The sequence below is a fragment of the Pseudophryne corroboree genome, chromosome 4 (genome assembly GCF_028390025.1).
Source record: "Pseudophryne corroboree isolate aPseCor3 chromosome 4, aPseCor3.hap2, whole genome shotgun sequence".
Taxonomy (NCBI): Eukaryota; Metazoa; Chordata; class Amphibia; order Anura; family Myobatrachidae; genus Pseudophryne; species Pseudophryne corroboree.
Genome location: NC_086447.1, coordinates 137,023,305 through 137,095,393, shown reverse-complemented (window position 1 = coordinate 137,095,393; position 72,089 = coordinate 137,023,305). Strand labels below are relative to the sequence as shown.

The window sequence follows — 72,089 nt, the reverse complement described above, 5'->3', positions numbered from 1 at the left end:
AGGCAGTTACACAGGGAAGAAAATTCCAAGGTTTGTGGTCAAGCCAACAGACTTGCCTTCACATCAATATCCTGGAACTAAGGGCCATATACAACGCCCTAAGTCAAGCGGAGTTCCTGCTTCGCGACCAACCGGTTCTGATCCAGTTAGATCGCAGGGGCTCATGTAAACCGCCAGGGCGGCACAAGGAGCAGGGTGGCGAGGGTAGAAGCCACCAGAATTCTTCGCTGGGCGGAGAATCAGCAGTGTCAGCAGTGTTCATTCCGGGAGTGGACACGACCTCCACCCGGGAAAGTGGTGACTTCATCAGGAAGTCTTCACGCAGTTTTGCAAATTGATGGAAACTGCCTCAGGTGGACTACATGGCGTCCCACCTCAATAAAAAGATAAAAAAGGTTTTACGCTGGGTCAAGGGACTCTCAGGCGATAGCTGTGGTCGCACTAGTAACACCGTGGGTGTTCCAGTCGGTCTATATATTCCCTCCTCTTCCTCTCAGACCCAAGGGCTGAGAATTGTAATAAACGGAGGAGTGTGAACAATATTCTTTGCTCCGGATTGGCCAAGAAGGACTCGGTACCCGGAACTGCAAGAAATGCTCTCAGAGGACCCATGGCCTCTGCCTCTCAGTCAGGACATGTTGCAACAGGGACCCTGTCTGATCCAAGACTTACCGCGGCTGCATTGGACGGCATGGCGGTTGAACGCCGGATCCTAGCGGAAAAGGGCATTCCGGATGCAGTTATTCCTACGCTGATAAAGGCTAGGAAAGACGTGACAGCAAGACTTTTTCACTGTATATGGCGAAAATAGGTTGCTTGGTGTGTGGCCAGGAAGGCCCTACAGAGGAATTCCAGGGTGGTCGATTCCTGCACTTCCTACAGTCAGGAGTCACTATGGGCCTAAAATTAGGATCCATAAAGGCCAAGATTTCGGCCCTATCCCTTTTTCTCTCAAAAAGAACTGGCTTCACTGCCTGAAGTTCAGACGTTGTTACAGGGGTGCTGCATATTCAGCCCCTTTTGTGCCTCCAGTGGCACCTTGGGATCTTAACGTGTGTTGGATTCCTAAAGTCCCACTGGTTTGAGCCACTTAAGAACGTGGAGCTAAAATATCTCACGTGGAAAGTGGTCATGCTTTTGGCCTTAGCTTGGACTAGGCGTGTGTCAGAATTGGCGGCTTTGTCATGTAAAAGCCCATATCTGATCTTCCGTATGGAAAGGGCAAAATGGAGGACTCGTCCCCAATTTCTCCCTAAGGTGGTATCATCGTTTCATTTGAACCAACCTATTGTGGTGCCTGCGGCTACTAGGGACTTGGAGGATTCCAAGTTGCTGGACGTAGTCCGGGCCCTGAAACTTTATGTTTCCAGGACGGCTAGAGCCAGAAAAACTGACTCGCTATTTATCCTGCATGCACCCAACAAGCTGGGTGCTCCTGCTTCAAAGCAGACTATTGCTCGCTGGATCTGTAGCACGATTCAGCTTGCACATTCTGCGGCTGGACTGCCGCATCCTAAATTAGTAAAAGCCCATTCCACGAGGAAGGTGGGCTCTTCTTGGGCGGCTGCCCGAGGGGTCTCGGCTTTACAACTTTGCCAAGCTGCTACTTGGTCGGGTTCAAACACTTTTGCAAAATTCTACAAGTTTGATACCCTGGCTGAGGAGGACCTTGAGTTTGCTCATTTGGTGCTGCAGAGTCATCCGCACTCTCCCGCCCGTTTTGGAGCTTTGGTATAATCCCCATGGTCCTTACGTAGTACCCAGCATCCACTAGGACGTCAGAGAAAATAAGAATTAACTCACCGGTAATTCTATTTCTCGTAGTCCGTAGTGGATGCTGGGAGCCCGTCCCAAGTGCGGACTCTCTGCAATACATGTATATAGTTATTGCTTAACTAAAGGGTTATTGTATGAGCCATCTGTTGAGAGAGGCTCAGTTATTGTTCATACTGTTAACTGGGTATAGTTATCACGAGTTGTACGGTGTGATTGGTGTGGCTGGTATGAGTCTTACCCTGGATTCCAAATCCTTTCCTAGTAATGTCAGCTCTTCCGGGCACAGTTTCCCTAACTGAGGTCTGGAGGAGGGGCATAGAGGGAGGAGCCAGTGCACACCAGATATAGTACCTAATCTTTCTTTTAAGAGTGCCCAGTCTCCTGCGGAGCCCGTCTATACCCCCATGGTCCTTACAGAGTACCCAGCATCCACTACGGACTACGAGAAATAGAATTACCGGTGAGTAAATTCTTATTTTTCCGTATTTTGGAATAATTGCATACCATACTGAGATATCATGGCGATGGGACCGAAATCCTAAGCACAGAATGCATTTATGTTTCATATACACCTTATACACACAGCCTGAAGGTCATTTTAGCCAATATTTTTTATAACTTTGTGCATTAAACAAAGTGTGTGTACATTCACACAATTCATTTATGTTTCATATATACCTTATACACACAGCCTGAAGGTCATTTAATACAATATTTTTAATAACTTTGTGTATTAAACAAAGTTTGTGTACATTGAGTCATCAAAAAACAAAGGTTTCACTATCTCGGTCTCACTCAAAAAAGTCTGTATTTCGGAATATTCCGTATTTCAGAATATTTGGATATGGGATACTCAACCTGTAAATTATTTTTATCTTTAAATTGTTTATTCTCTTATCCACTTGTATTTAGTGGTTACATGCACAGTACCAGCATTGCACCTCTGATCAGGTTCTCTGTAAATATGTTTTGGGGATATGTAGGATATGTTTTCCATCTGCTGTTAGATTTACCCCTGATGAAGTTGTGTTAAGACAAAATGCATAGGGTGGAAATGCTGGACTAGCCACCACTAGGTGATGCCACTGTTGGCAGCTCTCACCGCCCACTAGAGTGACAAAGGAAGCCTTTAAAAATCACACCAAAAGTGGTGTCATACTGCATTCCTTCGAATGCTATGCAGGGCCGGCGACAGGGGGGGGTCAAATGGGACACCTGTACCGGGTCCCAAGGATCAGAGGGGCCCAAGGATATGCCGCTTAGTGCCCAGCAGGTTTGTGAGCTGTCTTGTACAAACAGGGCAGTGAGCTGTAGGCAGTGTGGCTGCAGCCTGGGTGACAGGAGTCTCTCACACACAGTGACTGTGCAGCGTGAGCTCTTCCGGGTCCAGCTCTGTTGCAGGCAGTTATGCGACATGGCAGACGCTCCGCTGGCCAGGATTCCTTGGCCTGTGCCAGTCTCTTCTGGTCAGGTCTGTTGTGTTGTGTTTGGGTCTGGGTACTGAGCAGTGCAGTACAGGTGAGTCTCTCCCCGGGGTAAGAGTGGATTGATGAGGGGATACAGAGCTTTGGGATGGGGAAGCTGGAAATGCAGCATGGAGTCATTGGGGAGAAACAGACTGTGGGGTGTGTGGAGGAAGGAGAGAGGGAGACACAGACTGTGGTGTGTAGGGGGAGGAAGATTTATTACATAGCACAGCAAATTCTGTTGTTCTTTAATATATATATATATATATATATATATATAAATCCACAAAGTAACTGGCACTCTGGAGTCTAAACAAATATTTCAAAGTAGCTTTTATCCAATTCAACGTTTCGGGGGTCTTAGCCCCGTCGTCAGGACATAACAGTACAGCATACACAAAACAATAGACAACTTACCCCACCTTTGTACCCCACAGCATGTGCGTGTCCGCCCGCGGTCCTTCCCTTGACTTCCGCCCGCCGGAGGTCACGATCCTTCCTCTCCCCGGCTTCCACCTAAACTGTATGAAGCCCTCCTGGTTCGTTTTCCGAAGGTTCCGGTCATCTACACTCTTCCAAAATTACACAAAAATAAAGAAAAAATGCCTGGACGGCCCATAATTTTGGCACGGGACTCTCTCCTACAACCTGTATCAAAACTACTAGACTGTATTCTACAGCCATTACTTCTTAAACAGGATACGTTTTTGAAAGATACTACCTCATTCCTAAAGAAACTTATTTCCATCAATAGTATTCCTTCTGGTACACTTATGGTTGTTCTGGACGTTTGTAGCCTTTATACATCTATTCCACACACCGGAGGTCTATCTGCGATGCGCAATTTCCTTGAACGGAACTTGAGCAATTCTGAGTTTGATAATGTCTTGTTTTTACGCCTTCTAGAATTAACTTTAACTAAGAATTATTTTTTGTTTGACGGAAACTTTTATTTGCAGCTCAGGGGGTGTGCCATGGGATCAGCCGTGGCACCCTCCTACGCTAATATATTTATGTTTGAAGAGGAATCCCAGATACTTTTTCAGGATCAGGAGATCAATAAATATATTATGTGGTACACTAGATACATCGACGATGTATTCCTGCTTTGGACAGGAGGCGCAGAACTCCTTGAGATGGTTATGCTTGATGTTAACAGCAGGGCCTCCCCAATAAAATTTACTTACTCGTATAGCATGCAGGAAATTAATTTCTTGGATGTGAAAGTGATAGTTAAAACAATGTGATATCCACTGAAGTATTCACTAAGGATACTGATAGGAATACGTTCCTTATGAGTTCCAGCCATCACCCTGAAGCACTGAAAAGGGGCCTGCCTATGTCACATATGATGCGCATAGCGCGCATCACTAGTGACACTGAAAAAGTTCCCGAACAACTTGACACACTTATTAGTAAATTTGAAGCGCGAGGATATAATAGCAAGACTTTAAACTTACAAAAATGAACAATACTTAATATGTCTAGATCTGATCTTCTCAACCCTGAGGCACGCAGTTCGAGTAATCTGATTCCATGGACGTCAGATTACACTACAGCCAGTACTGTGATCAAAAGAGCGACAAATGCCCTTTGGCCTATTATTAAGACAGATCCAGAGCTGAAGGGGTTAAACAATAGCCGACCGATAGCTGCTTTTAAAAGGGGTAGTAATTTACGAGATAGGTTGGTGAGGGCAGATATAACAGGGAGAGGGGTTGCATTACCCCCGAATATTCATAGAAAATCACCTTATTCCCTGTAAGACCTTTGCCCATCCCCACACCGGTAAACAGTTTGATATACGTTATGTACTTACCTGCAACATGTCCCACGTGGTATACATTATTGTTTGTCCCTGTGGATTGTACTATGTGGGACAAACTACCAGAAAATTTACTGAAAGGATGACGGCACACCGGTCAGCTATACGGCTTGCTCTACAGGGTAGGTCCATTGACCAACCTGTAGCAAAACATTTTAAATCTGCTGGACATAGGCTAGAAATGTTAAAATATTTTATTATAGATCATGTGCCCACTACATTGAGAGGCGGCAACAGAGCCCGAGAGCTCTTGTTGAAAGAATCAAGATGGATAATCCGGTTAGGAACTATAGCCCCTAATGGGTTAAATGAGAAGATCATTTGGAATACTATTTAATCTCATTCGGATATAAGTGATTTCATGTATTATGTATAGTGCTGGTGACTGGGACATTTTTGTCCATATGCATTTATGTTTATGTTATTGTTTAGTGTAATACTGTTTAGTTTAATACTTTAATAAAATTTATATGTCGTTTAGATGTGCCGTCGGGACCGCCCGTATGATCTACCCCCTCCGTGAGATGTCCGAGACACTTCCGCTCGGTGGAGCACACACGCTGGGGCGAGTGGAACGCATTCTGGCGGTTGCCTAGCAACGCCAGGAGCGGAAGCCAGGAAGAGGAAGGATTGTGACCTCCGGCGGGCGGAAGTCAAGGGAAGGACCGCGGGCGGACACACACATGCTGTGGGGTACAAAGGTGGGGTAAGTTGTCTATTGTTTTGTGTATGCTGTACTGTTATGTCCTGACGATGGGGCTAAGACCCCCGAAACGTTGACTTGGATAAAAGCTACTTTGAAATATTTGTTTAGACTCCAGAGTGCCAGTTACTTTGTGGATTTATATTGATTTATCTCTACTGGGCACCGGAGCAGCTGTATCAGATTTGGAGTGCCAGCTGATTGTGGGTGGATATATATATCGTGATCTACATTATCAAATGTCCCTGTGGTCTTGCCTACATTGGTAAGACCACCTGTACCTTTAGAGAACGAGCAGCGCAGCACAGGTCGGCCATAAGACAGGCCTTGGAAGGAAAGGAGATAGAACAGCCTGTTGCTAGACATTTTAGGGAGGCACGACATACGATGGCAGCGTTACGATACAAATCATCGATCATGTTCCCCCTATGTCTAGGGGAGGTGATCGCAACAGGAAATTATTGCAGCTGGAGGCACGTTGGATCTTCGAGTTCAATACTGTCGCCCCATTGGGACTGAATGAAAATCTCTCCCTCCTTTGCTTTCTATGAATATTTTGTCCACGTTTATCTGCATTTTTGCTCTCTCTGTTTGCTCCAATGTGTCCATATGCCTCTAGTGGTTGCCATAAGGATTAGTAATTTGAATTTTTTGTCTAATTATCTTGGGTCTCTAGTCTGGATATCATGCTCATGTGGCATGGTCCGGGTTACTATAATATTTAACCATATATGCCACCTTGGTTCCATGTTTATGGATATGGCCCCATATATATTATATCTTATGTATAGAATTCCTATTCAGATCTGAATGGCAACCACCTGTTTATGTCATGCTTTGCATGCTGTGGTTGGGCCATAGTATAGTATACACTGCCACGGTGGAGTAACTATTCTAATCTAATTATTTCTTTATCTTGTCCCCTCTGGTGCTGGTGTTTGGTGTGGGTTTGAGTTTCTCACTTTGTTATTCCCATTGGAGCGATCTGGACTGAGTGTGACGTCGCTCAGATCCATCAGTGCTACATGGGGATTGATTCGCCGCATACAGCAGCGTTTTCACACAAGGAAGGCCATGGGCCCCGTGCTCTGGGAGCCCGGCGTGCAGGCGGTTTGTTGAGCAGGTCGCTATGACAACCACTCCGCCCATTAGGCGGGGTTAGAGCGGCTTGCTGGAGCAGTACGCTATGCGTCTGAAGCTCGGTGTTATAGCAACCATCCCGCCCACTCTCTACGTCATAGTAGGGGACGGCGTTTATGACGTCGGCGCCGGGGGCCGGAAGCAGGAGGTGCGTGGCGTGTCTTACACGCTGGGTGTTATATAAGGTATGTTTGTTTTGTCATTTTGTATCCTGAAGAAAGGTGTAAATAAAGGCACCTGAATCGTTGAACGAAGATGGCTTGGTGAGCTGTATGATTTCTTAAAATCCTTTGGAGTGCCGCCCATTACATTGTTCTATATATATATATATATATATATATATATATATATATAAAAAGAGAAAATTAAGACCCCTTAATTGCGCAATTGTCTGACAGCTCAAACCACTGAGAGATACCCCGTCAGAAGGAGTACTGCACATAGAATGGACAAAAACAAAGGTTCTCTTGGGGAGCTTTACCACCACAGATATCTTATATTATTATAAAATCATTTATTAAAAAACATGTTACATACATACTTTTATAACATGAATCACAAGATCACACATGTCACTTGAGCAATACATTCATTTCTGATTATCTGTTATATGATGTTTTCAATCATTAGGTGAAATACTTATTCCTCAGCATGAGAAAGTATGTATGATCTGTTCACTGTTTTAAGGAAACGCACAATCGTTGAAACCCAACGCGTTTCGTCCCTTAGGACTTCATCAGGGGTGCAAATCTGGGTGGTTCAAAAAAATACATATATATCAAACAGTATCCCATCAAATACATACATTTACTAATCCCTAATTCACATATATTTCAAATTCATGAAACCACTTCATTATTTAATATTATTTTACCTGCTTTATATAAAAACAAATATATCACATAAAAATGCAAAGAAGGGGGATACAAAGAAAGAAAAAATGAGGAGAACATCGGAGGAGGAGGGAACACACGGAGTTGAAAGTAAGAATCAGTACCCTACTAAGTAGGTCAACTTCAAATACCAAATTTAAAGACCAATAAACTAATATTCACTTATGTTTTTTATCATGTAATTTTTTATCATGTACCATATAGCTATACAGTTCAGTACACATAGATTAATGAACAGTTTGTATAATGACCGAGGATGGCATCTAGTTCAAGTAATATTAAATTGGTTAAATAAAGTAATTGTACATACCAAAGATTGGGTTCACCAAAGGAAATACAAACAGAGCATGAATTCACTGAGAGTGTATTCCTACAAATTAGAATTGTACTCCCATTAGAATGAAAAAACATCTTAAACATGAGGCATCATTCTATTAGTGATGATTCTTAACAAATACATAAGGTGGCACCAATAACTCAACTAATATTATGGTGTTCATCAGGAGTTTGGTATAGTCTTAAACATTTATTAGACATACCACTAATCAGTTTTCAATAGATTCTCCCACTACTATTGAAATGTGCCTCCATTACAAAAAATCATACATAATGAATTTGTTAAAGTCGAACATCAATGTCCATATTATATCTACATATACATACATATGGAGGTTAATAAAGGACCATGCTGAAAAGGTAGACTGTTTCCGATAGAAATTCTACTATGACAGTTCATATGTGGCCAAAATAGAATACAGGCTTTTCTACATATCTAACATAATTAGGGTGTGTGCTCTCATTTATGAGAGTATATGCTCACCTGTAGAAACTAACAGACCATCAAATTATGGGTGTTGGCCGAAGTACATCAATAGTGCATCCGTGTATTCCCTATAGGATTGTGAAGTGCTTAATTAGAAAGGGATACTAGCAATAGACCACCTCCAATACAGCAACAACTTAAACTAAAAAATGTGGCAATCAAATTTATTTAAAAAAGATCCTAATAACACTATTGATTAGTTAGAAATCAAGCTCACCTACCAGAAACTCCTATTTGGATTTCACAAGTATCAAATGGCAATTCGGATGGAATCAGGAGATATTATCCGATCAAACCCTATAAAAATGGGATGTCTTAGTTGGAAATGTGACATGTCTAAATCAATAAAAGACTGGATGGGATAAAGTATTTACCTGGCGTGTATACCCCCTGTATGATTGACATCATTTCCGGTCAAGCTAATTATGTCCCTCAATTAAGTTAATTGAAAATGCCTAAAAAGACTTTAATGGATCTCATAGCTTGTAGAACAACCTATTGGGGACGTGTATTATTTAGAAGAGTCATAAATGATGCCTTATCTATTGTGTTTACTGTACACTCCGCTCTAGATAAATTGAGAAATGTATTATTGCGTTCCACTCCTATCGAGCGGTATGCATTCCACAGCCGTAACTTCCGGTTCCGGCGGAAACGCGTCATACATTAATTAAAAATGCCTAAAAAGACTTTAATGGATCTCATAACTTGTAGAGCAATCCATTGGGGACGTGCATCATCCAGAAAAGTCACTAACGATGCCCCACACACTGTGTCCACTGTACACTCCGCTTCAGACAAGCCAAGGAATGCATCATTGCGTTCCACTCCTGTCGAGCGGTATGTGTTCCAAAGCCGTAACTTCCGGTTCCGGCGGAAACGCGTCATGCGTTCCACGGACGCCGGTGATGCGTCTCATGGTATCTAATGCTGTGTTCTAATAGAACGATATCATTGTGCATTCCATGGACATTAATTCTGCGTTCCACGGATGTTAATCTCGTATTACACATGTATCAATGTCCCTAATATAATCTACTGACATCATAATTTCAAATAACTCCAACAGTGTCACTGATATTACTGGGTAACACCCTATATAGGTTGTTCTACAAGCTATGAGATCCATTAAAGTCTTTTTAGGCATTTTCAATTAACTTAATTGAGGGACATGATTAGCTTGACAGGAAATGATGTCAATCATACAGGGGGTATATATAGGACTAAAGAGTTCACTCTCACTTATAGCTGTGAGGTGGACCTTGAGATAACACGCCAGGTAAATACTTTATCCCATCCAGTCTTTTATTGATTTAGACATGTCACATTTCCAACTAAGACATCCCATTTTTATAGGGTTTGATCGGATAATATCTCCTGATTCCATCCGAATTGCCATTTGATACTTGTGAAATCCAAATAGGAGTTTCTGGTAGGTGAGCTTGATTTCTAACTAATCAATAGTGTTATTAGGATCTTTTTTAAATAAATTTGATTGCCACATTTTTTAGTTTAAGCTGTTGCTGTATTGGAGGTGGTCTATTGTTAGTATCCCTTTCTAATTAAGCACTTCACAATCCTATAGGGAATACACGAATGCACTATTGATGTACTTCGGCCAACACCCATAATTTGATGGTCTGTTAGTTTCTACAGGTGAGCATATACTCTCATAAATGAGAGCACACACCCTAATTATGTTAGATATGTAGAAAAGCCTGTATTCTATTTTGGCCACATATGAACTGTCATAGTAGAATTTCTATCGGAAACAGTCTACCTTTTCAGCATGGTCCTTTATTAACCTCCATATGTATGTATATGTAGATATAATATGGACATTGATGTTCGACTTTAACAAATTCATTATGTATGATATTTTGTAATGGAGGCACATTTCAATAGTAGTGGGAGAATCTATTGAAAACTGATTAGTGGTATGTCTAATAAATGTTTAAGACTATACCAAACTCCTGATGAACACCATAATATTAGTTGAGTTATTTGTGCCACCTATTGTATTTGTTAAGAATCATCACTAATAGAATGATGCCTCATGTTTAAGATGTTTTTTCATTCTAATGGGAGTACAATTCTAATTTGTAGGAATACACTCTCAGTGAATTCATGCTCTGTTTGTATTTCCTTTGGTGAACCCATTCTTTGGTATGTACAATTACTTTATTTAACCAATTTAATATTACTTGAACTAGATGCCATCCTCGGTCATTATACAAACTGTTCATTAATCTATGTGTACTGAACTGTATAGCTATATGGTACATGATAAAAAATTACATGATAAAAAACATAAGTGAATATTAGTTTATTGGTCTTCTTTAAATTTGGTATTTGAAGTTGACCTACTTAGTAGGGTACTGATCCTTACTTTCAACTCCGTATGTTCCCTCCTCCTCCGATGTTCTCCTCATTTTTTCTTTCTTTGTATCCCCTCTTCTTTGCATTTTTATGTGATATATTTGTTTTTATATAAAGCAGGTAAAATAATATTAAATAATGAAGTGGTTTCATGAATTAGAAATATATGTGAATTAGGGATTAGTAAATGTATGTATTTGATGGGATACTGTTTGATATATATGTATTTTTTTGAACCACCCAGATTTGCACCCCTGATGAAGTCCTAAGGGACGAAACGCGTTGGGTTTCAACAATTGTGCGTTTCCTGAAAACAGTGAACAGATCATACATACTTTCTCATGCTGAGGAATAAGTATTTCACCTAATGATTGAAAACATCATATAACAGATAATCAGAAATGAATGTATTGCTCAAGTGACATGTGTGATCTTGTGATTCATGTTATAAAAGTATGTATGTAACATGTTTTTTAATAAATGATTTTATAATAATATAAGATATCTGTGGTGGTAAAGCTCCCTAAGAGAACCTTTGTTTTTGTCCATATATATATATATATATATGAGGTTCATGCGGGGTCATTCCGAGTTGATCGCGTGCTAGCAACTTTTTGCTGAGCTGCGATCAGATAGTCGCCGCCTATGGGGGAGTGTATTTTCGCTTTGCAAGTGTGCGAACGCTTTGCAGACAAGCGTTACAAAAAAGTTTTTTGCCGTTTCTGAGTAGCTCTGGACTTACTCAGCCGCTGCGATCACTTCGGTTTTTTTGGTCCCGGAATTGATGTCAGCTCTGCAAACGCCTGGACACGCCTGCGTTTTTCCAGACACTCCCAGAAAATGGTCAGTTGACACCAACAAACATCCTCTTTCTGTCATTCACCTTGCGATCGGCTGTGAAATGGATTCTTTGTTAAATCCATCGCCCAGCACGATCCTCTTTGTACCCGTACGACGTGCTTGCGCAATGCAGTGCATACTGTCGAAGTCAAAAATATTACACAGAGAGAACATACAGACTCCACACATTACGAGTCGCTATACTTTCAAATACGCACAGCAAGCACAGCAATATATGGTAACATACGCATTTACACAGACATGCCACAGAGATAGATGCAACATATATTTCATACAGCACATAATTTGAACATATCAAGCGCCAGACATCATAAAGTTTAAAATTATATAATGGAGTAACGTCATGTATGTGTATTATTGGAACGAAGCAAGATGGACATGTCGTGTTTGGTATTAAAGCAACCAGATTAATGTGTATATCAATTTGATGCCTGGTGTTAAGTTGTAGCTCATTGCAACAAGTAGATATGATTAAATGTATGAAAGCTAAAGTCACTCTTATTAGAACAATGGATTTCCTGGAAGATAGCATGCCTGACCAGTGGCTATCTCCTGTGATTACACCATCAAGGCTGGACCTTGCTTGCATATGAACTGACCAGTGACTCATCATGAATGAGAAAGTTCCCTCCCCTAGACTAGTCTGTGCACTCCCCCAAACTATATGGTATATAGCTGATTGCAGACACAAGAGCTGGCTGTTCTCTTTGTCCCAGATGATGATGGAGATGCTGTCTGTCCAGTGGCTGCATGATTTTACAGAGAGAGAGAGAGAGAGAGAGAGAGTGATATGGAATGGAGACTTTATTTGAGAAAAATATGGTCATTGTATCGCTGGCCATGTATGTATTTGAATTAGTTTGTATTAACTGCTTACTGTGTAAATTGTAACCATGTAACTATATATATATATATATATATATATATATATAAAACACAGAATGTCTAAGGGAGCTATAAATGTTGATTATGTGGAATACTCTTCCAGATTCTGACCACAATGTGATAAAAAGCAATTGATTTATTCACATATTATCTATGCACAATATACTTTAGTGAACATAGATTACCACATAAAATTCAAATAACAAACATATTTAAAATACAGATTCCAATTTTCTGTACTCCAGCTAACAGAAAGTACGTCATAAGGTTGTAGCTCACTCATAGCGCAGAATTAGGTCTATACCACATACATATATATATATATATATATATATATATATACTGTACATTGTGATATATTGAATACATATCCTTTTAATAACAAATATATACATCAATGAGCTTTGGAACTCGGATAATGTGTGGGTGTATTGTTTTCTCTTATGGGATGCAGTGTTTTTTGCGATGTATAGCGCACATTCATAGCACATGGTAATAAGATGCGCAGGCGTCCACAGTATATATTAGAGCGGGCATTTTAAATATTTGTTAGAAAGCAATTTGACAATCACAGATGGGGGCTGCGTCTGCGATATCACGTTCTTAATGATGCACTGTACATTACAAGCGCGGCTGTGATCGACCGGCTAACGATGGATGCATCGCGACGCTGACTAATCACATCCACGTGTTCTGTTGTGTTACCAGTAAGCCGCTGTTATGAAATTCAAGGGACAATGTGTTTCTAACAATATTTAAGATGCTACAGCGTATTTTTATTGTTGCAAAACAAAGTTCAAATAAGTCATATTGTGTTTGATTCAGATTGGATTGTTTATCTGTTAAGTAGATTTAAAGTACATTTAAAAAGGGCTGCATAGCCATGCTATAGCTGTGTTAGCATGCTGAGAAAATGTGTATATATATATTTTTTTTAACTCAGGCCTAAAGTAATTTTGGTGTCTGTATAAAGTGTGATTTCTTTGTGACAAAGGAGCCACATGGCGTGTCCACCATCTTGTGTAAACCTCATGGATGTGGAAGGGGGAGGAGCAGTGGCCATTTTAGGAAGGTCACTTTCTAAATAGCTGATTTTCAGTCTGCTCAGAACAATCAGTTTCCTTTGTCACAAAGTTTCAACATATCTAAAAATCCAGCACCATTTATGAGTTACCAATGAATTTATTTAACCCATGCCATAATCAATTACAAATAGTTTAAATTTGGCCTAGTGAGAGTAAATGGTGAGATAAGTGAATGTTTCCCCCCCCCCTTCTTGTCTGTGTGTAATAACCTTACATCAAGTGGGGGGTTGCACACAGATAGAAAAAGGAAAAAAAGAGGGGTTTTTATGTTTTGTTTTTTTATTTTCTTCCAAGACTTGTGGAGGATAGGCATTGAAATACAAATTAACCTGTGTAACTACTTTTTTTTTTTTAGTAGTGAAAAGCAAATATCTTTGATATGCAAATTAGAGGCATTGAAGAGGTGAGGTGTCTCCTAGGACAGCAGTAAATGGTATATATATAATATTATTATAATTATGTGTATATTTATATCAGTGTATGTTCTGCAAGATGGCTATCCAATCTGAATCATAGCATTTAAATTATAGGTTATTAGTCATTATAGATCTGTGTGAAATCGGATACATTTGTTTGCTATATATATATTTGAATTATTGTGTTAAGGGAGTAATTCTAAAAACACAAAACGCAGTTCTGGCCTAATCATAAAGGTTTATACAGAATAAGTGTGGGTTGTGTTTGTGAGCGATAATAGTTTGTATTGCTCACATTTGTAGAGATTGTGTGGTTTGTTTTATTGCGGACGCACGTTTGTACACGTGGTCCGGACAAAGTACAGGGTCGCACATGCAGCGTAAAAGGCACACACGGTTGCGTGTTTATGCAAGGTTGCGTAGGGTTGCGGCCGCAAAGTACAAATCACACGATAGTTGTTCAATTAAAGGCGGGATAGTATACATTTAATACAATAGCACATAACTATCCGATTTCAAAAGCAGATTAGTGTAAGACTTTGTTTAAACTGTACTGCCTGTGGGGTAAAGCTGACAATCAGAAAGAGTGGATTTTTTTTCTGTACAGAAAAACACTGTGTATTTGTGTGAGCTGAAAGTCTGAGTGAGTGTATTGAACCCCGGGAATTCGGGATCCCGTCAGTGACACCAAGTAAGTGGAGGCTTGGTGGCGTGAGGCAGCTGACTCACGTTAATACAGAGAGTGAAATACGCAAATCATGAGGAGATTTGCAGAGGAGCGTAATAGGGAATTGTGCATTGTGTAGTAAAGAATTGTGGACTGAAGTAAAGGTTTTTTTGTTACGCTCCAGCTGAGGAGCGCAGCTTGTATATTCGACTCCAGTGGTCGCAGAGCGGATAGGTAACAAGTACCTATACGCTGTTCGATTGGACCGCACGTTTGTGGGTGCGATACGTGGCACAACTTGATACCCTTGGGCAAACTTTTTGCGCAAAACTGCGGTATCATTAGCGCCGTGTAGAGCATACGCAAGCGTGATTTGTGTATAAGTGTATAGGGAGTTTTCGCTGGTCTCTCTCAGGAAAATCTCCAACGGTAGATATTCACTGGAAAAAGTAAGTCACTCCTAAAACTTCCAGTGAATAGAAGCCAGGTAGGGTCCTCACTGGGTACGTGGTGGTCACTATTGGAGTGAGTCGTGGTACATCAGCGGAGAAGGAGTGGGTGAAAACGCTCTGAGAACTTTCACCATCTATTTGTGTCGTGCATTGGGGATTGCGTAAAAGGAAAAAGTCAGCGATGGGATCCAATTGCACAAGCGGTGGGCGTATGGTAGCCAGGGTTCAGGCTGAAGAGCCGCAGCCCAGGGGGTCAGCAAGGTTTATTATGTGTGGGAAATATGGTCCACACGCTCCACACACAGAGACTTTTTGTTCTGAATGGGTACGTATGACTGCTGATGATAGGGCGTCATTTCCTGAGGTTGGTGAGTTTGATCCTAAGGTATTGCAGGTGTTATGTCTAACCAAAGTCATATAAGACAAGAACGGAAATATAAGAATTGTTTGAACTTGTAGCAACAATAAACAAGTAGGAAGAAAAAGAGAAAGCAAGTACACCGCCATATGTAGATGTGGAAGCAGTTACGGACAGTATACAAACTATAGAAAATAATAAAATTATGAAAAATATGAATGTAACCTATATATGTACTAATGAATGTCAAAGTTTTATTTAGGAGGAGAAGGCAACCTGACTGGTTTCAGCCATTTCTCATGCACTCAGAAGAGTATCCAACTGGTAAAAGAGGAGCAGTAGCCTGCGGGGGGAGTGGCTGAGACCAGTGGAATGGTAAGTATGGTGTCATTTGTGTACATATATAGCAAAACCCAAAAATAAAATAAAAATCAAGAAAGTAACGTCAGAAATGGAGAAAAACCTGTCCGCACATTAGTATTTGCCAGTAGGAAAGCTGACAGAGACAGGGTAACCCCCAGGTATTTTTTTTCGTTACCATATAAGAAGTATTCATTCCTAGTAATGCCGCTAGTCAAAATGAGCTCGGAAATGTTTGTTGGACCATGTACAGACCCTTAATACGGGATGAGAAGGATTGATTGAATGAATACTTCGCATGACCTAGAAGCTTGTTAAATTTTTTATTTTTTTTTGTCTTTTGCAGTAATAGAAAATTCTCCGTCTGGATAAGATCACTGGAAAACACTAATTCGGCAAATGGGAGGAACGAAAGAAGTGCAACATTACCCTTTGACAAAAACCTGCTGAAGTTATGATTGGGCTCCTACAATGCTAAACCCTTTCCTTTCCTTCTTTTTCCTAACAGAAATGGCCCCTGACCAACGTAACAGAGATTTTGTTAAATGTGAAATTCATATATTGTACTCCCGCCCAGGAAGTACAAGGTATGTTAGATACCCTCAAAGACTAATGTTGCATTACACTGTTCTAGATTCATGTCCATCACAGGTAGAGGAAATTATCTCACAGATACCGGGTTCCCTATGAACTTAAGATGGACAGGACACTGGATTGATGGTGATTGTAGCCCCAGTAGTAATACAAATAAAAGGTGGCAGGATAGCTCAAAAGAAAATCCTCAGTACCCTCTGAAGCCAGAGGTGGAATTAGGAGTATACCTCGTCATAGTGCGGCTGCTACAGCAGGGCATCCTAGTCAGGACGTCCAGCACAGCCAATAGTCCCATCTTCCCTGTGGAAAAAGAGTGGGGGGAGGGGTTACAGGCTAGTGCAGGATCTAAGGGGGATAAACAAGATAGTTGAGAGTCAATTCCCCGTAGTGCCCAATCCAGTTGTCATTTTAATAAAATCCTCTCCACCTCTACAAACTTATCTGTCACCAACCTCTATTCTGTTTCTCCACAGTTTCCTCTTCATCTTTTGCGTTCACACAGGGTGGTACAATACATGGACACAATTACAGTTCAAACACTACATGCCTAATTGGTCTTTCAGAGTTCTGCCCGAACCCAGTATATCTCACCAGCACGATAACACCAGTATTACTGCAGTGTGCCTTGTTATGCACAAAGGGTGGAGGAAGGATGAGAATACTGGTGAAGGGAAATTTTGTTTAGATACTGATATGCCAGTTGGTGAACGCAGACCTGATATTTTCTTCTTCTTTCTCTCCTCTAGAGATGTTTTTTTTTCTTTCTTTTCTTTTTGAGTTATGCTCATGGTACTCTACATTGCAAACACACAACAGTTAAATTAAGATACAAATTTGTGTTCCCTACAGGAAAAGGAGGTCTGGAAGGCGAAGGGATAGGGTCAGGAGTCCTCAGGACTTTGGACAGATGGACATGGTAAACCAGTGGCCCCCAGAGCATATCTCCCAAGCCTATCTGAGGCGGCACACGGTCTGACTCATCTAGGTAAAGAAGGTATGTGCAAGCTGGTGGGAGCCTACTGGAGTGCACCAGGGTTCTCTTCTCATGCAAGTAAGAAAGCAATGACATGTCTTACTTGCTTTAGGAAGAATATTGGTAAGGCAATACCAACAGAGCCATCCCATATCCCTCCTGCAGACAGACCTTTTCAGGTAATACAAATCGACTTCGTACAGTTAATACCCTTTAGGAATTATTATGTATTGGTGTGCACTGATGTTTTTTCAAACTGGGTAGAGGCATTTCCTGCCGCCACGGATGCTGCTGTTTACCGCAAAGAAAAATTGCGCAGAAATTTGTGTGTAGATAATGGTACACCTAGGATTAGGAGCAAAGCTTGAAATTGGACTATTGTGATCATAGATACTGCCACTAGTATTATGTAGCATCGGAACCACTCCCAGATCTTCACTTAACGAATCACCCTCTTCGAAATTTGTTTTTGTTTTTTGTGTTTTTTTTGTTTTTGGAAGACAACCTCATGTCATGATTGATCCGCACAATGATCAGAAATACACTAATGAGGTGACAGTACAGTACCTTATCGAGATGAGCCAGCATTTGAGAACTTGACAAAAGAACTTGAAACTGTTGATTCCTGGTATGCCAAATACTGTCTTGATTGTGAACCAAAAGACTGTGTGATTGTTCTTATGCTCACATTGCCTAATAGACAGGTGGGAAGGACCGTACCAAGTTTTGTTGACAGCACTATCCCAGTGAAAGTAGCCGAGAGAGAGACTTGGGTCCACGATTCCCATTGCAGGAAAGTCGGTAGTCCGGAAGGAACTCGTAAATGGGGTGAGATCGCAAAAGTATCACCAGAGAGTTTGTTCCGTGAAGACTGAGAGGCGGCACTGTTGAACACTACCTAAGCGTGCTAAAGGATCACAGAAAGACCAGTTGTTGTAATTGATTTGCTATGGACAAGAGTTGTTTTGTTCTATTTCTCTTTTCTCTCTTTCACGCTGACAAACATTTTTTTCAGGACATTCTATTTTTGTGAGGTTTTTCATGAGGAGTCGAGTGTGGAACTGGAACTGGTTCTGGAGGAAGGAGTGATTTCCTTATAGGATCCCAGGATTAGCCGATCAGTTTGTTAAAGCCAGAGAAAAATCAAAGGTCTAGTAGTTACAGAGTTTGGAAGTAACGTGATAGGCTATTGTCTGAGGAATACTGTATTTTGTAGTTATTGTGACCCCATATTTGAAGATGAGAGCATCCAGAGATGTCAGTCTAGCAATAATGTGACAGACATCCCTTGAGTGATTACCACTCACTAGTGGGTAAGTGTTAGGGTCTCCTGCCCTGTGCTGCCACGTCGTCATGGCAACCGGGAGACAAGTGCTAGCGGAGTAACCTGAGCGCAGCTGATACTCCGGTTCGGGTCTTTTGCTGTGCAGTGGTTACAGGCTCTGTGCACGGCAGGGGATCCGGTGCTGGTTTTTGTGCTCACAGTCTGTGAGGTCTGAGTGGGGCGTGGACAGCACCTGCTATATAAGGCCTCTTCTCAGGTTAAGCAGATGCTGCTGAATCTTTGTTGGTTAGTCAGTTCCTGAAAGTTAGCCAGTACTGTGTAGCTTTGTATTTGTTGTTGCTTACTGCAAATAGGCCTGGGGATTTGGTACTACACTCTGCCAATCCAGACCTAGCAGTAAGACTGGAGTCAGTCGTTTAACTTGCTGGGGTTCTTTTGCTACTCTGTGAACTTAGCAAGTTTGCGGCTGTATTCTCAGACTTGCCTGCCTAAATCCTGTCTCACTGTGCAAGGTGTTCAGGTGTCAGTTTAGTGGCAGTAAGCTGAACCTGTGCACTGCAAGTGAGGATTAGGATTGTGGAGACTCTCCTTGTGTCTATCATTCCATCTCTGACCAAGGAGTTTACTGCCACACCCGTTGGTAACCCTTTAGGGTTTTGCTGTTGCCCTTAGCAACAGCAATTCGGGTTCTCTACGTATTAAAACACAACATCTTGCTTTTTCCATCTGAGCATTACTAATACTAGGGAGACACCCAGTTTCTTAGCCTCTGGGCTTCTCTGTTCACTTTGTGTTTATTTTGTTACCCTATCACCTTCTGTGTACGTAATGTCATATTCCCCAGTCTGTCTGTGAGTTCATTTGTTTTGCATCCCTATCCGTTCAGACACCAGTACAATCCTGCAGGCACTGGTGTGCATAACAGTTCAGACACCAGTACATTCCTGCAGGCACTGGTGTGCATAACAGTTCAGACACCAGTACATTCCTGCAGGCACTGGTGTGCATAACAGTAAGGTCTTAAACCAAACGGAATGTTGGATATGCTCACAGGTACCTCTAAGACTAAAGATGCAGGATTAGTGCCATATTTTTTTTTTAGAGCTAGCTGAGGTACTTGATTACACGGAAGGGGGAGGGGACTGGTGGACAAAGAGTATAATATAACTAGATCCCCTAGTCTTAAGATCCACTAGTAACATAGATAAATCGTTGGCATGTTTAAATCTCACCAATTTCAGGAAATTGGGAGGTAATCAGGAACAATCAGACAATGGCCATTCACACATAGCAGATAAAAAGCTCATTAATATATGTGGAAGAAAGGTCTATGAGTGGCTCTCCCCGAACTCAGAAGGTTTATGTTATTTAGGAAGGACACTACTTATAACCCTTGTCCAATGAGGAAACAGACCTAGTATACGTTCCAGAAATGGAAACTATGTTCAGAAAATGATAGGAATATGTAAATCATGAAAATTTGATATGTCTCTTTCACGATTTGTTTGTGTTTTCTCCCTCTACCCAGCAGAACCTCAATCGAATCCGAACATCAGTGTACAAAGACGTAGGTACATGTATGTGTGAAATGTTCATTCAAATCAGACATTATAGGCCAAAGCACTGTCCCAGCATACTCTATAGGTTGAATGTTGTCCCACACCCAACCAGTGGTCCCGTGACCGCCGAGTACATATAGAGGATGTCTCGTCCTCCTCTCTGTCTTCCCCAAATATAGTAAATTGTCTGATTTACGAAATGAATACATACGTGTGTCTAGGTCACCGATTATTGTCTGAAATATTTTTTCTTATGTTAATAATTTATGGCAGTTATTGTTTACTGCCAAAGGGTGGACTGTCAAAGTCAAAATATTACACAGAGAGAATATACAGACTCCACACATTATGAGTCGCTATACTTACAAATACGCCAACGAGCACAGCAATATAAGGTAACATACGCATTTACACAGACATGCCACAGAGATAGAGTCGACACATATTTCATACAGCACATAATTTGAACATATCAAGCGCCAGACATCATAAAGTTTAAAATTATATAATGGAGTAACATCATGTATGTGTATCATTGGAACGAAGCAAGATGGACATGTCGTGTTTGGTATTAAAGCAACCAGATTAATGTGTATATCAATTTGATGCCTGTTATTAAGTTGTAGCTCATTGCAACAAGTAGATATGATTAAATGTATGAAAGCTAAAGTCACTCATTAGAACAATGGATTTCCTGGAAGATAGCATGCCTGACCAGTGGCTATCTCCTGTGATTACACCATCAAGTCTGGACCTTGCTTGCATATGAACTGACCAGTGACTAATCATGAATGAGAAAGTTCCCTCCCCTAGACTAGTCTGTGCACTCCCCCAATCTATATAGTATATAGCTGATTGCAGACACAAGAGCTGGCTGTTCTCTTTGTCCCAGATGATGATGGAGATGCTGTCTGTCCAGTGGCTGCATGATTTTACAGAGAGAGAGAGAGTGATATGGAATGGAGACTTTATTTGAGAAAAATATGGTAATTGTATCGCTGGCCATGTATGTATTTGAATTAGTTTGTATTAACTGCTTACTGTGTAAATTGTAACCATGTAACTATATATATATATATATATATATATATATATAGTACAGTATATCTCCACACTTCCGTGGAGAAAGATAGCACTCTCCAGACTTGAGTTTTTCAGCAAAGAAAGTCATTTAATTGCAAACTTGGTTCCATTATACAGGTACAAGCAAATGCACATAAACCAAAAAAAGGGGGCTCACCAACGTTTCGGTCCTGTTTTGAGGACCTTTCTCAAGGTGTCTGCCAAATAGTCAATCCATCCAATAGAGGCATCAATGATAGGAAAATAAGGAGGGAACCAGGATCTGCTTGCATGCCTCCCAGGTCCCCAATTTATACCCATGTGCTGATGGATGTGTTGGAACATTGCGCTCATGGTACCGTTACGTCACTTCCGGTGAGAACCGGAAGTGCAATTCGGCCGGTACCGTGGTAACATGGAATAGTAATCATACTGACTTATAGACGTCTAAAACAATTGTGCAATAGGATGGATGTGTGCATAAGAGTGTTGATGAAGTAATAGGAGGCTTGCACTGCACTGTGGCTGGTGCGGCCTCGGTTTCCATGGAGACGCGCTGTTCCGTTACATCACTTCCGGTCCGTACCGGAAGTAGTGCGTTCCAACTGGATATTGTTGTGCGTGTCACGCTCGTGTTTTGTGCACGGCTGACCACTAAGGGGCATATGTTGATGCGGGTATACTGGAGACCTGAGTAGGCTGCACACATGTGTTCAAAATATACATATGGGAAAACATATAAGAAAAAATTGTAATGCTGATAAATTTTATAAACAACAAAGCACCAGCAGAATTAAAACCAATCTGTACCGCCAGCCATTGTTTTGGACAGCGTGTTTGAAGGAAAATTAAATACCAATTGTGTATATATAAACATGCATATATCTACAAGCATACACACATAAGTGCATATATACACATGCATAGAAGTGCATGTATATACACAAACCCATAGACATGTGTATAAGGGGCAAACTGTATAAATCAACATGCACAGTATTCATGAATCACCCGCTAGTGCAAACAAGGGAAAAAATTAGACTTGACCGTTCGTTTATATATATCTTGTGAGATAAATACAGTGTCACTTAGAGAAAATGTGTCTCCTTAGGCCCACTATCTGTGGGTTAATTTAGGCATAAACGGTTAATGCGGTACGACCAGTACATAATGTCCAGTGCTAGAGTCCCTATAGGCGTGTTGGGAATGAAAATACTTATCAGAGAAATATGGAAAGCGGATTGTTCTCGTTCATTTTTCTTATATGTTTTCCCATATGTATATTTTGAACACATGTGTGCAGCCTACTCAGGTCTCCAGTATACCCGCATCAACATATGCCCCTTAGTGGTCAGCCGTGCACAAAACACGAGCGTGACACGCACAACAATATCCAGTTGGAACGCACTACTTCCGGTACGGACCGGAAGTGATGTAACGGAACAGCGCGTCTCCATGGAAACCGAGGCCGCACCAGCCACAGTGCAGTGCAAGCCTCCTATTACTTCATCAACACTCTTATGCACACATCCATCCTATTGCACAATTGTTTTAGACGTCTATAAGTCAGTATGATTACTATTCCATGTTACCACGGTACCGGCCGAATTGCACTTCCGGTTCTCACCGGAAGTGACGTAACGGTACCATGAGCGCAATGTTCCAACACATCCATCAGCACATGGGTATAAATTGGGGACCTGGGAGGCATGCAAGCAGATCCTGGTTCCCTCCTTATTTTCCTATCATTGATGCCTCTATTGGATGGATTGACTATTTGGCAGACACCTTGAGAAAGGTCCTCAAAACAGGACCGAAACGTTGGTGAGCCCCTTTTTTTTTGGTTTATGTGCATTTGCTTGTACCTGTATAATGGAACCAAGTTTGCAATTAAATGACTTTCTTTGCTGAAAAACTCAAGTCTGGAGAGTGCTATCTTTCTCCACGGAAGTGTGGAGATATACTGTACTGTACCAATGAGTCTGATCCTAACATTGGGTTAGACTTTGATTTGGCACCCCAGCCGCCGTCTGTGCTGAGTGAGAGTGTGGGACCTTTCATTTGTATATATATATATATATATATTGTACATTGTGATATATTGAATACATATCATTTTAATAACAAATATATACATCAATGAGCTTTGAAACTCAGATAATGTGTGGGTATATTGTTTTCTCTTATGGGATGCAGTGTTTTGCAATGTATAGCGCACATTCATAGCACATGGTAATAAGATGCGCAGGCGTCCAAAGTATATATTAGAGCAGGCATTTTAAATATTTGTTAGAAAGCAATTTTACAATCACAATACACATGCACAGTTTTGCCAAGATTTAACCTGATCGCAGCGCTGCAAAAAGTTGCTAGCGAGCGATCAACTCGGAATGACCCCCCCCCCCATGGTGCGACACTCAAACTTAAAAAATTGCAAGTGGAGCCAGAAAGCTTTACATCAACATTTCATCTGATGACAATATGAAACAAAATATTGAAACGTTGATGTAATTTCTGGCTCCGCCTTCAGTTTTTAAGTTCGAGTGCCGCACCATGAACCTTCTATTATATATATATTTATTTAAAACCTGCTGGGGCCCCAGATATATCACTGTACCGGGACCCAACATTTCTGTTGCCAGCCCTGATGCTATGTAAGCATATTTTTATACAAGAATTTTTATGAATAAATATTTCTGAAATACTGCACAATACGTGGCCTTTTGACAATTTTTGGGTGCTTCTGGTATAAGTGTCTAATTTCAGGATCCAAAGAAGTGGTTTCCATCTTCTGACCTGCTATAAAAGAAGAAAGCTTTGCTGAGAGGACTAATCTAATTAAATTATTTTCCATCCCTTCGTCTGAATAAGAGAATTTCTTGTTGTGGGACTATGGTGGTCATTCCGAGTTGTTCGCTTTTTGCCGATTTTCGCAGTGCAGCGATCAAGTGAAAAAATGGCAAAAATGTGCATGCGCATGGTACGCAGCGTGCATGCGCTAAGTACTTTCACACAAAACTTTGGAGATTTACACAAGCTCGAGCGACGTTTTTTCATCACTCAAGTGATCGGTGAGTGATTAACAGGAAGTGGGTGTTTCTGGGCGGAAACTGGCCATTTTCAGGGAGTGTGCTAAAAAACACTGGCATGCCAGGTTAAAACGCAGGAGTGGCTGGAGAAATGGGGGAGTGGCTGGCCGAATGCAGGGCGTGTTTGTGACGTCAAACCAGGAACTAAACGGACTGAAGTGATCGCAGTCTAGAAGTAGGTCTGGAGCTACTCAGAAACTGCAGGGAATTATTTAGTAGCAGTTCTGCTAATCTTTTGTTTGCTATTCTGCTACGCTAAGATACACTCCCAGAGGGCGGCGGCCTAGCATTTGCAATGCTGCTAAAAGCAGCTAGCAAGCGGGGGGGGGGGGGCGTGGCCAAGCGGGACATGGAGTAGCTGCTCTGGCTGGGCGCTCTCCACCTCAAACATCCTGGCGTGATATCCTGTGGTACCCCTCCGAGCCCAAAACCTGCATAACTGGTGGGGGAAGGTACCTGGAGTGTGGGGGACCAGTGCTGGTCGTCTGCATGGTGGATCTGGCCACGGGTGCCTGTTTATTCCCCCCTGGATCTGCGGGCCCGGGGCTGACGCTGTGACTTCCGGCCCCAGCCCGCCCATTCCTGCTGCCGGCTGTGGCCTCTACGGGGTGTCTCCTGCCTGGAACCCGATCGCGGGCGCTCCCTGGGCCGTACTCCTGAGCCGTGAGGTGCCGCCGGACAACCCCGCGGTGGACCGCCGGACATCGCCGCATCGAGCCGCCGGAAGTCGCCGCTGCCCTGGGGCGCGTCTCCGCCAGCGGCCGCGGCCTCCCTGTGCCGGCTCCTTCCTGCTGCCTTCCCGCCGGGATGCTGATCGCTGTGGCTCACTGGGGGGTGAGTGAACTCAGACGGGGATCGCTGGACATTACCCCTGTGTGGGCTGGTGAGTCTGCCTCTTCCCTGCTGGCTGATACATCGGAGTGCTCCTATACAGTATACTGCATTGTGGTGGTCCTGCCCCTGGTGCTGCGCATTTCTACCCTTTATTCTCTGTGAGCCCTCACCTGCTGCTGGCTCAGCATCTCCACACAGCTCCTGCTTCTTTATTATATATTGTGTATTAATTGGCCCCACGCCATATTTACTGCTCCAGTCTCCGGGAGGTGCTGTGATTTGTGGATCCCCCCTGCCTCACGTGTGTGCACGCATTGAAATTACTTTACTGGCAGCCGTGGACTCTACTAATTCTGTGCGGTTGCTGTGTCTCTTTTGAGTGGCCGATCCTGATTTGCTCTAATATATCTAACAATGGTGAGGAACCACCATAAATCTGCCGCGGCCCGGCTTGCTCAGTACTCGCTTACCCCTGGACGGCATGCGGCGACGCCGGATGGAGGTGGGGATACCCCTCCACCGATGTCCCCCAGTCAATCATCCTCCTCTGGGGAGGCACCTGATGATGTGCTGCAAAAAGTGTTGGAGGCCCTGGCGGCTAGCGAATCCCGGCTCTCTGACAAGATAGGTCAGGTACAGGCCGACCTCACTCTAATCCATCACGATATCCAGAAGGTTAGAGAACGGGTCGGAGAAGTCGAGACCCGGACCTCTACGTTAGAGGACAAGATCTCACCGCTTAGCTCCCGTGTTACTGCCATGGATGGCCAGCTGTCCGACATAAAAGGCAAGATGCTAGATATGGAGGGCAGACTGCGGAGGAACAACGTCCGCTTTGTGGGACTTCCTGAGAAAGAGGAGGGCACTACCCCGGAGCAGTTTGTTGAATCCTGGCTGAAAAATTCCTTTGGGGCTGACTCCTTTACGCCTTTCTTCACAGGCTCACAGAATCCCCTTCAGGCCGTCGCCGCCGGGGGTGCCACCGCGCACACTGATAGCGAAATTTCTCCACTACCGTGACCGTGGCGCTGTTTTATCTCTGGTGCGTACTAAGGGTCCCCTGATGTGGAACGGCTCCAAAGTTTCTGTATTCCCTGACTTTGCGCTGGAGGTGCAAAAGAACCGTGCACAATTTGTTCCGATTAAAAGACGCCTTCGGGAACTTAATCTACAGTATGCAATGCTCTTTCCCTCTAGGCTAAGGGTGGTGGCAGACGGAGAAACGAAATTCTTTGCTACACCCCGGGACACTGCCATGTGGTTGGATCGATGGGACCCGGCCAGACGGGCGCTCGCGGCTGATCATTAATGTCGGCTGTATCCTTCTATATATGCTAATGTTTCTTGCTGATATCCATGTTACAGTTTGCTACCTGGTCAATGCTAAGTTGCTTCGGCTAATGGTTATCTTCTCACTTTACTGATGTTTGTATTTAAGGCTCGGGGTGGGGACTCCACACCTGTTTATGTGAGGGTGGGAGACCTTGTCTTTTGGTCATTTCATTCATTGCCCTTTTTATGTTGGTATAGTTTGCTTTTTCTGTGTTAAGGGGGACCAGTTATTGGGATAAGGTATGCCTAAGTTTGGGTGGGTATACAGGAAGGGGGGGCAGGATGGGAGGAATTGTATTTTGTTATTTGTTTTATTTTTTTATTTTTATTTTTTTCTCAGTGTTGCAGACGCTATGGGCTTCTTGATCTTATTGACTGTATTTGGTGCTAGGGTGGTTGGCTTGCCGGGGATACACGGGACCGGCCATATATGCTATCTTGCCTTGACCTATGGCCTCTAATCAACGCAAACTTCTAGCCTGGAATATCCGGGGGCTGAATGACACTTTAAACAATATGGTGCGGATATTATTTGCCTCATGTGGTGGGGGCGAGAGTCCTGGCCCTTAAGAAACCGTGGGTGGGCTGGAAATACCACTCCACCCATACGTCACATTCGCGGGGTGTGTCAATCCTAGTTCGAAGGTCGGTCCCGTTTGTCCTTGAGCAGATCCAATTGGACCAGTGGGGCAGATATTTTTTTCTAAAGTGTCAAGTTTACTCTTTGTCTTTGCTTATCCTGGCTGTTTATATACCGCCCCCTTATTCCCCGGAGGTTCATAAAAGGCAGCCGAGTTTATTACATTATACTCGAATGTTGCTATTGTTTGCCTTGGTGACTTTAATAACGTCATTGACCATGCCTTAGATAGAACTAGACTGTCCCCTGATGCTTCGGTGGGGTGCGGGAGGGACTTTGCGCTGCTGCTGGACAGTCTGGGCCTGGTCGATGCGTGGAGGGTCCGAAATCCTGGTACACAACAGTATTCTTGTTTTTCTTGTTTTTCTCCTACTTACTTATCCTTTTCCAGGATAGATTTGGCCCTCACCTCCAAGGGCTTACTGCCCAGGCTGGTGGATGTTCAGTACGCTACCAGGGGAATCTCCGATCATTGCCCGGTAATTCTATGTTTGGACATGGGAGACGTTAGGGGGGCACGATTTTGGAGGTTCAATTCCTTTTGGCTGACTCAGCTGGGCACCGGTGCGGAGCTGGTGGAGATGTGGGAGGCCTTTTTGTTGAAGAATCAGGGTTCGGTGTCTGACACAGTATTATGGGATGCCTTTAAGGCATATGTCCGTGGCACCCTGATCATGGCTGTGGCCGTCTTGAAAACTGGTTATGCCCAGAGTGAGCGTGATCTTGAGGCAGGCTGTAGGAGGCTGGAGCTGCAGTATTTGGCTGACGGTCTTGACACTACGAGGGAGAGGTGGTTGCTTGCGCAGGCTGAGTGGCGTGATTGCTTGGCTGATAAGTACCATCTTCTCTATGCTCAACACACATACTATTCGATGGGGGATAGGCCTGGCAGCATTGGCGGGTGCGGATAGGGCATCTCATACGGTGCCTGCAATCTGTACCATTGATAATGTGACCCATTTTAACACCCCCGATATTGTGGGGGAATTTGTAGACTACTATAGACGGCTGTATAGTTCCAGGCTTACTCACACTGCGACGGAAATAGAGACGTACTTGGATGATATTCCATTACCCACGTTGTCCCGGGACGCAGTAACTTTCTTAGACTCCCCTTTAACGCTAACCGAGGTGGAGTCCGCTGTTAACTCTTTTCCTGGAGGGAAGACCCCGGGTCTTGATGGTATACCCATGGAGCTTTATAAAAAGCACCTCACTTTTTATGGCCCTAAACTCCTTGCTGTATATAATAAATTACTGGTGCAGGGTAGGTTGCCTGACTCTATGGCTGAGGCCCTAATTATAGTTCTCCTTTAGCCGGATAAAGACCCAACACGGGTCGAATCTTATTGTCCGATTTCCTTGTTGACAACGGATGTTAAGATTTTAGCTAAAATACTAGCGACAAGGCTTAGTGCTGTGATTTTACAATTGATACATGAGGACCAATCAGGGTTCATGCCGGGCCGGTCTACTCTACCTAATCTACGTAGACTCTATACGCACCTCCAGCTCCTCAGCTATAGTTTCCCTGGATGCTGCTAAGGCGTTTGATTCTGTGGAGTGGGGCTTCTTGTGGGGGACATTGGACCGATTTGGTATTGGACCTATTTTTAAAAGGTGGGTCCAACTGCTTTACTCTGCGCCCCGGGCTAGGGTTTCTGTTAACGGCCACATATCCTCCACTTTCTCTCTACAGAGGGGGACGAGACAGGGTTGTCCGTTGTCCCCGATCCTATTTGCTCTGGCCTTAGAGCCTTTGGCCTGTATTGTTAGATCCTCCCCGCGGGTGGCGGGCCTCCGGTTGGGTGGCAGGGCAGACAAAATTGCTCTTTATGCAGACGATATTCTGCTGTTCGTACCTGATTATTTTACCACTATGCCTCATATTTTGGAAGTAATTGACACTTTTGGGGGATTCTCTGGTTTGTCCATCAATTGGGATAAGTCATGCGTCCTTCCGCTTAGGGGCCCCTGTCCTGTCGGCCCGCCCGGGGGCCTGCCGCTTCGATGGGTGGACTCCTTTAAATACCTGGGGGTATGGGTTACCAACCGGTCCTCGCAATTTATTGATCTTAATATACGTCCACAAATGGACTATCTACGGTCTCGGGTCAGGGTGTGGAGTAAATTGCCACTTACTGTTACGGGAAGGAAAAAACCTAATTAAAATGGTAGTATTACCCAAAATGCTGTATATCTTCCAACACTCCCCTGTCTATCTCCCCCAGAGATTGTTTAGTATTACAGATGGTCTCTTGTCCTCACTGGTTTGGGCCAACCGTAGAGCTCGCATTAAATTGGATACCCTAACTAGGCCTCGGGACTTGGGTGGTCTGGCCCTCCCTAAACTTAGGTTCTATTACCTAGCAGCTCAATTATTCCATCTAATTCCTTGGGTCTCTGACTCGTCTGGGGACTTATTAATCTCTTACGTATTGCTAGCATCTAAGATCAATTTATCACCCCTCCAGCTCCTCCTTAGCGATAATGTTGCACTCCTTAAGATGCCGTTGGTTAAACAAGCAATAATGGAGACGGGTACACTCGGTTCTGGGGGTGGAGGGTTGGGATCCTGACACCCTATTGATGCACACTCGTGCTCTCACACATTTCATGTCCCTACAAATGGGATCGGTGTGGGGACGCTGGGGAATTTCTTCCCTTAATCAACTGTACTCCTCGGGCACGTTTATTTCTTTTGGGCAAATGCAGGCTGAGTTTAATGTACCCGCATACTATTATTATAGATATATTCAGCTCCGACAGGCATGCACGTCTCAGTTTAGCGATGCTCCACCTCTCCTTCGGAAGTCCCCGGTTCACCTGCTCCTGACAGATACTTTGGGCTCTGGGACGGTTTCTGCTCTCTATTCCGCTCTGCTCGGTGCCCACCACTCTGACAGTCTCTCCCACCTGAAATCTAAATGGGAGGCTGATTTGGGACCGGTTTCTCTAGAGGTATGGGAGGAGGCCTTGGGGAGTTCACGTACCGCTACTACCTCGGTTCGAGTTAAACAGATACAATTGTTTATATTACACCGAGTCTACATCACTCCCACTCGTCTGGTTAGCATAGGGGGACGGGGTGACGCTGGGTGCCCGAAGTGTGCCTCTATGGATGGTACCTTCTGGCATTTACTGTGGGCCTGTCCGGTGGTGCGGGACTTTTGGCAAGCGGTGGTGCGGATGATGGCCTCCACGGGAATCCCCTTTTACGTTTTTACCCCTCTTGTGTGTATCCTGGGGGTCATAGATGAGGAGATTTTGGATGCTAATTCTAGAAGATATATTCTTAATTTATGTGTTTTGGCCAAGGTACTGATAGCTCGTTCTTGGATGGCGACTATGGGCCCTGATATCAACAAATGGATCCCGTTAGTAAACTCGGTTGTGTCTAATGAAAAGTTTGTCTATATGTCTAGGAAAGCCCCGGATAAATTTTATAAGATTTGGGATAGGTGGGTTTCGTCCCCACTATACCAGTGTACCCGGGCTTCTGCCTCGCACTGATACCTGGTCATTTCATATGTCACCATTGCATGTACCACTGTAAAGAAAGCACGACACTCGTTTTGTTAACCTGTAATTGTTTGCAACTTTATTAATGTAGATGTGTTTGTATATACGATTGTGCTGAATTACATTTATGTACACATAGCGCATGTCCTTTTATGTTGGTTTGTTATTGTTGTATTGTTATGATTGTCTGTCTGTTTGTTTGTTTGTTTGTTTGTTTGTTTGTTTGTTTGTTTGAAAAATTAATAAAAACAGATGGAATTTAAAAAAAAAAGCAGTTAGTAAGCGAACAACTCGGAATGACCACCTATGTCTGCTTCAATAAGGACTCCAGATAAGCAGAGTACTGCATGTGATTGCAAGATACAGTATGTGCATTTTTAAGGACCTTATAATTATTTAATACATATACACCTTTAGTATATTTTTGTGGGTGTATTAGGTTTTTGTCTGTTCAGAAGTACAGATGTGCCTAGAGAGATCTTACAAACGAGTCGCAGAGAGACGCACGCAGCAGGCAATTACGTGTAAGATCACGTGGGTACATGTGTAGCACAACCAGCACGTTCTCCCGGAGTCTCAGAATGTCCTATAATCAGAAAACGCTTTGTTCTATATGACCACAAAACACAAGAAAAAAATTCTACATTTCAGAATAACATTTTTTTAATTATTCGTAGACAAATTGATGAAATAAATGATATACTGTATTATTTCTGAACTATGGCTTAAATCAGAAATGTAACAGGTGCCATGTAGTTTCTCAACAACAATTTCAACTGTAAATCATAGCAAAGTTATTATTATTTATTATTATTATTATTATTATTATTATTATTATTATTATTTTATTAATATAGAGACACAAAGTGTCTGTAACACAGCACAGGGAAAGCTGCAATAAAACACACATAATACAATATATTTAAACAGACAGTAAAGTGAAAACATACAACAGTGAGATTCCTATATAATCAAGTCAGTGACAGATAATATCAGGTGCACTATTCCATAGCCTAGTGTCCTGGGAGGGGCAGACAGAAGGGATCAGGGACAATGACTGTGAGTTGGGGCACACTAGAAAGAATGGGTGACAGCCAGGAGGGTGATGGGCCCTAACAGCATACCGTCTAGTGGAGTAATCCTCTGTAGCGTCCTGTCCCCAATCTCACTTCATGTACTAGCTTTGACCTAGTTATTAGTATAACTGTATTATTTAAAATAAAGGTTTTGAATAATGTAAAAACTGTCTTTATTTTTCCTTATTTTTGTAAAACCTTATACAGCACCTAAGAAATAGTGACTGTAGAAAACAGTGCATTCACGTTGACAAGAGAACTGGTTTCCTTTTGTTTTAGGATCAATTTTCGGCTACAGAATGAAAAACTGGTGCCCACAGAACATTAATACACAGACACAGTATGATAACATTCTCAGAGGTGAGGGACGTGGGAAGCCAATTGTCCTACTGCAAACACTAGTGTTACTTGCCTTCCTGGTAACACTACTATAATTTACACTAAAACACTCATCTTTTAAATGGCACACAACACATTTCCAGGGCAACTAACTTGTGAGGGCCCATGCCAATAAAATTATATGCACTCATCTCTACCTCTTGATTTCTATACAGCACCCTAAATATTCTCAATTAGATCCCACAGTGCTCCTTTATAATGCACAATGCCTCTTGTAATACAGTTTCCTTTGGTGAGCTGGCATCGATGATGACACATCCGGGGTTCTCCATTCTCCTGTACGCTTCTTCCACTCTGCAGCCACAAAGAGTAATGTCAGTAAACTGGGTAAAAAAAAACATGTCAGAAGACTTTGGTGTAGTCGGTAGGTTTAACATATATTGAAGCGTGTGGCACTAACACACCTTGCTTTTATGTAGCAAATCACTTAGTATTTATCAATTTGCACTATTATAATTCATCAGGTTGGGTATGGGTGACCGGCGGTTGGGCCAGTCACCATACCGACGCCGGGATCCCGCAGTTTAGGTCATGTAACTTCCTCCCCATTTAATACTGGCACAGGGCATTATGAGTACCTGGTTATGCCATTCAGACTATCAAATGCCATGCCAACTGTCAGGATTTCACCAGGTTGGGATTCCGGCATTGGTATAGTGACTAGCGGTCCCCTAACCGCCAGTAAAATAACCGCATCCCTAATTCAACATATACATAGTTTGATATGGGGAAAATATGGGAAAAAAGTACAGTGTACCACTGTTCATACTCTATATGATAATATTTATTTCTCTTACGTCCTAGAGGATGCTGGGGTACACATTAGTACCATAGGGTATAGACGGGTCCACCAGGAACCATTGACACTTTAAGAGTTTGAGAGTGTGGGCTGGCTCCTCCCCCTATGCCCCTCGTACCAGACTCAGTTTAGAAAATGTGCCTGGAGGAGCCGGTAACAGCTAGGGGAGCTCTACAGAGTTTCTCTAGTAAAGTTTATCTTAGAGTTTATTATTTTACAGGTAGGCTGCTGGCAACAGCCTCCCTGCTTCGTGGGACCAATGGGGGGGGAGTAGTGTCTGCCCTGCGGGGTCTGAGCCACTATCTCCGCTGACAGGACACTGAGCTCCTCAGGGGATAGATCGTTCCCCGCCACAGGGGATCGCTCACCCCGGCAGCATGCCGCCACCCCCTTACAGAGCTGAACATATGTGGCGAGTGAGTCACCGGTCCCCCTAGCAAGCGGGGGGGCGGTGTGAAGGTGGCGGCATAGGGTAAGAGCACAGTATTAACTGCACTCCGGAGGCTCAGCGGTACATAGTGCGGCGCTGTGAGGGGCGCCCTGAGCCAGCGCCTACACCCTACACTGGTCACACAGCCTGTCGGGGTCCCCGTCCCTCAACCAGCACAAATCCTCAGGCCAGTATAATCCTACGAAGAGCGGAAAGACAGCGCCATTTTGGGGGTGGAGCTTCTCCTCAGAGCGGACCCAGCAGGGTTCAGCGCCATTTTCCTGCCTGTACAACGCTGTCAGTGAAGAGCAAGTCCCTCCACAGCAACTCCAGCTATCTATCACAGTACCAGGGGGTTGTAGAAGGGGGGGGGGGGGGCTGCAAAATGACTGTGTAACCTATTAAGGTGCACAGTCAGCGCTGATAGGGGGTCTCCCTTTATATTAAAAGCGATGTGTGTGGGTTGGCTCCAATCTCTTTGTCTCTCTTGCCATTCTCGGGGGTGAAACTCTGTCTGCCTTCCCCTGTGTGTGTGGAGTGTCTGTGGTCTCCTTAAAGCAATGTCCAGGGACTCTGTGTCATATGCTGCAGAGGATATGTCCTCTCAGGATGATCCCATTCCATGTAATCAGGATTGCACTGGTTTAGCACAGATTCCAGCAAGGGAGCCTGAGTGGTTATCCTCTATCAAATCTATGATTTCTCAGATTTCAAATAGGGTTGCACAAAATGAATCTGCAACTCAGGCTTAACAGAACTCTATGGCAGTCTGGCCCAGTTCTGGTACATCAGGGCTCCCAGCTGTATATTCACATTAACGTGTTCTTGCTCAGATCATGCAGGATGATACCGATTTTGATACTGCAGACGGTGACGGGGATGTGTTGCGGGGGGCTGCATCTCTTGCAAAAGGGGTGCAGTTGATGATAGAGGCTATTAGGGATGTGTTGAATATTGCTGATACAACACCCGAGCAGGTTTAGGAGGCTTACTTCACTAAAAATAAGAAAGCCTCGCTAAATTTCCCTACGTCAAAGGTAAATGCTATATTTGAAAAGACTTGGGAAAACCCAGATAAAAATTCCAGATACCTAAGAGGGTTCTGGTAGCGTTTCCTTTCCCGGTAGAGGATAGGAAAAAATGGGAAAACCCGCTTATTGTTGACGTGTCAGTATCCAGACTCTCAAAAAAGGTGGTTTTACCTGTTCCAGGATCTACCGTCTTGAAAGAGCTGGCTGATCGTAAAATTGATAATACGCTCAAATCCATGTACACGGCTTCTGGGGCGATCCTATGTCCCACTATTACCAGTGCTTGGATTGCCAAAGCTATAGTAAAATGGTCAGGAACGCTACTTGAGGACTTGGATACTATGGAGAAATGTGATGTTGAATTGTTTTTACGTAACATTCAGGATTCGGCAGGATTTCTGGGTTCCATGGCTGCTGGGATTTCCTCCATGTCAATATCAGCTCGTCGAGGACTGTGGTTGCGCCAGTGGTCTGCCGATGCGGAATCCAGGAGAAGTGTGGAGACCCTATCCTACACAGGTCAGGCTCTCTTTGGGGAAGCGTTAGATGCGTGGATCTCCACAGCTACGGCTGGTAAGTCACCCTTTCTTCCCTCAGCTACACCTGCTCCGAAGAAACCCTTTTCTTCAGTTACATCACAGCCCTTTCGGTATAACAAGCCCAGAAAGGTCAAGCCGTCCAACACCTTCTTTCGGGGAGGTCGGCCCAAGTTCAAGAAACCTGCAGCTTCAGGTTCCCAGGAACAGGAACCTGCTGTAGGTACACCAAAGTCCTCCGCATGACGGTGGACTGCACGCCCCAGAGGTGGGGCCAGTGGGAGCGAGACTCAGACATTTTAGTCATGTCTTGGTGTCCTCCGGCCTGGACCCCTGGGTGCAAGATATTGTGCCCCAGGGGTACAGGCTGGAATTTAAAAATCTCCCTCCTCACCGATTTTTCAGATCAGGCTTGCCAGCTCTGCTGGCAGACAGGACTGTCCTGCAAGAAGCCGTCCAGAAGTTGGTGGAGGCACAGGTTATTGTACCAGTACCTCCTCATATGCATAACAAAGGTTACTATTCGAACCTTTTCGTGGTACCGAAACCGGATGGTTCGGCCAGGCCCATTCTGAACTTAAAATCACTAAACCCCTTTCTGAGGGTGTTCAAGTTCAAAATGGAGTCTCTAAGGGCAGTGATATCAGGTATGGAGGAGGGGGAATTCCTAGTCTCCCTGGATATCAAGGATGCGTACCTCCACATTCCGATTTGGCTGCCGCATTAAGCTTATCTTTGTTTCACATTGTTGGACTGTCACTTTCCGTTCCAGGCCCTCCCATTCGGGCTCTCCACAGCACCGAGGGTATTCACCAAGGTGATGGCGGAAATGATGATTTTCCTCCGCAGACAGGGGGTGAACATAATTCCGTATCTGGACGATCTGCTGATGAAGGCATCGTCCAAAGAGAAGCTGTTACGGTCCATAACACTCACGACCCAGCTTCTCAGGAAACATGGTTGGATCCTGAATCTTCCAAAATCACAATTGGAACCAACCAGGAGGTTGTCCTTTCTGGGAATGATCCTCGACACGGAGGTGCAGAGGGTGTTTCTCCCAGAGGAAAAAGCGTTGGTGATTCAAACGATGGTCCGGGATGTCCTGAAGCCAGCCCAGGTGTCAGTTCATTAGTGCATTCGCCTTCTGGGGAAGATGGTGGCCTCTTACGAGGTTCTGCAGTACAGGAGGTTTCACGCTCGGTCCTTCAAACTGGATCTCCTGGACAAGTGGTCAGGATCCCATCTACACATGCACCAGAGAATACGTCTGTCGCCAAAGGCTAGGATTTCAGTCCTATGGTGCTGCAATTACCTCACCTTCTGGAGGGCCGCAGGTTCGGGATTCAGGACTGGATCCTTCTAACCATGGATGCAAGTCTCTGGGGCTGGGGCGCAGTCACTCAAGTGGAAACCTTCCAAGGAAGGTGGTCAAGTCTGGAAGCCGGCCTGCTGATAAACATTCTGGAACTAAGAGCCGTCTACAATGGTCTTCTCCAAGTGGCCCATCTTCTGAGAAATCGGGCCATTCAAGTGCAGTCAGACAATGTGACAATGGTGGCTTACATAAATCAACAGGGCGGAACGAAGAGCAGAGCTGCAGTGGCAGAGGTAACAAGAATCATCCTCTGGGCAGAAAAGCACACGTTGGTGCTTTCAGCAATCTTCATTCCGGGAGTAGACAACTGGGAAGCGGACTTCCTCAGCAGACACGATCTCCATCCAGGGGAGTGGGGCCTCCATCCGGAGGTGTTCAAGGAAGTAACAGATCTTTGTGGCGTACCCCAGATCGACATGATGGCCTCTCATCTCAACAAGAAGCTTCAGCGGTATTGTTCCAGGTCGAGGGACCGGCAAGCAGTGGCGGTGGACGCACTAGTGACTCCGTGGGTGTTCCAGTCGGTGTACGTGTTTCCTCTACTTCCACTCATCCCAAGAGTTCTAAAGCTCATAAGGAGAACAAGGGTTCAAGCGATCCTCATTGCTCCAGACTGGCCAAGAAGGGCTTGATACGTGGATCTTCTGGATCTACTGCAAGAAGAGCCGAGGCCTCTTCCTCTTCGGGAGGACCTGCTGCAGCAGGGGCCATTCGCCTATCAAGACTTACCGTGGCTACGTTTGATGGCATGGAGGTTGAACGCCTGATACTAGCTCGGAAGGGCATTCCGAAGAAGGTTATTCCTACCCTCATACAGGCTAGGAAAGGAGTAACGTCTAAACATTACCATCGAATTTGGAAAAATTATGTATCTTGGTGTGAGTCCAAGAGATTTCCTGTGGTGGAGTTTCAACTGGGACGGTTTTCTCCTCTTCCTACAAGCTGGTGTGGCTGCCCTCCCTGAGGTTCAGACCTTTTTGAAGGGAGTTCTGCACATCCAACCTCCCTTTGTACCACCTACGGTGGCTTGGGACCTTAACGTGGTGTTCGAGTTCCTCCAATCGGACTGGTTCGAGCCTCTACAGGAGGTTGAGGTCAAATTTCTTACGTGGAAGGCTGTCACTTTGTTGGCTTTAGCTTCTGCTAGACGTGTGTCAGAGTTGGGGGCTTTGTCCTGTAAAAGCCCATACTTGATCTTGCACGAAGATAGAGCTGAGCTCCGGACACGTCAGCAGTTTCTTCCGAAGGTTGTGTCGGCATTTCATATCAACCAACCTATTGTGGTACCAGTGGCTACTGACTCCTCAATTTCATCAAAGTCCTTGAATGTTGTAAGGGCTCTGAAAATCTATGTGAAGAGGACTTCTCGTCACAGGAAATCGGACTCTGTCCTGTATGATCCCAAGAAAGTTGGGTGTCCTGCTTCTAAGCAAATGATCTCTCGCTGGATCAGGTTCACTATCCAGCATGCGTATTCTACGGCAGGCTTGCCGTGTCCTACGTCTGTCAAGGCCCGCTATACTCGTAAGGTGGGGTCTTCCTGGGCTGCTGCCCGGGGTGTCTTGGCGTTACAACTTTGCCAAGCTGCAACTTGGTATGGGTCGAACATGTTTGCAAAGTTCTACAAGTTCGATACTTTGGCCTCTGATGATCTGAAGTTCAGTCAATCAGTTCTGCAGGAGCCTCCTCACTCTCCCTCCCGTTCTGGGAGCTTTGGTACATCCCCATGGTACTAATGTGGACCCCAGCATCCCCTAGGACATAAGAGAAAATAGGATTTTGGTTATCTACCGGTAAATCCTTTTCTCGTAGTCCGTAGAGGATGCTGGGCGCCCGCCCAGTGCTTCGTTTTCGTGCAATTGTTATCTGGTTCAGTACAACTTTGTTTTTAGTAAGCACTGCATTGTTACTTGGTAAGTAATGTTTTCAGCTTTCAGGTTGCTGAGTTTTCAAGCTAAGTTAGCTTGATGTGCCTTGTACAGTATGTGTGAGCTGGTATGAATCTCGCCACTATCTGTGTTAAATCCTTCTCTCGAAGATGTCCGTCTCCTTGGGCACAGTTTCTAGACTGAGTCTGGTAGGAGGGGCATAGGGGGAGGAGCCAGCCCACACTCTCAAACTCTTAAAGTGCCAATGGCTCCTGGTGGACCCGTCTATACCCCATGGCACTAATGTGTACCCCAGCATCCTCTACGGACTACGAGAAAAGGATTTACCGGTAGGTAACCAAAATCCTATTTTTTGAACAATATATAACAGTCTAATTGTGGATATATCATTGGATAACCGCTGCCTTTACCAGAGACTCCATGGCCAAAATTTACTAATATTCGTGTTTTAGCCGTTTTTAAGGGTGTTTGAACTCGAATGGTATCGGGTGCATTTTACTGCAACTTTTTGAATCCTGATACGGTCAGTTACTAAGCTGCCGAGTTTTCCACATTAGTTTTTTCCGATGTCGATGTGATTCGTAATGTCAGGCAGTGTTTTACGGGAGTGATGAGTAAAACACTGCCTGACAAAACACAAGGACTGACTCCCGGCCGGATCTGTGAGATCCATGCAGGGCTTCATTGTGCACCTTTTTAAAAAAAATTAAAGTGTTAAAAATCAAGAAAAAAAATGCGTGGGGTCCCCCCTCCTAAGCACAACCAGCCTCGGGCTCTTTGAGCCGGTCCTGGTTGCAAAAATATGGGGAAAAAATTGACGGGTTCCCCCATATTTTAACAACCAGCACCGGGCTCTGCGCCACGACGTGGCGCTCCCTGATTGGCTGAAGGGACCCTCTTTGACAGGAGTCACGGGGGGTCGGCAGTCGGGGAAAGGGGTCCCATGTGTAAACATGGGACCCCTTTCAGTGCGTGGTTCGGGTTATTCGGTTTGTTTTTTTGCCAAGTACGTGGATTACAAGCTCAGAAGAGGACAGATCTACACAGGATTTTTGTGAGTATAATTTTATTTTCAGGTAACCCATGGATTCTACTTGGAGAAGTGGACCGACCCTCGTGTGAACATAGGTAAGTATGTGTGAATGTAGGTGTGCATGTATGTAATAAAGTTGTACTTTCAAGGTGTGTGAGTTCTGTTTTTATTTGGATATTTTTTTTGTAGTAGTACTACAGGTACCAGCGGGCCCGTTTTTCCACCGCATGCTGGTACTAGTGGTTCTACAAGTACCAGCTTGCGGGGGAGGCTTGCTGGGACTTGTAGTACTGCTACATAAAACAATATTCTATTTTTTTCACAAGGCTATCAGCCCCCCATCCGCAGCCCTTGGATGGGGGGACAGCCTCAGGCTTCACCCCTGGCCCTTGGGTGGCTGGAGGGGGGGACCCCTTGATTTAAGGGGTTCCCACTCCTCCAGGGTACCCCGGCCAGGGGTGACTAGTTAGTGATTTAATGCCAGGGCCGCAGGGACCTATATAAAAGTGTCCCCCGGCTGTGGCATTATCTCTCTGACCAGTGGAGCCCGGTGCTGGTTCCAAAAATACGGGGGACCCCTACGCTCTTTGTCCCCCATATTGTTGGCACCAGGACCAGGCGCAGAGCCCGGTGCTGGTTGTTAAAATATGGGGGAACCCCTGTCAATTTTTTCCCCATATTTTTGCAACCAGGACCGGCTCAAAGAGCCCGAGGCTGGTTATGCTTAGGAGGGGGGACCCCACGCAAATTTTTTCCCCAGTTTTTACATTAAACAGACCCTTTCCCATAGATAACCATGCACAGATCTCACTGATCCATGCATGGTTATCCAAACTCGACTGAAAAAAGCAGGTTTATTTTTTTGCTGCTTTTTTTAACGATTCGCAAAAAAATACACCCGCACTTGAGCACTCAGAGACTAACACCCAAATACGAATGAATAGTGAATACCCGTGTTGTATGAAATAACAGCTGCGTTTGACCGATGGTCTATTCATTCGTATTTCTGAACTTTGCCGTTAAAACCATTATGAATAGCCCAAACACTGCCGAGATTTGTGCTTAGTGAATTCCCGTGTTGGGACTTAGAAAAAAAAACACAAATCGGACAAACTCGATTTTTTAGTAAATTTTGGCCCATGTGTGGTAACTATATACAGATAGAATATTAATTTCCCCATACAAGAGCTTTTGCATATTGGTGTATGTAAATCTATATGTTCACAGCCGGTTGTGTCATTTTATACATTTTTATTAAATATATTATATATTGTTTAAAAATAAATATTATCTTATAGAGTATGAACAGTGGTACACTTTACTTTTCCCCCATATCAGACTAGGTATATGATGAATTATAATAGCGCAAATCTCTATATACTAAGTGGTTACTATTATATTTGGGTTATTTGTGACCCAGTTATAACTAACATATGTTCACAAGCATATGTGTAGTGGTTTTTGCTGCTGAGTTATCTTTTCCATTATAATTTGTATCAATCTTTATAAATTTATAGCGCCAGGACATAGTCTTGGGTCTTTTTTATATAGCAAATAGCAGGTCGGCAACCTGTTGCTATCTGCGTACCAGCTGCAATACATTTCAAGCGCAGGAAGCAGGGATCAAAGAATTTGTGGCAGACGTCAAGACCAATACACCGACTGAGCTTATACTGTAGTTCAATTGGTCGATTTATTGGTATTGTTTGCTAACTGTAACTGAATAAATAACACAAATTGAAACCAGTACCCAGATGGAAAACTGCTTACTAGATTGCATTGATGTCACTGGATTCCTCTATCATGAATAATCTAGACATCAGTTATGCTGTAGGCACCTTGCACAGTGGTTACTGTCCCTATGCAGGGCCGGTTCAAGGTTTCTAAGCACCCTAGGCAAAATTTGATCTTTCTGACCCCCTGAAGGGATGGAGGAGCCCGGTGAAGCTGTGACACAGGACATGGGCACATGAGGGGCGACATGGGGACATGAGGTGGGTAGGAGGGGATGGAGGAACACAGGACCTGGGGATATGAGGTGAGGTGACACAGGACAAATACAGTACACATGAGGCGGAGGAGATGACACAGGACCTGTGGACATGAGGGTTGAGAGAGGGATTAGAGGGACACAGGACCTGGGGACATGGGGGGGGGGGGTGCCACAAGTACTGGACACACCAGATGGAAGGGGTGACACAGTACCTGGGAATCTGAGTGGGAGGGAGTGGCACAGGACATGGGCACAAGATGGGGGAAGGGGAAGGAGGGAGACAGGACCTAGGGACATCAGGGGGGGAGGTGGAACACAGGACCTGGGGACATGGGGGAGGTGACACAGGAATGTACAGTAAACGAGGGGGAAATGGTGGCACATGACATTGGGCACAAGATGGGGAAGGGTGAGGAGGGGCATAGGACCTAGGGACATCAGGGGGGTAAGAGGTACATAGGACCTATAGACATTGGGGGGAGGTACATAGGACCTACGGACATTGGGGGGGAGGTACATAGGACTTGGGGACATCTGGGGGGAAGAGGTACATTGGACCTAGGGACATCGGGGGGGGGGAGAGTTACAGTGGACCTAGGGACATCAGAGAGGGAGAAGATGTACATAGGACCACCAGAAGCCTCAAAAGTTTCTTTCCTTAAGCGGTCCACCTGCTGAATTTCTGAACATTGGCTGACTAGATGTACATGTAACTCGCTTGTGTCCCTACTGTATTCCTATCTGTATGACTCTACTTGCCCCACCTCCCCCCCCCAAAAAAAAAAAAAAAACACCTGCTTATCTGTTACCTACTTGGCTGTTGTATAGCAAACCGAAGACAAATTCCTAGTACACGCATTCTGACCTAGGGATATCGGAGGGGGGGGGGGGGAGAGGTACATAGGACCTAGGGACATCAGGGGGGATCTGGGACACAGGACCTCACCTGGGAACATTGGGGAGGAAGAGAGCATCGGGGGCGGGGATACAGGATCCCGCACTGTGCCGGCGGTTCAGTGTTGTGTATGCTGATGGGAGATTCTTTCCTCACCTCAGATTTGTTTCTTCTGCTCTCCACGGCGACTATACTGTGTGTGGGGGCGGATCCAGTCAGGTGCTGGCAAGAATTCAGGACTTGGAGCTGAAAGCGCTGGCCGGGTACAGCTGCAGCTTCTGCGCAGTGCCACAAAGACGCCTGCAGGGAACCTGGAAGTTCCGACAGTGGGTGACACGCTGTCCTCCTCTGTCCCTGACGCTTGCATGTGAGCTCTGCATCCACTCTTGCTGGCACTGATCTCTATGGCTGGGAGTTACTTGTGCCTGACTCCCTGAGCAGCTGATGACAAACTGCGCTGCTCCTATGGATGCCAACCCCTAATCCAGGACAAGGATGTCTCGCTTTCAGAGATATCCTTCATTTTTCCACCAGGCAGTCTTAGCGGGCTGCCCCCTCAGGTCCCGGTGCCCATAGGCAGCTGCCCAAAGCTGCCTAATGGAAGCGCCGACCCTTGCAGGGCCGATGCAAAATCTCTCTGCACCCTAAGCAAAGCTTCAGCCTAGCGCCCTAACCTGTAAACCCCACGACCACCACCTCTCAGAGGGGAGATTCAGGTGGCCACTAGGTGGGCTGGGATGAATTGCATCATTATACATATAGGGCGGGATGTACTAAGTTCTCCTGCCGTGGAATCTCCCCTGCTTTGCGCTCCCGTTTGCCTTCTCCATGGTAAAGGCCGGCGCTGCTCTTTGCTCGCATTAGTTCTCCCTCTCCACACTTGTTCCACCTCCTCACCGCCGTGGACACTCGGGACACTGCATTGTCTCAGCCGCACTACCCCGTTCCTATTCTCCTGCTCACGACACAGCTTCCCGTCATGCGTTCACTGGACTGAGGGACCCTGGAACTCTCTCCTCCTGGGCACCATTACTACTCCTGACCTCAGTGCGGAAACTACGGGGACTGAAGGGCAGCGCCTGCCAGTGGGAGGAGAGCGGTTACCTGGAGTAGGCAAACGGGAGCGCAGAGAAGGGGAGATTGTGCGGCGTGGAGAGCTTAGTACATCTTGCCCATACAGAGAAAAGGGACAACACTGAAGGACTTGTAAAATGATAATGTATATTGTAAACAACGTCACCAAATTTTGTGACTTTGCTCACACTGGGGCAGATGTATTAACCTGGAGAAGGCATAAGGAAGTGATAAACCAGTGATATGTGCAAGGTGATAAAGGCACCAGCCAATCTGATCCTAACTGTTAATTTACATACTGGAGCTGATTGGCTGGTGCCTTTATCACCTTGCACATATTACTGGTTTATCACTTCCTTATGCCTTCTCCAGGTTAATACATCTGCCCCAATATACTTTAACTTTAATGTCCTTGAGTGCCATCTATTCTTTATGTATACACGCTAGCTGCCACGTTAGGAATCATATAGGACACTGAGGCCAATTTCACTTTTTTCTTCTATATACTCTAAATGGGTGGTTGGTATATTTATTTGGGGTTGGGTATGGGATACTGGCGGCCCGAATACTGACAGCGGCATCCCGACCACCATAACCCCGACATTTTGAATTAAATTAATTAGCCTTACCCCTTACCCTAGCCCTCCCTCCCACAGCCTAAGCCTAAATCTAACCCTCCATGGCATACTAACATTCAGGATGCCAGATGTCGAAATTCTGGTATCAGAACTCTGACAGGTGTCGGGATTCTGGTGCCGGTATTGTTTGCCGGTACATCCCTTTCGTTGTATGTGTATACATAAATAATTTATATACACACAGACATAAATATATTTGTATGCTCCTTTTTATGTTCTATCCCCTCATGTGTAAGTTCATTACTAACCCTCCCCTCCATTTGTACTGTATTGTGCCCCAGTGCCTGTGTTTCTCTATTATGCTGTTTGTAAACCACCCATAGGGCTGTAAGATCTATACTGTCTGTGTTCCCACAGAGGAAATGCATCAGGGCTATGAGGAGTGGCCGTAGGTGCGCTCCTCGGGGGCCATAGTTACATCCGCCTCCTATGTACCTGCACAAGACTTGATGTTACGCGTGTCAGCATGGAGGAAGCACTGAGGCACTATGTGGTACAGTCTGATAGCGGTCGCTGCACCTGATTAGACCTGCAGCAGGCAGCGCAGTGTAAAAGGAGGAGGCCGAATACAGAGACATGCTTCAGTTTTTGCTAGATGAATTCAGTTGCGCCCTCCAGGTGCTGGCGCCCCTAGCAGCCGCCTAAAGCTGCCTAATGGTAGAGCCGGCTCTGTGTGGGAATAAAAGATTGCTGACCACAGTATACATGACATTAAAGGTTCCCTCTTCAAAATTGCATGAAAAGTTTACCATGTCCTTTGAGAGCTCAACACAAATAAATCCTGTGACATTTCATGTTAAACTCCCTGATTCCATGAAGAGACACCCAGTTTTTTAATCGGCTCTTTTGATTCGGTAGAGTCCATTTCTTATGTGCTTAAACCTTGCACCTGATCCAAACAGGGTTGATGGAGAAGATGAGTATCTGTCAGAAAGAACTGTTAATTCAAAAATATTTCAAAATATTTTATAGTAGCTGGTACAATGGGTGGGTCCAGAAAAGAGATAGCGGGGGCCAATATAAAATGTCCTGGCGAGATGGCGATATTACACTGACCAAATTGGAACAAGGACATCTTTAGGTCAGGACATCCCTTGAGACAGGAGAATAACGCCAGGAACTGAATATGCTATGGGTATGTCTGCCACTGAAAGTGTTACTCTTACAAATTAAGTTTTTAACAGACGCTTTATAAGGACTTCTAATTACTCAGAGAACATTGCCTGTTCCTAATTAATGACTAATTAGAGGATTAACTGGTCTATTTAAACCCAACAGCTTTCCATTTTCCTTGCTGGACTTTTGTGGTTTTTACCCAACTTAACGTTGTCCTTGAACTTGTGTATCTTTAATTGCAGATGTGTCCTCATAGACTGTTGCTCACTTTGCAGCAAATAGCCCATATCGGCGCCCCAGGTCCCAGACGACTTGGACGTGCAAAGCTCCTTTCTCGCTCTTATTTGCATAAATCAAGCTGGGAGTGACAAAACTACTGCTAGGTTACAATGATTAATCTGATGTGCAACACTTTTATATCTGTGTGTGAATGAGTCTGAATCTGCACAGGAAGTGCTACGATACAGCAGCTTCGGCTTTTTCTCATGCCAAGTTCCATTGTGCTTCATCTGCGACTTTGGGCAGTATACAATTAGAGGTGGATCAAAACGGACGAATTGTGCGTTTTTCGACTGATGGTTATTATCGCAGTATCCAATTAGAGGCCATTTTGATAGACCGAAAACGTATTTTGTCACTGCCTCCTCCTTTTACATCGTTGGACGTTAGCTACAGGGGCACATGTTTCACTGATAAATCAATATAGCATTGTAATTGCGATCAGAAATGGGGAAAGTGGAACCACAGCAAATATCTCAGATACAGTATCTCTGATATCTGATGTGGTGTCCCCTACATACATTCTGGGGGTGGGTGCGTAAAGCTTTTGGGAGATTTTTTTCACAAAACTACTTTACTGAATATGCCCCTTTTAGTTAGAGCATAGTATACATAAATAAAAAGATCACTGTCAATGGTTTATTTTAAGTGTTGAGAATTCCAGTTGCAAAACATTAATATTTTATTTCTAGGAATGTCCTTGAAAGTATTAATTTTCTAAAACTCCTGAATACATAACATTTTAAGTATATCTTATAGATTTAAGGGTAATATAGAAAATGTCTATTAGAAATGTGCCAGCATTTTTAAGAATGCTTGTCTAGATAGCAGAATATATGGGTGTGTAAAAATGTGTATCTCCTGATAGAAGGATCTGAGAGAGTTTCTAGCTATAAAAGTTTGAATTGGGTCCACTATCAGAAGCAAGATTTTAATATGTGAAACAAGAGTACTAGATCATAGGTCTGCAAACTCGGTCCTCATTACCCCCCACACAGTGCATGTTTTGCAGGTCTCCTCACAGAATCGCAAGTGAAATAATTAACTCCACCTGCGGACCTTTTTAAAATGTGTCTGTGAGTAATTAATACACCTGTGCACCTGCTGGGTTACCTGCAAAACATGCACTGTATGGGGTAATGAGGACCGAGTTTGCAGACCTATGGCTTAGATCACAGGTTCTCAAACTCGGTCCTCAGGACCCCACACAGTGCATGTTTTGCAGGTCTCCTCACAGAATCACAAGTGAAATAATTAGCTCCACCTGTTGACCTTTTAAAATGTGTTAGTGAGTAATTAATACACCTGTTCACTTGCTGGGTGACCTGCAAGACATGCACTGTGTGGGGTCCTGAGGACCGAGTTTGAGAACTACTGGCTTAGATGAAAGTCAGTATGTGGCATTAAGTTAATGTTACCTTGCTTGTGGTGGCCATAGAGCCTCTTTGGCCTCAGAAGCACATAAAGTATGGACCCACAAGAGGTGCTAGTCATCTGGGTTAGTCCTATACTTTTATCATGTTACACCATGGGGACATGCGTTTATACAATAGTGCATCAATAGCCATAGAATAAAAATATTCAAAACCATTAAAGTGACATAGATTTCAAAGAGAATCCCAATGTCTCCCACCTGTCATGATTCATTTATAATTAAATAAGACTTAAGCAGTATTTTAGGAATAAAAAGGAAGTTTAATGAATTTTAATTAAACAATTGGAGGCAGGGTTTATGATGTCTCTTTTTTGGCGCATGTGCAACAGTATACAGTACTTCTTGTGTACCTGGCACACATATGTGCCACATGTACTCGCGTATATGCTACTATTGCAGAGCTGGGCATATAGAGGGTCTGTAACGTCTGAGGATTCTTGTGGATCCAGATTTGGGGAAGATGATTCTGGTGCACTTGGATCTCTGAATAACAAACGAGCAGGATGGATGAAGGTCTTGCGCATTTATTACTTGGAGTAGTTGAACACTGTTTGCCAAAGACAGTTGAATAGAGATACGACTGTAGGTTAGCGGGTGGCTGAGGATACCTGAACCGTGACCCAGTACTTTAAAGGAGGAATTCCGAAGGCTGGTTACTGCGGCGTCCGGAACAGGTAGTTGGGTAGGGCATGGGAACAGAGTCGGCAGTCTGCGTAAGGCTATAACAGGAGGCTTGGGTAATTTGCTGTAACAAGAACCTGACACTGGAGATGCTGTGGGAGCACAGAGCTTCACAGATACTGTGAAAGACGTTGCACTGGCAAATTCCCTCCTCCAGGCCTTCCTGAATTATAGCAGCTGCTCAGAGCTAATTGGCCACAGGAAAGTGATAAATTGGTGAAGTGTGGGCAAGACAGGCTTTTTGCCCACATCCAAGATGGCCACTGGGAACACAGCCCAGCCTGTTCACAGAAGCCCTGGCTCCACAGCAGCACTGCTAACCCCTGCCGGAGGGACATGCTGACAGTCTTCTGAGCTGCCAACCAGTGCCCCTGCCTGTCCTCCCAGCACACCCTGCCCAGCGCCAGCAGCCCGCACCTCCGCCAGCTGGACCTCTCCAAAGGGACCGGACAGGTAAGAGCCGGCTCCCCTGCACAGTCTCCCGCCAGACCGTGACATTACCCTTCCTCTTTAGAGTGGCCCCTGGACACAATTTAGGCTTCTCTGGATGGTCAGAATGAAATTTGCGAACTAATGCTGGGGCATGAACATCTGTCGCGTACTCCCAGGACCGTTCCTCCGGATCATATCCTTTCCAGTCCAATAGGTACTGTAACCGACCGTAACGAATTCGGGAGTCAAGTACCTTTTTAACCTCAAACTCTATTCCACTCTGGGTGAGTACTTTGGGTGGTCGTGGTAACAGTCTCCGAAATCAGTTCAAAACTAAAAGTTTTAGCAAGGAAACATGGAAAGAAGAAGGAATTTTGAGGTAAGGGGGTAGTTTGAGTTTATAAGCCACTGGATTAATTATTCCTACAATTGGAAAAGGACCTATAAAGCGGGGGGGGGGGGCAAACTTCATTGAAGATAATCATAAGCGTAAGTTCCTTGTAGAAAGCAAAACTTGGTCTCCTACCTTGAGACTAGGAATTGTTCTTCGTTTTCTATCAGCCCATTTCCTGTAACGAAGAGAAGCCTTTTGAAGATTGGTTTGAACCCGATTCAAAATGTTCAAAAAACGCTTAAGGGAAGTTTCCACTACTGGTCATTCGAATGCCGGTAGACTTTGAAATGCTGGAACTTTAGGATGGGCTCCGTAAACAATGAGGAAGGGCGTAAGCCCAGTAGAAGAATGGTAAGTATTGTTGTGGGCGAACTCAGCCAAAGGTAAATGTTCTACCCAATCATCCTGAGAAGAGGAAAGGTGAATGCGTAGAAAGGTCTCCAAATCTTGATTAACTCGCTCCGTGGAACCGTTGGACTGTGGATGATAGGCTGTGGAATACTGCAATTTGATTTGTAAGGCTGTGCAAAGGGATTTCCAGAACTTTGCTACAAATTGCACCCCTCGATCAGACACTATTTCGGTGGGAAGACCGTGAAGCCTGAAAATCTCGGAAATGAAATGATGGGCCAATTCCGACGCTGTTGGTAATTTCTTCAATGGTACAAAGTGGGCCATTTTGGAGAATTCGTCTATCACCACCCAGATTGTAGTGTAGCCTCTAGAAGAAGGTAAATCTGTTATGAAGTCCATTGATAAATGGGACCACGGTTGAAAGGGTACAGAAAGAGGCAGTAATTTCCCAGCTGGAGGTTGCCGAGAGACCTTGTGTTGGGCGCACTTAACGCAGGAGGAAATGAAGGCTGTCACATCTGCTTTCAGCGTGGGCCACCAATAGGATCTTTGCAGAAATTCCATTGTCTTGTGAACAACTGGATGACCTGAAAATCAGGAAGTGTGAGCCCAAGATATGAGTTTCTTCACTAGTTGGGGAGTGACAAAAGTTTTCCCTGCAGGAGGTTGTAGATGAGTGGAGGCAAAAACTTTTGCATTTAGGACGGGGTGTGTTTGAGGAGGTTCTTCAGATTCAATGGAAGTAGTGGACCGTGACAGAGCATCTGCTTTTAGATTCTGTGATCCTGGCCGATAAGTCAGGATGAACGAAAAGCGGGAGAAGAACATGGTCCAACGAGCAAGACGCGGACTCAGACATTTTAGATCTTTCAGGATGGTTAAGTTCCGATGATCTGTATAAATGGTAATAGGGAAGTTAGCTCCTTCCAGCAGGTATCGCCATTCCTCTAGGGCTAGCTTGACTGCCAACAACTCCTGCTCCCCGATAGTGCAGTTCTTTTTGGCAGGAAGAAACTTCTTCGAGAAGTAACCACAAGGATGGAACTTATAATCTTCGTACCTTTGAGAGAGTGCCACTCCTACCGCTTCCGAGGAGGCGTCCACTTCGAGGGAAAAAGGGTTTATTTATATCTGGTTGCCTTAATACTGGTGCCGATATGAATACTTGTTTAAGCAGATGGAAAGCGGACTCTGCTTCTGGGGACCAATGAGACGGGTCTGCTCCTTTTCGAGTAAGAGCGGTGATGGGGCTACCAAGGCGGAGAATCTTCTAATAAATTTCCAATAGTAGTTAGAGAACCCTAGAAAATACTGCACTGCTTTAAGAGAGGAAGGTCTTGACCAATTCAATATGGCTTGTACTTTCTCCGAATCCATCTGTAATCCGGAGCCTGAAATTATATACCCCAGAAAGGGAACTGAAACCTGCTCGAAGATGCATTTCTCTAGCTTGCAATACAGATGGTTTTCCCGCAGTCTACGTAGAACCTCTAGGACGTGTCGTTGATGTGTCCCAAGGTCTGGGGAAAAGATTAAGATGTCATCCAGATAGACCACGACAGATTGATATAGAAGGTCTCGGAAAATTTTGTTGACGAAATTTTGGAAATTTGGCAGGGGCGTTACTCAGACCAAATGGCATGACGAGATATTCAAAATGACTATCCCTGGTATTGAACGCGGTTTTCCATTCGTCGCTTGCTCGTATCCTGATCAGATTGTAGGCTCCTCTTAGGTCTAGTTTGGAGAAGATGGTCGCTCCCTTGAATCGATCAAATAATTCGGAAATGAGGGATAGAGGGTAACGATTTTTTACCGTGATGTGATTCAGGCCCCAGTAATCTATACAAGGTCTTAACCCCCCATCTTTTTTCTGGACAAAAAAGAACCCAGCTCCGGCTGGTGAGGTAGATGACCGAATGAACCCCTTGGCCATGTTTTCTCGGATATACTCGGACATAGCCTTAGTTTCTGGAATTAATAAAGGGTATGTCTGACCTTTGGGTGGATCTTTCCCTGGTTCGAGGTCTATAGGACAGTCCCATTTCCTATAGGGTGGCAAGATATCTGCTCCCTGTTTACTGAAGACATCGAAGAAGGAAGCGTACTGAGACGGAATCTGCGGGGGTGATGTGACAAGGGTTTTATTGAGTGGTTTGATACACAGCAAACAAGAGGTCAAACAAGTCTTCCCCCAGGATAAGATTTGCATGAAGTGCCAATCGATATGCGGGTTATGGCTACTAAACCAGGGGTAACCCAGCACAATTTCATGTGATGCCTTGGGTATAACTAAAAGTTCCAATTGCTCTTTATGAAGAGCACTGATACCAACTGAAATAGGAAGAGTCCGTTGAGAAATTACTCCACCAGGAATACGGCTTCCATCAACCACAGATAACGAAATGGAACGGGACAAATCTTGCACAGGGATCTGAAGCTGCTGAACCAGATGGGCTGTGATGAGATTCTCTGCTGCTCCTGTATCTAAAAGAGAGAGAATGGACTTAGTACCTTGCGAGAGTTCAATAGTGACTGGTAGAGTAGGTTCAGAGGATTTTGGAGACCAAGACAAGACTCCTAACCCGGTGTCTCCTAGCCCAGTTAGGAGCGGGAGTTTCCTGGACGCTGTGGGCATGATGCCACCATGTGTCCCGGTGCCCCACAGTAAAGACACAAATTTTCTCGTCGCCATTTCTGGCGCTCCTCAGGAGTAAGTCGGGCCCGGTTCAGCTGCATGGGTTCATCAGGAGAATCTACTGCTAGCGGAGGGGGTGCCAGAGGTACAGGGCGGAAACGATAGCGATCGCCCTTGCTTTTTTCGGCCTGCCTCTCCCGGAATCGTAGATCGACTTTGTTACATAATGAAATGAGATCATCCAGTTTTGGTGGTAAGTCTTGAGTCGCTAGATCATCCTTCAAACGGTCAGAAAGGCCACTCCAAAACGCTGCAACCAAGGCTTCCTCGTTCCATTGTAGTTCAGGGGCGTAGGTTTGAAACAGAATGATATACTGGCCGACTGGCCTATTCCCTTGGCGTAGACGCATAATCTCAATGGATGCTGATGTCGAGCATCCCGGTTCATCAAAGATCTTCCTAAAAGTGGCTAGAAATTTTGGATAGTCACTCCGCAGAGCATCATCTCTTTCCCAGAGCGGTGAGACCCATTCCATGGCTGCCCCTGAGAGTAAGGAGACTATGTACGCCACCTTCGTCTTTTGCGTTGGGAAATTGGCTGACTGTAACGTAAAGTGCACATCGCACTGATTAAGGAATCCACGGCATAGTTTAGAGTACCCGTCAAACTTGTTGGGGGTTGGCAAATGGAGAGAGAATGGTGATGATCCCAATGATGCCAGGACGGGCTGAAAAACTTGTGACTCTGGTCGACAGGCAGGAGTAGTATTCGCTAGAGAGGATTGGATGGAATCCTGCCGAGTGGATATCTCTTGAAGGCACTGCGCCAAATGTTGCTGGGAATTTTCCAATCCCTCCAGATGCCTCGCTATGCTGTGTAGGAGATCCGAGCCAGAATCCTGTCCAGTTCCTGGATCCATGGCGCCAGTGCAAACTAGAGATGTGCACCGGAAATTTTTCGGGTTTTGTGTTTTGGTTTTGGGTTCGGTTCCGTGGCCGTGTTTTGGGTTCGAACGCGTTTTGGCAAAACCTCACCGAATTTTTTTTGTCGGATTCGGGTGTGTTTTGGATTCGGGTGTTTTTTTCAAAAAACCCTAAAAAACAGCTTAAATCATAGAATTTGGGGGTCATTTTGATCCCAAAGTATTATTAACCTCAATAACCATAATTTCCACTCATTTTCAGTCTATTCTGAACACCTCACACCTCACAATATTATTTTTAGTCCTAAAATTTGCACCGAGGTCGCTGGATGACTAAGCTCAGCGACCCAAGTGGCCGACACAAACACCTGGCCCATCTATGAGTGGCACTGCAGTGTCAGGCTGGATGGCCCTTCCAAAAAATACTCCCCAAACAGCACATGACGCAAAGAAGAAAAAAAAGAGGCGCAATGAGGTAGCTGTGTGACTAAGATAAGCGACCCTAGTGGCCGATACAAACACCTGGCCCATCTAGGAGTGGCACTGCAGTATCACGCAGGATGGCCCTTCCAAAAAACACTCCCCAAACAGCACATGACGCAAAGAAAAAAAGAGGCGCAATGAGGTAGCTGTGTGAGTAAGCTAAGCGACCCTAGTGGCCGACACAAACACCTGGCCCATCTAGGAGTGGCACTGCAGTGTCAGGCCGGATGGCCCTTCCAAAAAATACTCCCCAAACAGCACATGACGCAAAGAAGAAAAAAATGAGGCGCAATGAGGTAGCTGTGTGACTAAGCTAAGTGACCCTAGTGGCCGACACAAACACCTGGCCCATCTAGGAGTGGCACTGCAGTGTCACGCAGGATGGCCCTTCCAAAAAACACTCCCCAAACAGCACATGACGCAAAGAATAAAAAAATGAGGCGCAATGAGTTAGCTGTGTGACTAAGATAAGTGACCCTAGTGGCCGACACAAACACCTGGCCCATCTAGGAGTGGCACTGCAGTGTCACGCAGGATGGCCCTTCCAAAAAACACTCCCCAAACAGCACATGACGCAAAGAAAAATGAAAGAAAAAAGAGGTGCAAGATGGAATTGTCCTTGGGCCCTCCCACCCACCCTTATGTTGTATAAACAGGACATGCACACTTTAACCAACCCATCATTTCAGTGACAGGGCCTGCCACACGACTGTGACTGAAATGACGGGTTGGTTTGGACCCCCACCAAAAAAGAAGCAATTAATCTCTCCTTGCACAAACTGGCTCTACAGAGGCAAGATGTCCACCTCATCATCATCCTCCGATTCATCACCGTGTACATCCCCCTCCTCACAGATTATCAATTCGTCCCCACTGGAATCCACCATCACAGCTCCCTGTGTACTTTGTGGAGGCAATTGCTGCTGGTGAATGTCTCCATGGAGGAATTGATTATAATTCATTTTAATGCACATCATCTTCTCCACATTTTGTGGAAGTAAACCTCGTACGCCGATTGCTGACAAGGTGAGCGGCGGCACTAAACACTCTTTCGGAGTACACACTTGTGGGAGGGCAACTTAGGTAGAATAAAGCCAGTTTGTGCAAGGGCTTCCAAATTGCCTCTTTTTCCTGCCAGTATACGTACGGACTGTCTGACGTGCCTACTTGGATGCGGTCACTCATATAATCCTCCACCATTCTTTCAATGGTGAGAGAATCATATGCAGTGACAGTAGACGACATGTCCGTAATCGTTGTCAGGTCCTTCAGTCCGGACCAGATGTCAGCATCAGCAGTCGCTCCAGACTGCCCTGCATCACCGCCAGCGGGTGGGCTCGGAATTCTGAGCCTTTTCCTCGCACCCCCAGTTGCGGGAGAATGTGAAGGAGGAGATGTTGACAGGTCGCGTTCCGCTTGACTTGACAATTTTCTCACCAGCAGTTCTTTGAACCCCTGCAGACTTGTGTCTGCCGGAAAGAGAGATACAACGTAGGTTTTAAATCTAGGATCGAGCACGGTGGCCAAAATGTAGTGCTCTGATTTCAACAGATTGACCACCCGTGAATCCTTGTTAAGCGAATTAAGGGCTCCATCCACAAGTCCCACATGCCTAGCGGAATCGCTCTGTGTTAGCTCCTCCTTCAATGTCTCCAGCTTCTTCTGCAAAAGCCTGATGAGGGGAATGACCTGACTCAGGCTGGCAGTGTCTGAACTGACTTCACGTGTGGCAAGTTCAAAAGGTTGCAGAACCTTGCACAACGTTGAAATCATTCTCCACTGCGCTTGAGACAGGTGCATTCCACCTCCTATATCGTGGTCAGTTGTATAGGCTTGAATGGCCTTTTGCTGCTCCTCCAACCTCTGAAGCATATAGAGGGTTGAATTCCACCTCGTTACCACTTCTTGCTTCAGATGATGGCAGGGCAGGTTCAGGCGTTTTTGGTGTTGCTCCAGTCTTCTGTACGTGGTGCCTGTACGCCGAAAGTGTCCCGCAATTCTTCTGGCCACCGACAGCATCTCTTGCACGCCCCTCTCGTTTTTTAAAAAATTCTGCACCACCAAATTCAAGGTATGTGCAAAACATGGGACGTGCTGGAATTTGCCCATATTTAATGCACACACAATATTGCTGGCGTTGTCCGATGCCACAAATCCACAGGAGAGTCCAATTGGGGTAAGCCATTCTGCGATGATCTTCCTCAGTTGCCGTAAGAGGTTTTTAGCTGTGTGCGTATTCTGGAAAGCGGTGATACAAAGCGTAGCCTGCCTAGGAAAGAGTTGGCGTTTGCGAGATGCTGCTACTGGTGCCGCCGCTGCTGTTCTTGCGGCGGGAGTCAATACATCTACCCAGTGGGCTGTCACAGTCATATAGTCCTCAGTCTGCCCTGCTCCACTTGTCCACATGTCCGGGGTTAAGTGGACATTGGGTACAACTGCATTTTTTAGGACACTGGTGAGTCTTTTTCTGAGGTCTGTGTACATTTTCGGTATCGCCTGCCTAGAGAAATGGAACCTAGATGGTATTTGGTACCGGGGACACAGTACCTCAATCAAGTCTATAGTTGGCTCTGCAGTAATGATGGATACCGGAACCACGTTTCTCACCGCCCAGGATACCAAGGCCTCAGTTATCCGCTTTGCAGCAGGATGACTGCTGTGATATTTCATCTTCCTCGCAAAGGACTGTTGGACAGTCAATTGCTTGGTGGAAGTAGTAAAAGTGGTCTTACGACTTCCCCTCTGGGATGACCATCGACTCCCAGCAGCAACAACAGCAGCGCCAGCAGCAGTAGGCGTTACACTCAAGGATGCATCGGAGGAATCCCAGGCAGGAGAGGACTCGTCAGAATTGCCAGTGACATGGCCTGCAGGACTATTGGCATTCCTGGGGAAGGAGGAAATTGACACTGAGGGAGTTGGTGGGGTGGTTTGCGTGAGCTTGGTTACAAGAGGAAGGGATTTACTGGTCAGTGGACTGCTTCCGCTGTCGCCCAAAGTTTTTGAACTTGTCACTGACTTATGATGAATGCGCTGCAGGTGACGTATAAGGGAGGATGTTCCGAGGTGGTTAACGTCCTTACCCCTACTTATTACAGCTTGACAAAGGCAACACACGGCTTGACACCTGTTGTCCGCATTTCTGTTGAAATACTTCCACACCGAAGAGCTGATTTTTTTGGTATTTTCACCAGGCATGTCAATGGCCATATTCCTCCCACGGACAACAGGTGTCTCCCCGGGTGCCTGACTTAAACAAACCACCTCACCATCAGAATCCTCCTTGTCAATTTCCTCCCCAGCGCCAGCAACACCCATATCCTCCTCATCCTGGTGTACTTCAACACTGACATCTTCAATCTGACTATCAGGAACTGGACTGCGGGTGCTCCTTCCAGCACTTGCAGGGGGCGTGCAAATGGTGGAAGGCGCATGCTCTTCACGTCCAGTGTTGGGAAGGTCAGGCATCGCAACCGACACAATTGGACTCTCCTTGTGGATTTGTGATTTCGAAGAACGCACAGTTCTTTGCTGTGCTTTTGCCAGCTTAAGTCTTTTCATTTTTCTAGCGAGAGGCTGAGTGCTTCCATCCTCATGTGAAGCTGAACCACTAGCCATGAACATAGGCCAGGGCCTCAGCCGTTCCTTGCCACTCCGTGTGGTAAATGGCATATTGGCAAGTTTACGCTTCTCCTCCGACGATTTTATTTTAGATTTTTGAGTCCTTTTTTTACTGATATTTTGTGTTTTGGGTTTTACATGCTCTGTACTATGACATTGGGCATCGGCCTTGGCAGACGACGTTGATGGAATTTCATCGTCTCGGCCATGACTAGTGGCAGCAGCTTCAGCACGAGGTGGAAGTGGATCTTGATCTTTCCCTATTTTTGGAACCTCAACATTTTTGTTCTCCATATTTTAATAGGCACAACTAAAAGGCACCTCAGGTAAACAATGGAGATGGATGGATACTAGTATACTTATGGATGACGAGTGACTGACGACACAGAGGTAGCTACAGCCGTGGACTACCGTACTGCGTCTGCTAGTATAGAGATGATAATGATATAAAAAATATATATATATCACTACTGCAGGTATATATAATATAATGACGGACCTGCTGGACACTGTCAGCAGACTCCTAAACTACTAGTATGAAGAAGATAGAAAAAAAAACCCCACCACAGGTAGGTATACAATTATGGACGAGCACTGACGACACAGAGGTAGCCACAGCCGTGGACTACCGTACTGCGTCTGCTAGTATAGAGATGATAATGATATAAAAAATATATATATATCACTACTGCAGGTATATATAATATAATGACGGACCTGCTGGACACTGTCAGCAGACTCCTAAACTACTAGTATGAAGAAGATAGAAAAAAAAAAACCACCACAGGTAGGTATACAATTATGGACGAGCACTGACGACACAGAGGTAGCCACAGCCGTGGACTACCGTACTGCGTCTGCTAGTATAGAGATGATAATGATATAAAAAATATATATATATCACTACTGCAGGTATATATAATATAATGACGGACCTGCTGGACACTGTCAGCAGACTCCTAAACTACTAGTATGAAGAAGATAGAAAAAAAAACCCCACCACAGGTAGGTATACAATTATGGACGAGCACTGACGACACAGAGGTAGCCACAGCCGTGGACTACCGTACTGCGTCTGCTAGTATAGAGATGATAATGATATAAAAAATATATATATATCACTACTGCAGGTATATATAATATAATGACGGACCTGCTGGACACTGTCAGCAGACTCCTAAACTACTAGTATGAAGAAGATAGAAAAAAAAAAAAAACACCACAGGTAGGTATACAATTATGGACGAGCACTGACGACACAGAGGTAGCCACAGCCGTGGACTACCGTACTGCGTCTGCTAGTATAGAGATGATAATGATATAAAAAATATATATATATCACTACTGCAGGTATATATAATATAATGACGGACCTGCTGGACACTGTCAGCAGACTCCTAAACTACTAGTATGAAGAAGATAGAAAAAAAAACCCCACCACAGGTAGGTATACAATTATGGACGAGCACTGACGACACAGAGGTAGCCACAGCCGTGGACTACCGTGCTGCGTCTGCTAGTATAGAGATGATAATGATATAAAAAATATATATATATCACTACTGCAGGTATATATAATATAATGACGGACCTGCTGGACACTGTCAGCAGACTCCTAAACTACTAGTATGAAGAAGATAGAAAAAAAAACCCCACCACAGGTAGGTATACAATTATGGACGAGCACTGACGACACAGAGGTAGCCACAGCCGTGGACTACCGTACTGCGTCTGCTAATATAGAGATGATAATGATATAAAAAATATATATATATATCACTACTGCAGGTATATATAATATAATGACGGACCTGCTGGACACTGTCAGCAGACTCCTAAACTACTAGTATGAAGAAGATAGAAAAAAAAACCCCACCACAGGTAGGTATACAATTATGGACGAGCACTGACGACACAGAGGTAGCTACAGCCGTGGACTACCGTACTGCGTCTGCTAGTATAGAGATGATAATGATATAAAAAATATATATATATCACTACTGCAGGTATATATAATATAATGACGGACCTGCTGGACACTGTCAGCAGACTCCTAAACTACTAGTATGAAGAAGATAGAAAAAAAACCCCCACCACAGGTAGGTATACAATTATGGACGAGCACTGACGACACAGAGGTAGCCACAGCCGTGGACTACCGTACTGCGTCTGCTAATATAGAGATGATAAAGATGATAGAGATGAACAAAAAAAATATAACACTACTGCAGGTAAATATTTATATAATATAATGAATGACGGACCTGCTGGACACTGTCAGCAGAATGCGTTTATAGAATAAAAAAAAAAACACCACAGGAGTGTTTAACTTTTTTAGGCAGACAATATACTGGTGGTCACTGGTCAGTCACACTGGCAGCAAAAGTGTGCACTGTACTCCTGCTATAACTGCACCCCAGTCTCCCCCACAATTCAGCTGTGTGAGCAGTGAGCACTCAGCACAGTCAGATATACATAGATGATATTATCATGCAGCAACACTGAGGCTGAGCACAGATATGGTATGTGACTGTGTATCGTTTTTTTTCAGGCAGAGAACGGATTATATTAAATAATAAAGTGGTCAGTCACTAGTAACTAACTATCAGCAAAACTCTGCACTCTGAGTACTCCTAATGCTCCCCAAAATTACTAAGTAATCAACTCAAGTGTCTCTATCTATTCTAACGGAGAGGACGCCAGCCACGTCCTCTCCCTATCAATCTCAATGCACGTGTGAAAATGGCGGCGACGCGCGGCTCCTTATATAGAATCCGAGTCTCGCGATAGAATACGAGCCTCGCGAGAATCCGACAGCGGGATGATGACGTTCGGGCGCGCTCGGGTTAGCCGAGCAAGGCGGGAAGATCCGAGTCTGCCTCGGACCCGTGTAAAAAGTAGAGATGAGCGGGTTCGGTTTCTCTGAATCCGAACCCGCCAGAACTTCATGTTTTTTTTCACGGGTCCGAGCGACTCGGATCTTCCCGCCTTGCTCGGTTAACCCGAGCGCGCCCGAACGTCATCATGACGCTGTCGGATTCTCGCAAGGCTCGGATTCTATCGCGAGACTCGGATTCTATATAAGGAGCCGCGCGTCGCCGCCATTTTCTCACGTGCATTGAGATTGATAGGGAGAGGACGTGGCTGGTGTCCTCTCCATTTAGATTATAAGAGACTGAGAGAGATTTACTGGAGCTGACTAGGAGGAGTACTGTTACTGTAGAAGTGTAGAGACTGAGTGGAGAGAGTTTACTAGTGAGGACAGTGCAGTTTACTTTATAATCCGTTCTCTGCCTGAAAAAAGCGATACACAGCACACAGTGACTCAGTCACATACCATATCTGTGTGCACTGCTCAGGCTCAGGCCAGTGTGCTGCATCATCTATTATCTATATATAATATTATATATATCTGTCTGACTGCTCAGCTCACACAGCTTATAATTGTGGGGGAGACTGGGGAGCACTACTGCAGTGCCAGTTATAGGTTATAGCAGGAGCCAGGAGTACATAATATATTATATAGTGAGTGACCACCAGACACACAGTGCAGTTTATTTAATATATCCGTTCTCTGCCTGAAAAAAGCGATACACACAGTGACTCAGTCAGTCACATACCATATCTGTGTGCACTGCTCAGGCTCAGGCCAGTGTGCTGCATCATCTATATATATTATATATCTGTCTGACTGCTCAGCTCACACAGCTTATAATTGTGGGGGAGACTGGGGAGCACTACTGCAGTGCCAGTTATAGGTTATAGCAGGAGTCAGGAGTACATAATATTATATTAAAATTAAACAGTGCACACTTTTGCTGCAGGAGTGCCACTGCCAGTGTGACTAGTGACCAGTGACCTGACCACCAGTATATATAATATTAGTAGTATACTATCTCTCTATCAACCAGTCTATATTAGCAGCAGACACAGTACAGTGCGGTAGTTCACGGCTGTGGCTACCTCTGTGTCGGCACTCGGCAGCCCGTCCATAATTGTATATACCACCTAACCGTGGTTTTTTTTTCTTTCTTTATACATACATACTAGTTACGAGTATACTATCTCTTTATCAACCAGTCTATATATTAGCAGCAGACACAGTACAGTGCGGTAGTTCACGGCTGTGGCTACCTCTGTGTCGGCACTCGGCAGCCCGTCCATAATTGTATATACCACCTAACCGTGTTTTTTTTTTCTTTCTTTATACATACATACTAGTTACGAGTATACTATCTCTTTATCAACCAGTCTATATATTAGCAGCAGACACAGTACAGTGCGGTAGTTCACGGCTGTGGCTACCTCTGTGTCGGCACTCGGCAGCCCGTCCATAATTGTATATACCACCTAACCGTGGTTTTTTTTTCTTTCTTTATACATACATACTAGTTACGAGTATACTATCTCTTTATCAACCAGTCTATATATTAGCAGCAGACACAGTACAGTGCGGTAGTTCACGGCTGTGGCTACCTCTGTGTCGGCACTCGGCAGCCCGTCCATAATTGTATATACCACCTAACCGTGGTTTTTTTTTCTTTCTTTATACATACATACTAGTTACGAGTATACTATCTCTTTATCAACCAGTCTATATATTAGCAGCAGACACAGTACAGTGCGGTAGTTCACGGCTGTGGCTACCTCTGTGTCGGCACTCGGCAGCCCGTCCATAATTGTATATACCACCTAACCGTGGTTTTTTTTTCTTTCTTTATACATACATACTAGTTACGAGTATACTATCTCTTTATCAACCAGTCTATATATTAGCAGCAGACACAGTACAGTGCGGTAGTTCACGGCTGTGGCTACCTCTGTGTCGGCACTCGGCAGCCCGTCCATAATTGTATATACCACCTAACCGTGGTTTTTTTTTCTTTCTTTATACATACATACTAGTTACGAGTATACTATCTCTTTATCAACCAGTCTATATATTAGCAGCAGACACAGTACAGTGCGGTAGTTCACGGCTGTGGCTACCTCTGTGTCGGCACTCGGCAGCCCGTCCATAATTGTATACTAGTATCCAATCCATCCATCTCCATTGTTTACCTGAGGTGCCTTTTAGTTGTGCCTATTAAAATATGGAGAACAAAAATGTTGAGGTTCCAAAATTAGGGAAAGATCAAGATCCACTTCCACCTCGTGCTGAAGCTGCTGCCACTAGTCATGGCCGAGACGATGAAATGCCAGCAACGTCGTCTGCCAAGGCCGATGCCCAATGTCATAGTACAGAGCATGTCAAATCCAAAACACCAAATATCAGTAAAAAGCCTCTTTTTTTCTTTGCGTCATGTGCTGTTTGGGGAGGGTTTTTTGGAAGGGACATCCTGCGTGACACTGCAGTGCCACTCCTAGATGGGCCCGGTGTTTGTGTCGGCCACTAGGGTCGCTAATCTTACTCACACAGCTACCTCATTGCGCCTCTTTTTTTCTTTGCATCATGTGCTGTTTGGGGAGGGTTTTTTGGAAGGGCCATCCTGCGTGACACTGCAGTGCCACTCCTAGATGGGCCCGGTGTTTGTGTCGGCCACTAGGGTCGCTAATCTTACTCACACAGCTACCTCATTGCGCCTCTTTTTTTCTTTGCGTCATGTGCTGTTTGGGGAGGGTTTTTTGGAAGGGACATCCTGCGTGACACTGCAGTGCCACTCCTAGATGGGCCCGGTGTTTGTGTCGGCCACTAGGGTCGCTAATCTTACTCACACAGCTACCTCATTGCGCCTCTTTTTTTCTTTGCGTCATGTGCTGTTTGGGGAGGGTTTTTTGGAAGGGCCATCCTGCGTGACACTGCAGTGCCACTCCTAGATGGGCCCGGTGTTTGTGTCGGCCACTAGGGTCGCTAATCTTACTCACACAGCTACCTCATTGCGCCTCTTTTTTTCTTTGCGTCATGTGCTGTTTGGGGAGGGTTTTTTGGAAGGGCCATCCTGCGTGACACTGCAGTGCCACTCCTAGATGGGCCCGGTGTTTGTGTCGGCCACTAGGGTCGCTTATCTTACTCACACAGCGACCTCGGTGCAAATTTTAGGACTAAAAATAATATTGTGAGGTGTGAGGTATTCAGAATAGACTGAAAATGAGTGTAAATTATGGTTTTTGAGGTTAATAATACTTTGGGATCAAAATTACCCCCAAATTCTATGATTTAAGATGTTTTTTAGTGTTTTTTGAAAAAAACACCCGAATCCAAAACACACCCGAATCCGACAAAAAAAATTCGGTGAGGTTTTGCCAAAACGCGTTCGAACCCAAAACACGGCCGCGGAACCGAACCCAAAACCAAAACACAAAACCCGAAAAATTTCAGGCGCTCATCTCTAGTAAAAAGGCTGAAGTTCGGGGGGGTTCGGATTCTGAGGAACCGAACCCGCTCATCTCTAGTGCAAACTGTCACGTCTGAGGATTCTTGTGGATCCGGATTTGGGGAACATGGTTCTGGTGCACTTGGATCTCTGAATAACAAACGAGCGGGACGGATGAAGGTCTTGCGCATTTATTACTTGGAGTAGTTGAACAGGGTTCGCCAAAGACAGTTGAATAGAGATACGACTGTAGGTTAGCGGGTGGCTGAGGATACCGGAACCGTGACCCAGTACTTTAAAGGAGGAATTCCGAAGGCTGGTTACTGCGGCGTCCGGAACAGGTAGCTGGGTAGGACATGGGAACAGAGTCGGCAGTCTGTGTAAGGCTATCTCAGGAGGCTTGGGTAATTTGCTGTAACAAGAACCTGACACTGGAGACGCTGCGGGAGCACAGAGAACTAGCTTTACAGATACTGTGAAAGACGTTGCACTGGCAAATTCCCTCCTCCAGGCCCTGGCTCCACAGCAGCACTGCTAACCCCTGCTGGAGGGACATGCTGACAGTCTTCTGAGCTGCCAACCAGTGCCCCTGCCTGTCCTCCCAGCACACCCTGCCCAGCGCCAGCAGCCCGCACCTCCGCCAGCTGGACCTCTCCAAAGGGACCGGACAGGTAAGAGCTGGCTCCCCTGCACAGTCTCCCGCCGAACCGTGAAAGGGTCATTCCGAGTTGATTGGTAGCTGCCGATGTTCGCTGTGTAGCGATCAGTGAAAAAAAATAGCTAATCTGCGCAGGCGTATGTACCGCAATGAGCACGCGCGTTGTACGGGTACAAAGTAATTTCTGGTTTTGCACTGGTTCTAGCGATGATTCCAATCGCACAGCCGAACGCAAGAAGATTAACAGGAAGTGGGAGTTTCCGGGTGGCAACTGACCGTTTTCTGGGAGTGTTTGGAAAAACGCAGGCGTGGCCGGGCGTTTGATGGGCGGGTATCTGACGTCATTACCGTGTCACTTGTTGCAGCTATCATTGCACAGAATAAGTAACTACAGGTCTGGTCTTGTTCTGCACAAAATGTGTTTGGCGCACAGGCATTCGCACTTCTGCAAAGCGAAAACACACTCCCCTGTGGGCGGCGACTATGCGCTTGCTATGGCTGCTAAAGTAGCTAGCGAGCGATCAAGTCGGAATGACCCCCATACTGTATACAGATACATCCGGCGCAGCAAGTGGCACAACAAAAATGCACTTTTCTTAGGTAAATTGTGCACCTGCGCTTTTATCTAAAAATATTGCATCTACAGTAACTGTACATGAGCCCTTTAGTACATGATTCAAGTACAGAGAAGCTGATATAAACAGTATTTATTAGACTTACTTCTGCCGATATGTCATGTTAGCCTCTAATTTCATTTCATCAGGTGTTTCTGGGCGCCCACGCTTCCGTATACGGCGGATTCGCTCTTCGTCTGAGACAGTCAGTAAAATGATGAGGTCGGGTTTAAGAAGATCATCTGGCCAACTGTAAATTTCATGGTGGTGAACTGGCAGGTTGTGGACACCACCCCCAATCTCAGTGGCTATTGCATAGGCAGCTGTACTGTGCCAGAACCTACAAAGATCAGATATTTTTGTAACATCTTCACATCATCAGACAAACCTGCCCATAGAACTAAATATTATTTTAAACTGACCTGTCCACAATAACCGGAGCCATTTGTGATGCTTTTGCTATTTCCACAGTCACAATGTAGTTACCTAAGGCATAGTATGCTCTCTTTATCAGTGTTGTCTCCTCAACAAAGAGTTTTTTCCACCGTTGGATGCATTCTGGTGGTGATATAAGCAATGTGGCTTTCAGGTGACTTTTGAGAGCCTCCGCTAGTGTAGATTTTCCTTCAAGAAACAAATAAATTGCTTATACAGTACCAGTGTTTCCCAACTCCAGTCCTCAGGGAACCCAAACAGTGCATGTTTTCCAAGTCTCCTTGCTGGAGCACAGACATACTGTATTCATTACTGACAGATACATTTTTAAGGTGAGGATATATGGAAAACATGCATTGCTAACATAGCTGAATCCACGTTGGAAGGGATATTCTGTACAAAAGAAATCGTAATGACATATTAAAGTAGTTCCCAAATTTGGGCCACAAATGGTTACATCAAAATGACTGCTGTACTCATGAAACCACCTGTGCTCGAGCATGAAAGCCTTAAAACCTGGAATGTTAGGGTGCTTTGAAGACCTAGTTTAGGAACCGCTGACGGGCTTGGTGGCTTGCCACAAGTTCTATTCCCACTCTATGGGTGTCGTGGACACCCACGAGTGGGAATAGTCCCTGTTGATCGGCATCCGTGTTCAGGATGCCGGCATCCCAGTAGATTAATTGGCTACCAACAAAAAAAACATAACCCTAGTTTGGGCAGAAGTACAAAGCCGTGGAGAGAGGTAAGTGCAGAAAGGAAAACTACCAACCAATCAGCTCCTAAGTGTCAGTTTTCAAATAAAGCCTGTAACATGGCAGTTAGGATCTACTTGGATAGTAGTTTATCTCTCTCTGCTTTATCACTCTCCAAGGCATAGTACATCTCCCCTGTACATGTGATAGGAAATACAGATTTGTAAACTCCACTGGGACAGGGAATGATATGAATGGTCTAGTGTTCTCTGTACAGTGCTACAGAAAAATGTATGCGCTATATAAAGAACTGATAATACATAAATAATATACTAAGGGGGACATGTACTAAGCAGTGATAAAATGAAGAAGTGAGCCAGTGGAGAAGTTGCCCATGGTAACCAATCAACATTGACGTAACATTTATAATTTGCATACTATCTAACTAAACAGATCAGGTGAATGGTTGCCATGGGCAACTTCTCCACTGGCTCACTTCTCCACTTTTATCACTGCTTACTACATATTCCTCTTATTCTCTAATGATAATGAAGATAAGTTGCTAATAATAACATTGTTTCTTACCTGTGGCATCAAGTCCCTCTAAAACAATAATAGGAAAGTGTCCTCTCTCCGGAGTCTTATTCTGGCCCATTAACTGTAAGACCATTTTAGCTTCTGGGATAACTGTGGAACTCTAAATGAAGAAAGAAATATATATTACTGTTAATCATAAGTTATTCGACTCTTCATTATTAGAAGAAGAAAAAACTACAGGAGATTTGAGGTCAGCTTTATCAGTAACACACAGAGAATATTATTATCCAAACTAGTAAAATCTGTACAGTATTTGCTTGACTATGTAGAACACGGGGCATTGAACATTGAAGTCACAGGAGTAAATGTAGTCTGCGTGATGCAGGCATCGGTGTGTGACCGGCGATTCTGGCCAATGTATTAAAGAGGCAATCATTTAAAATAATAGGGATGGCCATCAAAGGGTTAACCATTCATGATGGTGTCATTGGTGCTTAACTTTAAAGGCATGAAACCATAGGCGAGAAACCATTAATGGTGGGCCTATCAGGAAAGAGGTGGTGGGGCTGAGAGGCAAACTGGGGGGTGGGGGAAGGGGTTGGAGCTTCAAGCTGTGTCACCTGCAGTGGGGAAAGTAAAGAAAAACATCAACATTGCTGCTTCTCTGCAATCTATGGTGGAGAACCATCAGATCTCCATAATCAATGGAAAACCCATTGATGGTTTCTAGCCACTGATGGTTGATGCCCATCCCTATTTTATGATCATCCAATTATTCCAAATCCAATGAACCCTTAACTATCACCTTTTAAGAATTTGTTTAAAATAGACTTGTCAGCTACCCATTAACCCTTTTCCACATACTGTTTATCCCATTGTGCAGTCAGATGCCTCCTGTCTCATATTTTATGCCATTGGCCACCTCAGTGTTCTATTGGATGTGAAAAAGATCCTACCTGTGCAGCAATTAAAGAGTTAAAGGACCAGTAAATAAAAAACACAAGTTCTCTCGCATGTAGACGTTTTCAAATACAAGTGTAACTCACCTCTTGCAGTACAGCACAGGCGTCTTCCAGCGAGTAAAACACAGCAGAACCTTTGATGTTGTCCACAAATGGAGATGGCATCACTGTGTCCATTCTCATAACTGGTGACCTCTCTATCTCTTTCGCTCCTCCATTCAGGTCCCACCAGCATTGCCAGACCTGGCCTCCTTCCCCTTCCCTGTAACTGCACAGCTGGATGTCCTGCTTATACTCTCTGAGGATGCTGTACAGCCTATTCTCAGTGTCTGGGACACAGCGGGGATCCAGGACTAGAAACCCCTTCTCTAGAGAACCATGGAGGTTCCCTGGGACATAGGACATCAGATTAAACACCTGACTTCCATGAAACAATTCAGATAGTTGTTGCCCCAGTGACTTGTGCAGCCTTGCTGCCCTGACGCGGGGTCCTATAGTTATACATACTGAATACGCACAGCCCCCATCAGCCAGCATGGGCCAGTCAGTCGCAGTCACAGAGGGAATCTGGTATCCACTGCCTGTGGATGTAAAGTAGAAGTCATTAGAATAACAATTAGATTCCACTGCAAACAGCCGAGACTTCCTTCCTACAGTGCAGTGCTTGGGAGAACTGGTCATAATGCTGCTGTGTGTAAGTCTGGATCTTATGTGTGAGAGAAGCCTCTGAGAGTTCCTGCCTAGCATCAGTAATGTGTAATGACACAGGAGCAGCCACACTGACTTTCTGCTCTTGCAGAAGAGAAAGAAACAATGAAAGTAAACTGGCCAAGAGAAACGAAACTCACATGCACTGTGCAAATAATCTGCGTCTGTCACAGGATCGGTTTCCTTTTCCTCACTATTGGTCATGTCTTGCTTTTTTTTGGGAAACAGAAATAAGTTCCTTTGTGCAGCTGACCTGTTCTGTTTTATAACCTGCAGACAAAGCCAAGATCACACAGCAGCAGCAATTTTCTGTCAGCATCACAGTATTATACTGTCTACCTAATTTAATAGCCTGCAAGATGCAGGCACAGCGCAATTCTGAAAAGAGGAATTAATGTCAGAGACAAAAACCAACCTGGCTGTGCTTGTTATATATTCCCCAGAATAGTGCCCATGCCTGCACCCCTATAAGTGTTATATAAACTTACAAATCAAGCACAGAATGAGAAGCAGAGCGGGAACACTGGGTTTTTATTCTGAGTCGCACGCAGATCCATATGGGGCAGTATGTAGCGAATTTTAGATGGATCTCTTGCACCCAGAATGGGATAGGTGTAAGTGGCAAGACTAATGATGACAGCTGCACTAGAGGATGGAAAAAAGTGGGTTCTTGTTATATGTGCATATTAAGATGTACCTATGGCATTCTGTTAGCAAACCATCCTCGTTCTGTATGCAGCTGCATAGCAACCTTCATGCAGCAAATAGAATGTACCAACTTCACCCACCCTATAACCAGTAAGGAGGAATGCGCCATACACATATTTGCTTGGCTTTGGAAAGTCCTTGCTCTTAATTAGGGATGGCCAGAGGTGAGTTAACCAACACTGGTGACCATCGATTGTTAAGATAAATGGCACGGGAACGTGCATTGGTGAGTGTCGATCAGCGGGCCAGTCGGGAAAGGGGGTGGGGGTTACTGGCATGGCTGGGGTCGGGGCTAAGTCCTGTTCCTCTGGTGCCAAGGGAGGAGGGGGGTAATCCATCACTGCCTCACAGCCATAAATGGTGGAGAGACATTGGATGTCTGCCACTGATGGCAAAATCATTGACAATCGGTGCAAAACCATTAATGTTTTTTAGAAATCAGTGGTAGCTGGCCACCCCTACTCTCCCCGTGGCTTCACACAAGACACACTTGCTGCCATGAGGATGCCCACTCCTGTTGTCGCAGAGGGATGTGGTTCAATAGGTCGACTCCATATGGTTGATATGCAAAAAGTCAACAGTGTCCAAAGGTCGACGTGTAAATGGTTGACACAAAAGTGTTTTGCTTTTTTAGTTTTTGGGGTGTCATTTTGTTTGTTTTATCATATTTGACCCCAATCAGTGTACCATGTACCCTTGCAAGGCCTGCTTCGCTCGTCATGCTCTGGGCAAGGTGGCTCTCTCCACTACCGCTGTTCTCGCCACAGGTTACTACTCCCGTTTGTAGTCCACATGGATGGTGAATTAAGCAAAAGTTAAACAAATAAAATAAAACTGGTGTTAACCATTTGTGCATCTACTATTGTCATGTTAAACTTTTGAACCTGTCAACCTTTTGTAACTGACGACCTTAGATATAGTCAACCTTTTACCTGTCTAACTTTTGACCATGTCAACCTATTGCATGCCGTCCATATGGGGTCGACCTGTTGACTATCTGGCTATCCAGCGTCTGGATCCAGCCCCAGAGTTAGATGGAGTAATCTCTTGACCATCATGAAATTCCTTTCCGTGTCTGGCTACCATGCTTACCTTTACCCCTGCTGAAAAATGTAGCCTCTGATCCAGTATGTGTCGATTGGCCATAGATTTAGCTCAGTGGGAAGTTCTTGGTTATTGTATTAAACAACGGCTCCAGAACAGTAGCAAGACATTCATTCACCCAAGGTGTGTTTCTAGAGAGGAGGAGGCCTGTGTGCAGGCACTGTCAGGGCCCCCTTCTCTCTAGCCAGCAGCGCTGTGTAGATTCTGTGCACAAGGGTCCCTAGGGGACCCTAGCCCTGTCCTAGAGTCTACAGCGCATGCGCAGGTCTCTGGGAAAATGGCGCTGTGCCATTTTCCCAGTGATTTCTGCAGAGCTGCTGATGCGCTGCAGGACTCCGGAGGGTAAGTATTTCTATGAATGGGTGCAGGGTGTGCGGTGTGGGCTCCCCTGGACCCCCGGGGGCCCGTGTGCACCGCAAACACTGCATCCATTATAAATACGCCAGTGATTCGCCCCTTCTCGCTACCAAGCAAATTGCAAAAGAATTTCCTCCATATAGGGATAATCCTACAGAGGGCAGCCATCGGGGGGGGAGGGGGGGGTGGGATGGGGCTGCACCAGTCTGTGAATCAACAGATGTCTGATGCACAAGGAATACGTCTTAAAACAAGCCTTATATGCGCATCATCCCTCTGTAAACCATTCCTGTAGGTCCTCAACACTCCACCTATACTGTATGTAACGTCACAATGTATGACATCACATAGGGGTCGAGCAGTGCGGCACAATCTTTTTTTGGGGGGAGGGAGGGGCCCTGTCTATTTTGTCAGCCCCAGGCCCAGTGGCGTAAGTTTATCCCAGTTGCCCGGAGGCAAGAAAAATATTGGTGCCCCCAGCCCCCCCCCCCCCCCCACCTATATATCATCCATAAGCCAATAACATGCCGTTTTGAGATCCGAGTAACACTGAGTAAAACCGAACCCACTCATCTCTAATTCTAACTATATGAAGCTACTACAAAACCATTGCAACTAGGCAGATCTATGTAGGGGTCCAACCACACACTACATAGATCTGCCCAGTCACTCACAAAGCTGATTATTTCTCTGACAATTCATTTGCAAGTGTCATATCCACGATTAGAACCCACAACCTATTACACTGGAAGCATGCACCTTACTGATGGAGATATCTGCTGTTGCATAGGAAGTATGAGAATTCTAACTATATGAAGTTACGTGTAATTGTCAGAGAAATAACTTCATATAGTTAGAATTCTCATGATTCCTTTATAGGGGCAAATAGCTTCATCAGTAAGGTGTCTGCTTCCAGTGTATCTATAATAAAGAGGGTGTGATTTGTAAGGTGCAGTGACTAGTGGGGAAGTCGGCTATGGAAGAGATACCGGCTGCTGTCAATTAACTTAATTGATTAATGTCACTGAACACACGGAACAGGAGGAGAGGTTCCCCCCTTCAAAGCAGGAGCCCGGCGGCAGCTGACTCCGTTGCCTCCCAGAGTTCTGCCTCTGGCCAGGCCCCATCATTTTTGATGGCAGCCCTGATTCTACATACTGTAGCTTGAAGCTATCGCTACCAGGCTTCATGAGAGTTCTTAGAATGATGCACAGAAATATCTTTGTGCAAAACAAATCTCCTATTTTTTGGACAATTAGTTATTTCTTGCACTGTATAATTCCTGGAGAGAAGTGAGGTTAGTTTGCAATGTGCATGCACCGTTGCTGTATCTGTTCCCGGCTGTTTCCCTCTACAGATTCCCTGCCCGGCACCGACCAAGCCTGTGTCAGTATGGGATGCCCAATTCCCTTACCGGATTAGGATTACTGAGAGCGCTGCAGAGAGTAGCTAGTGGCAGCACTCACGAAGAAATAACCAGGACTATTATATAGTACTTCACCATATATATAAATTATATATCTACGTACGGTACAGTATATTCCATAACCGCATATATTATATACTATTTGCGCAGTGGTGGGATTCAGCCGGTTCGCATCGGTTCTTCAGAACCGATACCTAATGTTAGGTATGGATCTGAGAACCGTTTGCTAATGAGCGCCGCCAGCATAGGCGCCGATTCCGTTACCCCAGTAGAGCTTGCCCCCGCAGCCCCCGCAGTAGATTGAGACGTGCTGGGGGCTGCAGAAGCGCTTCTGTACCATAGCAATGAAACAAAAAAAAATGGCCGCCGCCAAGGAGGAGACAGACGCTAGAGGTCACATTTGACCTCTAGCGCCTGTCTCCTCGGCGGCGGGGATTTTAAGAGGGTGTTTTTTTTACACTACTATGGTACAGAAGCGCTTCCACAGCCCCCAGCGTGTCTCAATCTACTGCGGGGGCTAGCAGTAACCACTGATGCCCGCACCCACCCTCCCTACTTTATTGATGCAGCGTCCAGGAGATACCTGGCAATACACAGGAAAGCCCTGGCAACGCACGGGAGACCCCCTAACAACACGTATGAAACCCCTGGCAGCGCAAAGGAGACCCCTAGCAACGCACATGAAACCCCTGGCAACGCATAGGAGACCCCCTAGCAACACGTATGAAACCCCTGGCAACGCACAGGAGACCCCCTAGCAACACGTATGAAACCCCTGGCAACGCACAGTAGACCCCTAGCAATGTAAGTGGCATTATTGTGTGTGGGCATAAAATGGTGTCAGGGCCATAACTGTGTGTATCATAATATGTAATTGGCGTTACAGTGTGTAGCATAATGGGTGTTATTTGAGTATTAAGTGCATGAATTATTAAACTACCTTTCGGTATACTTAAAATGGTCATTGGGACATAGAACCTGTTGTTAATTTATTTGAATCCCACCACTGTATTCATGTCAACAGGGTATATATCTCTTTATTCTTCTCACAGTCCTACCTCATGTTTC

At 44.9% G+C, this 72,089-nt stretch overlaps 1 protein-coding gene across 1 annotated transcript; it reads right to left on the bottom strand.

Annotated features, from left to right (window-relative positions):
• Positions 1–31,030: 31,030 nt before the first annotated feature.
• LOC134909056 (UMP-CMP kinase 2, mitochondrial-like) lies at positions 31,031–67,523 on the bottom strand. The gene is made up of 5 exons (XM_063915460.1): positions 66,803–67,523; positions 65,805–65,916; positions 64,512–64,713; positions 64,196–64,429; positions 31,031–32,748 (listed from the first exon to the last, which is right to left on the bottom strand). Exons 1-5 carry the CDS (start codon positions 67,463–67,465, stop codon positions 32,628–32,630), a joined length of 1,332 nt encoding a protein of 443 aa, XP_063771530.1. The 5' UTR covers positions 67,466–67,523; the 3' UTR covers positions 31,031–32,627.
• Positions 67,524–72,089: the final 4,566 nt, after the last annotated feature.

What these genes read in the sequence shown, in the direction of transcription:
- LOC134909056 (XM_063915460.1), bottom strand. Translation starts at nt 67,465, where the DNA reads ATGCTAGGCAGGAACTCTCAGAGGCTTCTCTCACACATAAGATCCAGA. An exon ending in CCTGTGCTGTACTGCAAGAG is followed by an intron (nt 65,917 to 66,802) that starts GTGAGTTACACT and finishes TTCTTCATTTAG; the next exon opens with AGTTCCACAGTTATCCCAGA. An exon ending in AGAGGGACTTGATGCCACAG is followed by an intron (nt 64,714 to 65,804) that starts GTAAGAAACAAT and finishes TGTTTCTTGAAG; the next exon opens with GAAAATCTACACTAGCGGAG.